This window comes from Mangifera indica, chromosome 17 (genome assembly GCF_011075055.1).
Source record: "Mangifera indica cultivar Alphonso chromosome 17, CATAS_Mindica_2.1, whole genome shotgun sequence".
Taxonomy (NCBI): Eukaryota; Viridiplantae; Streptophyta; class Magnoliopsida; order Sapindales; family Anacardiaceae; genus Mangifera; species Mangifera indica.
The window spans coordinates 11,276,448-11,328,153 of record NC_058153.1 but is presented as its reverse complement, the minus strand read 5'-3'; the positions used below and the strand labels follow the sequence as shown (position 1 = coordinate 11,328,153).

General features: G+C 32.6%; 3 protein-coding genes across 3 annotated transcripts; 1 reads left to right on the top strand and 2 right to left on the bottom strand.

The window, feature by feature from the left end:
* Window positions 1-4,886: 4,886 nt before the first annotated feature.
* Window positions 4,887-10,256, top strand: LOC123200247. The gene is made up of 4 exons (XM_044615396.1): window positions 4,887-6,244; window positions 6,293-8,175; window positions 8,266-9,142; window positions 9,278-10,256. Exons 1-4 carry the CDS (start codon window positions 4,887-4,889, stop codon window positions 10,254-10,256), a joined length of 5,097 nt encoding a protein of 1,698 aa, XP_044471331.1.
* A 9,403-nt stretch (window positions 10,257-19,659) lies between these two features.
* Window positions 19,660-24,330, bottom strand: LOC123200136 (putative disease resistance protein RGA4). Its single transcript, XM_044615276.1, has 2 exons — window positions 20,099-24,330; window positions 19,660-19,990 (listed from the first exon to the last, which is right to left on the bottom strand). The coding sequence occupies exons 1-2, from the start codon at window positions 24,325-24,327 to the stop codon at window positions 19,900-19,902; spliced, it is 4,320 nt and encodes a 1,439-aa protein (XP_044471211.1). The 5' UTR covers window positions 24,328-24,330; the 3' UTR covers window positions 19,660-19,899.
* An 18,354-nt stretch (window positions 24,331-42,684) lies between these two features.
* Window positions 42,685-44,174, bottom strand: LOC123199885 (gamma-glutamyl peptidase 5-like). Its single transcript, XM_044614909.1, has 3 exons — window positions 43,809-44,174; window positions 42,920-43,255; window positions 42,685-42,843 (listed from the first exon to the last, which is right to left on the bottom strand). Exons 1-3 carry the CDS (start codon window positions 44,130-44,132, stop codon window positions 42,742-42,744), a joined length of 762 nt encoding a protein of 253 aa, XP_044470844.1. The 5' UTR covers window positions 44,133-44,174; the 3' UTR covers window positions 42,685-42,741.
* Window positions 44,175-51,706: the final 7,532 nt, after the last annotated feature.

Here is a 51,706-nt window from a genome sequence, read left to right as displayed (position 1 = left end):
GCAATTTTCAATCAAGTAAGAAAAAATACTCATCATGCATCTTTGGAATGTTCCTGGGGCATTACATAATCCAAAAGGCATATGACAATAAGCAAAGGTTCCAAATGGACAAGTAAAAGTTGTCTTTTCTTGGTCTTCTGGAGCTACAACTATTTGATAATAACCAGAAAATCCATCTAAGAAACAGAAAAAAAACTTACCTGCCAATCTTTCAAGCATTTGGTCGATGAATGGAAGTGGGAAATGATCCTTCCTCGTGGTTGCATTCAATTTTCTGAAGTTGATGCACATTCTCCACCCATTTTGAACTCTTATGGGGATGAGTTCATTTTTTTCATTAGGAACAAGTGTGAGACCAGTCTTTTTAGGAACTACATGAACTGGACTTACCCACTGACTGTCGGATATGGGATAGATGATTCCTTGCTCTAATAACTTCAAAAGCTCCTTCACAACAACCTCTTTCATGGCTGGATTCAATTTGCGTTGAGGCTCCTTTATTGGCTTGGCATCATTTTCAAGTAAGATTCGATGCATACAAATTGAAGGGTTGATCCCCTTTATGTCTACCAATGTCCACCCAATTGCTGTCTTATGCTCCTTCAAATCCTGTAATAGCTTTTCCTCCTGGTTTCCAGTTAAATCATTTGCAATGATCACCGGTAAGGTTTCATTCTCTCCCAAATACACATACTTCAAATGCTTGGGTAAAGACTTCAATTCCAGTTTTAGGGTCTGCTCAATAGAAAATAAAACTCTTTCGTGAGAACTCGGTAATTGCAAAGGTGAGTTAACTAACCTGCTGGGCATTTCAGGTAGCGAATGCAAAGACATAATTGCTTCTTTTATGTCATCATTATTTTCCAGCCTTAAATCTTTATCTGTCTTGTTATGCTTCAACACAAAGTCCAACTCATCTTTCACAAAGTTCTACTCAAAATCATCTTGCACAATTGGGTCAATCACATCAACACAAAAAACAGATTCAGAATTTTCTGGATATTTCATAGCATCAAAGATGTTAAATGTTACTACTTCTCTATCAAATTCTAAAGATAAAGTACCTTTATGCACATCAATCTTAGTTCTTACTGTTTTCATAAATGGTCAACCTAATAATATACTAGTTGAATTTGAAGCAAAATCATCATCCATGTCAATGATATAAAAATCCACAGGAAAAATAAGCTTATTTACTCTAACTAAAACATCCTCTACAATGCCTTCAGGATATGAATTAGACCTATCCGCTAATTAAATTACTACCCTTGTTTCTTTCAAAGGTCCTAAATTCAAAGCCTTATAAATTGAAAGTGGCATAACATTAATCGATGCTCCCAAATCAAGTATAGCTTTTTCTACCTTATTTTTGCCAATTACATATGGTATAGTGAACATACCTGGATCCTTGCATTTTTTAGGCAATTTCCTTTGAATTATCGCAGACACATTCTCACCAACACTTATTTTCTCATTAGTTTTCAGCTTCTTTTTGTTGGTGCACAGTTCCTTGAGAAATTTGGCATATCGCGACACCTGCTTGATTGCATCCAACAATGGAATATTGATTTCAACTTTCCAAAAGGTCTCTAAAATTTCTTGCTCTGTCTCTTCTTTTTTTGTTTTCGCTAATCTGCTAGGGAAAGAAGGTGTAATCAGTATTTTTGACTGGGGAACAATGGGTTTACTACTTACCTCTTCAGTTTGTGCATCTACGGTTGCAGGTTTTGTTTCCTTTTTGTTTCCCTTAGGTTCTACCAAATTAGGCATGGTAATCTGCACTTCTTTGCCACTTCGAAGAATCATGGCGCTAGCATTCTCTCTTGGGTTAATCTCCGCTTGAGATGATAGCTTCCTTTTGTTCGCTTCAATTTTACTCACGGAAGATGCAAGTTGTGAAATTTGGGTTTCTAAATTTTGGAGGCTAGCTCTCGTTTCCTGTTGAAACATTTGTGTATTAGTGGTTAAAGCTTTCACAATTTTCTCTAAAGACATACCTTGGCTACTGTGGTTCTGTAAGTGTGTGGGTTTATTGTAATCAACAAACTGATGTTGTGGCCGGTTATTAGGTTGTCCATATCTTAAGTTCGGGTGGTTTCTCCAACCAGGATTGTATTGATTTGCATAAGGATTGTACTTCCTTGGTTGATTAACAAACCCGTTTACTGCATTTACTTGAGAAATCACGTCTTCTTGTAGTTGTGGGCACATATTAGTGAAATGTTCTTGAATTGAGCAAATACCACATACTCTGGAATTCTGAACCTGTCCTAAAGCAAATTGTCTAACAAGAAAGGTTAGTTCTGAAAGTTGAGTCTTAATATTAGAAGTTCTTACCTCATTTACCTTTTTAAGCGTATGGTCTGTCCTTACTCCAAATTACTGCGAGTTGGCTGCCATTTTCTCAATTAAATCTCTTGCTACCTTAGGTGTCTTTTCCACAAGTGCTCCTTCATTTGCAGCGTCTATCATGTTTCAATCCATAGGCAATAATCCTTCATAAAAATACTGTAACAATAACTGATCAAGAATTTGGTGGTGTGGGCAACTCGCGCATAGCTGATTAAATCGCTCCCAATACTTGTACAAAGTCTCTCCATTGTATTGACGAATCCCGCTAATTTCCTTTCGAATTGTTCCAGCTCTTGAAGCTGGAAAGAACTTTTCCAGGAACTTCCTCTTCAAATCATTCCATATTCTTATTGATCCCAAAGGAAGGTAGTAAAGCCAGTCCTTCGCTTTGTCCGCCAATGAGAATGGGAAAGCTCTCAATTTTATTTGTTCCTCCGTCACTCCTTGTGGCTTCATGGTTAAACAAACTACATGGAATTCCTTCAGGTGTTTGTGGGGGTCCTCACCTACAAGGCTATGAAAGGTAGGCAACAAATGAATCAGTCTCGATTTTAATTCAAAAGCTACATTAATATTAGGAAATTCAATGCATAAAGGTTGTTGGTTCATGTCAGGAGTTGCTAACTCCCTTAGTGTCCTTTGTTCCTCCATTTCCTCCTCTTCAAAAACTACTTCTTCGTCACTTTCAAAGCCACTACTGCAAAGCGTTGAGGTTTGAAGGTTGTCCTCTTGTCTTTTTGCTTTCCTATTTGCCTTTGCTGTTTTCTCAATCTCTGGATCAAAGATTAGCTCACCTAAACGAGAAGATCTTGGCATAAATCAGTTCACTGTTAAAGGAAATTTAAATAAAAACTTCCCCTACAACGACGCCAAATTTTTGGTGGTCTGTCGAAACCTCCAAAAATAATACTAATTTTTACTATCAACAAAATTTTTATTTGTAGTGTGACAGTGAAAACCAGGTCGAATCCCAAGGGAAAGTTTATTATAAACTTCCTACAAAAGAAAACCAATATTGAGAGTGAGGTTTTTATACGTATATATTTTTTTAATTAAGAGTTTTAAAAATAAAAAAATAAATAAATAAGAAAACCAATCCAATTAAAGAAATCCAATTCAAGGGTTAAACATCCATTCCATAAATTTGATTGATTATAGAAGTGAAATAATGTTAGTGTGTGAAATTTCATATTTTTCGGCATTTAATTTTCTTGATTTGTGATATTTAATTCGTTAATTATTTGATTAATTGCTTGTTTTAGGAAATTGGGCATTAATTGCATTATTCTGAGAAAAGATACAAAATAAAAGGAATTTAGAGTTGTTACGTATCAAGACAGAATGACGACAAAATACATAGGAGATGACTGATTGTGGAAAGGAGAAAATCGCGCTATTTACTGAAAAATTCACAGTTGAAGACTTAATTAACAATTGGAGGAAGTTCAGGTCCTTTGGATGATATTTGGCACAAAAATATCTCTTAATGACTAAAGCAGACTTGGCACTATAAAAAGGACAATTGCTTTCTGTTTTGGGGTTTTTTAGTTTTTTAGCATCATTTTCTTTCAGAAAGAAACAGAGCCGCAACCCTTCGCTGGTTCTTCTTCAATTAGTATAGGATTTTTATTTTAATTTTCTGTGAAGCCATGAACATAAACATGAGTGGCTAACTCTTTTCTTTAGTCGAGTAATCAGGATCATGGTTCTACGACGATTGTGAGATCTTCTTTACCCGTTCTTTTCTTTTAAATATTTAATTTGTTCCTGATTTTATTTATTATTGTCTTGTTCAATTAAATAGGAGACGTCTTATTTATTTTGGATTAAAAACAACTTTGCTAGATTAAATTATTGAATCCGTAATTGTTTGATGATTTAATCATAAGTGGCTGGCTAGCATGCTTGGTGAAGTAGAATGATTATTGTATGTTAGTGGAATAGGTTAATCTAATTTAAACAAAAACAGCGTCTGTGTTTTGTTGATTAGAATCGGTGGCTTTTCTAATTCTTAATTCTGTTTTCAATTTAATTTCTAAGATCGTATCTAGAACTGATTGAAAAACAAGAGAAGTAATTAAAGAACGTTTCTTAATTACCAACACCTAAGGAAAAGCAGAACAACGAGCGTCTCGATGTTTCATATCCGGTTTATTTAAAAGGAAAAATTAATCTTTTTATCGATGATCAATTGAATTGAACCATACCTGAATTACTTGGCTAGAACTCATCTTATTATTGTTTCAATCTAGTTTTCTGATTACTTTGACTATTTAATTCTGAATTAATTTATTTTTGATTATCCGTACGATTCGAAACAACAAAATCCCTCTTGCTTTATTTTGTTATATTTCAGATAAATAACCCAATCTCTGTGGATACGACTCTACTTGCCCTATCTACAAGTTTTCATTGAGAGAGTAGAAAATTTTATTTTTGGTGGATTCGACACCCACCAAATTTTGGTGCCGTTGCCGGGGATTGGTGTTGATAATTTGTCTGAAATTTTTTTTAATTTTTATTTAATTTTTTTTATGACCCGTTTGAACCCTGCAGGAGAACTTCAGTTTGATTCTGAAATCGAGAAGACTGTGAGACAACTCCGCAAGGAAACTAAATTAAGTAAAGCTTCTTCTTCTTCATCTTTTGGAATTAATTTAGGAAAGGATTTAACAAATACGAGAGTAGTAGCAATGGTCGAACGAGAGCTTACTTTGAGGGAGATGGCTATACCTGTCATCAATCAACAACCTCTGTGCATTGCCTATCCAAACATCGATGCCAATTTTGAACTCAAATCAGGTTTAATCCATTTATTGCCTACTTTTCGAGGATTATCAGGTGAGGACCCTCATAAACACTTGAAAGAATTTCATGTTGTTTGTTCCACTATGAAACCACAAGGGGTAAGTGAAGAGCAAATTAAACTACGTGCTTTCCCTTTCTCTTTAACTGATAAGGCTAAGGATTGGCTATATTATTTACCATCAGGTTCTATCAATAGTTGGGATGAGCTTAAAAGACAATTTTTAGAAAAATTCTTTCTTGCTTCTAGGGCCACCTCAATTAGAAAAGAAATATGTAGGATTAGGCAATACAGTGGGGAGACACTTTATGAGTATTGGGAGAGGTTTAATCAGCTCTGTGCTAGTTGTCCCCATCATCAAATTTCTGATCAGCTATTAATTCAATATTTTTATGAAGGTTTATTGTTGTCTGACAGGAATTTGATCGATGCAGCAAGTGGTGGAGCTTTGGTTAATAAAACTTTAACAGAAGCAAAAAGATTGATCTCAACAATTGCCGCCAATACTCAGCAATTTGGCATTAGACAGGATGTAACTGTGAGAAAGGTTAATGAGGTAAGCAATAATAATCCTCTTGAGCAAAGACTTGATAAACTCACCTCCTTGTTAGAAAAATTTGTAGTGAATCACCCACAAGTGAAGGCTTGCGGCATCTGTTCGAATGTGGAGCACTCTACAGACGCATGCCCCACACTTCAGGAGGACACACGTGAGGATGTTAATGCCGTAAGGGGTTATCAGAACCAAAAGAGGTATGATCTGTACTCGAATACCTATAATCCGGGATGGAGAGATCACCCGAATTTTAGTTATGGCCAAAAGAACAATAACTTCCAACAGCCTAGATACCAAAATAGGTCGCCCCCTCCTCAAGCGTTTAATCCAACACCCCAACCTCAGTCGAAAGGTATGTCTCTTGAACAAATTGTTACTGCACTTGCTAATAATACACAACAATTTCAACAGGAGACAAGGGCTAGCATTCAGAATCTAGAAAATCAAGTCAGCCAATTAGCTACTGTTGTGGGAAGATTGGAAACTCAGAATTTTGGTAGATTGCCATCTCAGATTATGGTGAATCCAAAGTAAGATGCAAATTTTACTGAGAATATCAATGCAATCACCCTGCGGAGTGGTAAAGAATTGAAGGATCCTGAAAAGATGATTCCAAAATATGCAAGAGAAAAGGAGATCGAATACGAAATTGAGCCAAAAAAAGCCCGAAAATTGTCACCTCCTGCAGAGAAGTGCATGCCACCTTCTGTGGTCACTCTACCTCCTTTCTCGAGTCGACTTGCAAAGAATAAAAAGGAACAACAAGAACAAGAGATCCTTGAAGTCTTTCGCAAGGTTGAGGTAAATATTCCTCTTTTAGATGCTGTTAAACAAGTCCCTAGATATGCTCAATTCCTTAAGGAATTATGCACGTCAAAAAGAAAACTAAAAGGGGATGAAAAAGTGCATGTCAGTGAGAATGTTTCAGCCGTTCTTCAAAGAAAATTGCCTCAAAAGTGTAAGGATCCAGGTATGTTCACAATCCCTTGCAAGATTGGTAATGTTAAAGTTCAGAAAGCTCTGATAGATCTAGAAGCATCCATTAATGTCATGCCTAGCTCAATTTATCATTCTTTAAATGTAGGACCTTTAAAACCTACCGGTGTAATAATCCAATTAGCTGATAGGTCCAATGCATATCCTGAAGGGGTGTTAGAAGATATTCTTGTTCAAGTTAATGAATTGATTTTTCCTGCTGACTTTTATGTGCTTGACATGGAAGATGATAACTCATCTAAATCAGTCCCAATTTTGCTAGGAAGACCTTTTCTTAAGACATCTAGAACAAAAATCGATGTTTCGGAAGGTACTTTAACTATGGAATTTGATGGTGAAGTAATTAGATTCAATATTTATGAAGCCATGAGATTCCCTAGTAATGTCAATTCAGTTTTTGTTGTTGATGTAATCGATTCCCTAGCTCAACAAATTTTTGAGTTGCAGGATTCTGATAATTTGAAGGTTGTCCTTAATAAAGGACTTAACACAAGAACATTGCAGAGAATTCAACAGAAGCTTGTGGTAGATGACGGATTGAGTGATACGGTCTATGAGCTAGAACCATTCGAAATAACCAGGTATGATGTTTCTTATATTTCATTACCCGTTTCTAACTCAAAATTACTTCCATCAATTGTGCAGGCACCCGAATTGGAACTTAAGCCTTTGCCAAGCCATCTCAAATATGTATATTTGGGAGATAATGAAACCCTTCCTGTGATAATTTCTAACAAACTCACTCTTCTTGAGGAAGAAAAACTCATTAGAGTTTTTAGAGATTACAAGGAAGCCATCGGATGGACCATCGCAGACATTAAGGGTTTGAGCCCATCACTTTGTATGCATAAAATCTTGCTGGAAGAGAACACTAAGCCTTCGAGGGAAGCTCAAAGAAGGTTGAATCCTCCAATGATGGAAGTTGTGAAGAAAGAAATAATAAAGCTCTTGAATGCCGGTATGATCTATCCTATTTCAGATAGTGATTGGGTAAGTCCAGTACAAGTAGTACCTAAGAAAACTGGTTTCACTGTTCAAAAGAACGATAATGGTGAGTATGTTCCTGTTAGAGTTCAAAATGGATGGAGGGTTTGTATTGACTATAGAAAATTGAATGCTTCTACTAGAAAAGGTCATTTCCCTATACCTTTTATTGATCAAATGTTAGAAAGATTAGCTGGTCAATCTCACTATTGTTGTCTTGATGGATATTTAGGTTTTAACCAAATTCTAGTTGCTCCCGAGGATCAAGAGAAGACGACATTCACATGTCCCTTTGGTACTTTTGCATATAGATGTATGCCTTTTGGACTTTGCAATGCCCCAGCCACTTTTCAGAGATGTATGGTTAGTATATTTTCAGATTATGTGGAGAATATCATAGAGGTATTTATGGATGACTTTACTGTTTACGGTAATTCATTCGAATCTTGTCTAAATAATCTGATTAAAATTTTGAAAAGGTGTATTGAAACAAACCTTGTGCTAAATTATGAAAAATGTCACTTTATGGTTGATCAAGGTTTGATATTAGGGCATATAGTGTCTTCTAAAGGGATAAAGGTAGATAAGTCAAAAATTGATTTGATTAAATCCTTACCTCACCCAACTTGTGTTCGAGAAGTGCGTTCTTTTCTTGGACATGCAGGTTTTTACAGGAGATTTATCAAGGATTTTTCAAAAATTGCCCAACCGTTTTCAAGACTACTACAAAAGGATGTCCAATTCGAGTTTGATAGAGAGTGCAAGAAAGCTTTTGATCAGCTGAAGGAACACCTAATTTCTGTGCCGATTGTTCAGCCACCCAATTGGGAATTACCTTTTGAGATTATGTGTGATGCTAGCAATTATGCTATAGGGGCTGTTTTAGGCCAGAAAAGTGGAAAAATTTCTTGTGTGATTTATTATGCTTCAAGAACTCTTGATAATGCTCAAAGAAATTATTCCACAACTGAAAAAGAATTGTTGGCAGTAGTTTTTGCTTTAGAAAAGTTTCGCTCTTATTTATTAGGCACTAAAGTAATTGTTTATTTTGATCATGCAGCTCTAAAGTATTTGCTTTCTAAGAGGGAATCAAAGTCGAGGCTAATTAGATGGATACTATTGCTGCAAGAATTTGATTTGGAGATTCAAGATAGAAAGGGAGCCGAAAATTCTGTGGCTGATCATCTAAGTCGATTGGTGACTGACAAAGACCCTATGCCTCTCCAAGATGCTTTTCCAGATGAGAATCTCTTTCATTTAAATAGTATTACACCTTGGTATGCTGATATTGTTAATTATATGGTCACTAAGTCATTGCCGAATGATCTCACTAGAGCCCAAAAGGAAAAAATTAAAAGTGATTCTAAGTACTATATATGGGATGATCCGTATTTATGGAAGCAATGTTCTGACCAATTACTTCGCAGGTGTGTACATGATAGTGAAATCCAATCTATCTTGGAGTTTTGCCACTCTTATGCATGTGGTGGTCACTTTGGCCCGAAAAGAACAACACGAAAGGTTCTAGAATGTGGGTTATATTGGCCTACTCTGTTTCGAGATGCATACATGTTCTGTAAGTCTTGTGCTAATTGTCAAAAGAGTGGGAATTTAGGACATAGGGATCAAATGACATTGAACCCAATTTTGGTTTGTGAAATTTTTGATATTTGGGGAATTGATTTTATGGGTCATTTTCCATTATCTTTTGGTAATTCTTATATTCTTTTAGCTGTTGATTATGTTTCTAAATGGATTGAAGCTAAGGCAACAAGAGCTGATGATACTAAAACTGTTGTAGGATTTGTCAAGACTTACATTTTTTCCAGGTATGGAACACCAAGAGCCATTATAAGTGATCGTGGAACCCATTTTTGCAATCGGGTCATGGAGGCATTACTTAAGAAGTACAATGTCAATCACCGAGTCTCCACAGCATACCATCCGCAAACGAGTGGACAAGCCGAAGTTTCAAATAGGGAGATTAAGTCTATACTTGAGAAAACGGTAAATCCAAATAGAAAGGATTGGAGCCTTCGCTTGGATGATGCCTTATGGGCTTATAGAACTGCATACAAGACTCCAATAGGTATGTCTCCTTATCGCTTAATATTTGGTAAATCTTGTCATCTCCCAGTTGAATTGGAACACAGGGCCTATTGGGCAATCAAGCAATGCAATACGGACTTGAATGAGACAGGTAATCATAGGAAGTTACAACTTCAAGAATTAGAGGAAATCAGAAATGATTCCTATGAAAATTCTCGGATTTATAAAGAAAAGACTAAGCTTTTCCATGATAAAATGATTTCTAGGAAAACCTTTCATGTTGGACAAAAAGTACTCCTATATCATTCTAAACTTAAATTGTTTCCGGGAAAATTACGATCTCGTTGGATTAGTCCTTTTGTTGTCACTAATGTATTTTCTCATGGTGCAGTTGAAATTCAAAGTACCTCTACCAATAAAAATTTTAAGGTTAATAGACATCGTCTAAAACCTTATTATGAAGGATTTCAGGCCTATAATGTAGAGGAAATATCTTTGGCTCCCCCAAATTGATGAATTGGTTGCGTCTAGCCAAAGACAATAAAGAAAGGCGCTTATTGGGAGGCAACCCAATTGATCTTATTTTTCATTATTTTTAATCATTTTGTGTCTTTAATTAAGGTTTAAAAAAAAAAAAAACCAAAAAAAAACCAAAATAAAAAATTTAAAAATTAAAAAAAAAAGAAAAAGAGCAAATTTCATTTTTGTGTCTTCTCTTTTATTTTTCTAATCTCTTTTCCTCCCTGTTCAATTTCTTTTCATCTCTACAGGCCCAAATCAAATGTCGACAGCTTCAATCACTCTTTCCCTGCACTAACACTCCTATTCAGGGAAGTCCTCTTAACTTTTATTTCATTCTTTCTTTTATATGTGAGCTTCAATTTTTCTACATTGAGGACAATGTAAAGATTAGGTGTGGGGGAGGGAATGCATAATTTTTCAATCTCTTTGGAACCCTTGACTCTCTTGAAAGCTGTCTTAGAATTTGCTTTAAGTTAGTATGCATTATTGGTTCGAGTTTGAATGCATGAAAGAGGCAAGTATGATTAGTGATTTTGCTTCAAATGTTTCGAGTATCTCATTGATTTTAATGATTGAATTGAATGAAAATGTGCAAGGTTTGCTACAAGTTGAACACTAATGTGAGCTTTTGAGCCCATGAGCATTTCATTACACTTTGCTCTAATTATCTTCTTTGTTGAGTGTTTATCAAACATGACTTGTTATTCTAGAATTTGCTCTGTTATGCATTTCGAGACCACATTTTTTTGAATTCATGCATTAAGATGATAAGGGCATTTAGGATTAACCACTTCGAAACTCTTAAAAAGCCATCCATAGCTATATTTTCTAGTAGATAGCCAATTTTGAGCCGAATCCCTTTTCTTTGTTTTAACCCATAAATATTTACCCTTAAGCCTTTTGTTTTATCTTGTTAACCCTTGTATCAAGATATTGTGAGAGTGAATTGCATGATTAAAAAAAAAAAAAAAACCAAATGGGTAGATGGGTAGATATAAGGAGTGAAAAAAAAATATTGAAAAAAAAAAGAAGAGATGAAAAAAAAAAAAAAAGGAGAAGATATTCATCCCTATGTATTGAATAGGAAGTTTGGACAAGTGAAGTATCCATAATTGTATAGAAAAGAAATCCAATTATTCTTATATGTTGCAAATTAAATTTAAAAAAAAAAAAAAATCTTTGAAGAAGGGATGAGTTTCACTGAAATGAAAAACAAAAAAAAAGAGGAAGAGAGAAATGTGGTTGAAGGAGTTATCTTCGTTATTCTTTAAATATCATGTAAGGGAACTCACTCATATCTTGATCTTTACACCTATATTTTCATTCTTTTTCCTGCCTTCACCTAAGCCCCATTACAACCTTACTTAAGACCCTTTGATTTTTACATCGTATTCATATTTATTAGTGGTGGAGTTATGATATATGAGCAAACTTATGGTAATGACTTGCTTTGTTTTGATCTGAGAGCTAAATGAAACCCTAAACACTTTGAGAGTATAGAGTGAAACCAATGTGAGGATGTAGAATCTTGTTTCATTTGATTTTGATGACATTGTTGAGATTGATGAGATGCTTATGTTTTTCCAAAAATTCATGCTATAAAGACTTGTGCTCTTGATTGTTGTTTTGGACTTGGGTTTCTAATGCATCTTAACTTTGAGTTATTTGGGGATGTACTGAAAGGAGGGAAAAGGGTGAAAAAGAGATTGATTGATGTTTACTTGAGGACAAGCAAAGGAATGGTGTGGGGGAATTTGTTAGTGTGTGAAATTTCATATTTTTCGGCATTTAATTTTCTTGATTTGTGATATTTAATTCGTAATTATTTGATTAATTGCTTGTTTTAGGAAATTGGGCGTTAATTGCATTATTCTGAGAAAAGATACAAAATAAAAGGAATTTAGAGTTGTCACGTATCAAGACAGAATGACGGCAAAATACATAGGAGATGACTGATTGTGGAAAGGAGAGAATCGCGCTATTTACTGAAAAATTCACAGTTGAAGACTTAATTAACAATTGGAGGAAGTTCAGGTCCTTTGGATGATATTTGGCACAAAAATATCTCTCAATGACTGAAGCAGACTTGGCACTATAAAAAGGACAATTGCTTTCTGTTTTGGGGTTTTTTAGTTTTTTAGCATCCTTTTCTTTCAGAAAGAAACAGAGCCGCAACCCTTCGCTGGTTCTTCTTCAATTAGTATAGGATTTTTATTTTAATTTTCTGTGAAGCCATGAACATAAACATGAGTGGCTAACTCTTTTCTTTAGTCGAGTAATCAGGATCATGGTTCTACGATGATTGTGAAATCTTCTTTACCCGTTCTTTTCTTTTAAATATTTAATTTGTTCCTGATTTTATTTATTGTTGTCTTGTTCAATTAAATAGGAGACGTCTTATTTATTTTGGATTAAAAACAACTTTGCTAGATTAAATTATTGAATCCGTAATTGTTTGATGATTTAATCATAAGTGGCTGGCTAGCATACTTGGTGAAGTAGAATGATTATTGTATGTTAGTGGAATAGGTTAATCTAATTTAAACAAAAACAGCGTCTGTGTTTAGTTGATTAGAATCGGTGGCTTTTCTAATTCTTAATTCTGTTTTCAATTTAAATTCTAAGATCGTATCTATAACTGATTGAAAAACAAGAGAAGTAATTAAAGAACGTTTCTTAATTACCAACACCTAAGGAAAAGCAGAACAACGAGCGTCTCGATATTTCATAACCGGTTTATTTAAAAGGAAAAATTAATCTTTTTATCGATGATCAATTGAATTGAACCATACCTGAATTACTTGGCTAGAACTCATCTTATTATTGTTTCAATCTAGTTTTCTGATTACTTTGACTATTTAATTCTGAATTAATTTATTTTTGATTATCCGTACGATTCGAAACAACAAAATCCCTCTTGCTTTATTTTGTTATATTTCAGATAAATAACCCAATCTCTGTGGATACGACTCTACTTGCCCTATCTACAAGTTTTTATTAAGAGAGTAGAAAATTTTATTTTTGGTAGATTCGACACCCACCAAATAATCATCTTTAATTCAAGCAAATAAATTCGATTTCCTTTAAAGCTAAAAGAAATCAAGACATTCAATAGTAAAATTAATTGGAAAAAGCTTTGAATCAATTCCTTATCATCAAACAATTTCAATATTGAAAGAAGAATTCTCATTCATTCAATAAAAGCCGTAAAACAAAGAATGTAAATTTATTCCAAGCAACCATTCAAAAGCTTAAATGATTCAACTTGTTTCATTTCTTCCTAGTAAATTAACATGAAAAACGAAGGTATCCAGTTAATTCACTTTGCCTCTTACTCTAATTCCTAACAACAATTACGGATTAAGATGAACTAGAAAGCATATATGCAATCTCAAACCAATTCAACAAGTAAGAAATAGTAATTAATTGCATAAAGTCAAATTAAGAAAGAAATAAATACTTGAATACAAAGAATTACGAATCACAACTTTACTTCTCACAACCGATGATGGAGATAGAGTCGTCCCCTTGAACCGAACTATAAAACTAGCCGTTCATTTTCCAAGAAGAAATTGCAGAAAGAAAAAAAAATAATACATAACATAAAAGCTGCCTCCCCTTTTCTCTCTATTTAACGTAAAACACATCTTAATGATAAGTTATCAAGGCTAAAAAATAGGAATTCAATTATTTGATAGATTCCCTCCCCAATTTAAACAACTTCTTTTCCAAATTGGATTGTAATTAGGCTCCTCTTTGATTGGCCAAAGTGTAATCACTTGATAAGATTTTCCAATTTGATCTTCTTGCCTTGATTAGTCTCTTAAGATATATCCAATCATAATCTCTGATTTTGCTCAAAATATCTTTAGTTTTGCTCCAAATCTGCTCAAATTAATCTTTCAACTTGCTTTCTGATAAATCATAGAAAATAATACTAATAAGCTGACAAATTTACAACAAAAGCTAAGCAAATCATGACATAAATAAATGCAAATAATGAATTTATCAAGGATCATTGAAAATTCACATGGATATGCATTAAAGAATCATAAAATCTTATTGTCCAATGTAAAATTCTATACCACCTGTTTTTAAGGCAAATTAGTAATAAGACCATCTCCTTCCAAAATTGGAGTTGAATTCCCATCATTCCTGCAAAAGATTCAAAGGGATATATGTAGACCCATTCACCCACCAAATGGGCTATTTCATTATTTTATAGTCTTAATTGATGCATCTTCTCAATGGTCTCATGTTTGTTTATTGCTTACACAAAATGTTACATTTGCTAAATTGTTAGCACAAATTATCAAATTAAAGACACATTTTGCAGAATATTTGATCAAGTCAATACGGCTAGATAATACTGGTAAATTTACATCCAAAACATTATTGATTATTGCATATCTATGGGGATTGAGGTTGAACATCCAGTCTTGTAGGTCTACACACAGAATGAATTAGCTAAGTCTCTTATAAAATGACTTCAGATAATTGCACATACCTTGTTACTAAGAACTCAATTACCAACTTCTATGTGGAAACATGCTATATTACATATTGTAACGTTAAATCGCTTGCAACCTTCGTCTTATCATCAATATTCTCTCTTACAATTGGTCTTTGGTCACTAACCTGAGATATCTCATTTGAAAATATTTGGTTGTGCTATATATGTCCTTATTACGCCTCCTCAACACACAAAAATGGGACCACAATGTTGTTTGGAAATATATGTTAGATATAATTCACCATCTATTATCAAGTACCTACAACCATTAACAAGTGATCTTTTTACTGCACGTTTACAGATTGTCACTTTAATGAGACAATTTTCCCATCTTTAGTGGAAAAGAAAGTGCCTCCTGAAGTTAAACATGAATTTACTTAATATGTATCTACTATGTCTCATTTAGATATTCGCATATCTCAAAATGAAACTGAAATATAGAGGATAGTGCGTTTACAAATTATTGCCATTTAAATGCCTGATGAATTTGAAGATACGACAAAAGTGACAAGATCAATGTTCCAGCTGTTAATATACTAGCAAGAATTAATGTAACTATTAAACAATTTATTCAAGCTATGACTGATCAATTTATTGCACGCTAGAAGCATGGTAGACCTATTGGATCGAAAGACACTATTCCTTGAAAAAGAAAGACAATTAATCAAACAAATATCAATCATGATGATCTTAAGATAACTAAAAAATCCACACTCTCTAATATTCATCCAGAAGAGGTTATGGTCCCTAAAATGACGTAAGCCCCTGAAGTGGCACAGAATCCTGAAGAGCAGAAAAGTGAAAATATTAAAATATCTTTGAATTATGCTCATACACGAGAGATGTGGAATTGTGAAACAATTATAATTGATGATATATTCTCATTTGGAATAGCTACTGAAATTCTGAATGATGATAATTTTGAACCACGTACTATGACTGAGTGCAAACAAAGACATGATTGGCTTAAATGGGAAGAAGCAATTTGAGTAGAATTAGCTTATCTAGCAAAACATCAAGTGTTTGGGTCTGTAGTTCCAACACCTCAAGACATACAACCTATTGGATATAAATAGGTATTTGTAAGAAAAAGAAATGAGAAAAATGAAATTGCTAGATATAAAGCCAGACTTGTAGCCCAAGGCTTTTCTCAAAGGCTCGGTATAGACTTTGATGAAAGATATGCACCTGCGATGGATATAATCACATTCAGATATTTAATCAGTTTAATAGTCTCTGAAAGACTGAATATGTGTCTAATGGACGTAGTTATTGCTTATTTGTATGGAAATTTATATAGTGAAATTCATATGAAACTCCCTGAAGGATATAAATTGCCTGAAGTGAAAAGGGACAATCCAAGAAGCATGTACTCCATCAAATTACAAAGATCATTATATGAATTAAAACAATTTGGACGAATGTAGTACAGTCACCTCAATGAATATTTGAAAAATGAGGGCTATGTAAATAACCCTATATGTCCTTGTGTCTTTATCAAAAGGTCAGAATCGAGATTTGCTGTTTATAACAGTTTATGTTGATGACATGAATTTACTTAGAACTCTTGAAGAACTCTAAAAAACTATTGAATATTTGAAAAAAGAATTTGAGATGAAGGATTTAGGAAAAATCAAATATTGTCTCAACCTACAGATCGAGCACAATTCAAATAGAATACTTATCCATCAATCAACCTATATTGACAAATTATTAAAACGTTTTAATATGGATAAGACTTATCCTTTGAGTACCCCAATGATTGTTCAGTCTCTTGATCAAAAAAAGAATCCATTTTATTCTAAAAAAGAAGATGAAAAAATACTCGGTCTTAAAGTACCATATCTGAATACCATTAGAGTCTTATTATATTTGGCCTAATACACTAGACTGAACATATCCTTCGCAGTTAATTTATTAGCTCGATTTAGCTCTATACCAATCCATCACCACTGAAATGGAATAAAACATATACTCCATTACCTATGTGGAACTAGAGGTTTGAGATTATTCTTTTCTATCAAATCCCCTAAAAATCCTAATTTGATTGGATATGCAAATGTTGGTTATCTTTTTGACCCCCATAAGGCCTGTTCATAGATGGGATAATTTTTACTTATAATGACACAACAATATCATGACGCTCCACCAATTAAACCTTAGTTGCAACATCCTTAAATCATTTAGAAAGTCTAGCTCTTCATGAAGCTAGCTGAGAATGCATATAGTTATAGTTTGTCATCCATTATATCTGGAATGCATGTAGTATTTCCTCTACAACAAACACTTCTTCCATATTATATGAAGACAATGTAGTATGTATTACCCAAATTAGAGGAGGATACATCAAAGGAGACATAACCAAACATATTTCATCAAAATTCTTTTACACTCATGAACTCCAGCAATGCAAAAAGATTAATGTCAAACAAATCAGATCTAGTGAAAATCTTACAGATTTATTCACCAAGATACTATTGACATCAATATTTGAGAAATTAGTGTATAACATCGATATGCGACAGCTCAACAAGCAGTCAAATTAATCTGACTACAAAGAGGGGAAGTATTCATCAAAGGGAGCATTTGTTAGACCAATTTTTGAAGTATATCATATTATGGACAAAATGTGCATTATACTCTTTTTTTCTTTGATTAAGTTTTGTCCCATTGAGTTTTTCTAGTAAGTTTTTTAATGAGGCACTTTAAACATGTCCAACACCAACTTATATGATATTAAATAATTATGTTCATTTGTTTTGGGTTTTATCCCAATAGGTTTTTCTTTAGCAAGGTTAATATAATTATCTGTAAGTAGTGAAAATCCAAGGAAGAGTGTTGTAGAAGATGGATTTTTTCACCACATGAGAAGCAATTGTCAAAGAGTAAATGTGAATTCATTTATGCAAGGGTGGTTGAATGATTGTGAAAGTGGAAAATTGAAGGAGGGCATTGAATGCCTTTTATTTGAGTAAGCTAAAATGTCAAGGGGAGTTGGTGAAAATTGTTGTATAAATAGCCCCTTTTATCCCTCACACTGATATAATTTTTTTTTCCATCCGGGATATCATATTTCTTGCTTTTGCTCTTTTCTTCTCCTCTCTTCTCACTTTTGCTTTAATCTCATTACCTTTACATCCATGGTTATTATCTTTATAATAGCTCATGCTTTATTGCAATAATTGACAAGTATTTTATTCCTACATGTGTTTAGTGCCAACTTTTTTATTTCTCTCCTTTTGAAAGGTCCACATTAAAGGGATTAATTAATTAATTAATTTTAATTTTAGTGCTAGGAAAATACAGAATCTTGCATACTTGTCCGTACTTATACAAAATCTATATAAGCAAGTGACAAAATAGAGGACCTTCCCAACAACATGCTCAATCTCACTTCTCTTAAAATTTTAAATATTTTTACTTGTCCATGCTTGATAGCTTTCCCACCAGCTTTGTATCACCCATTATTAGATTGGTAAATATCTGTAAGCCATTGTAGTACCCTTAATTTTATATATATGTCTCGTTACATTTATTTATATTGATTGTATGTCAAACAAACAATTACATCTTAAGAGAGGACATGATTCTAAAGTGATAATTAAATTTCATAGTTTGCAATTTAGGAAATGAAGAAAGACACTTCATCATGACAAAATTGCAATATGACCTAAATAGCTTGTTTTGGCAATCAGAGCAAAAGCTCCTAAGTAGGCACATTGATACATAGTCCATTGATAGACAATTATTGGAGTTGGAATTGAACAAGAGATTGACTACATAGTCTTACTGAAATTTCTCCAAGCTCTGCATTCTACCTGCTATAAAATTAATTTTGTGTTATTTCTTCTTCTCTCAACAAATTGTATTAGATCTCGATGCCTCGAAGGGCTCTCACATTCCTAAAAGGTTCAATATTTTACTTGACCTTATAGAACTCACAAGATTTTGGTTTGAGAATAGTTATTATGAAATACTTTAACAAATTACCATTACATAAAGTTCATTTATTTTTTTCAAGATACCTTTTCTTCTCTAACCTTTTAGAACCTTAAATTTAGCAACCACTCAAAAAAACTCTGCGATTCTTTAATTTCGTTATATTTGCGTTGTAAAGTACCATTTTGAAAGCTAACTTATTAGGTGAGGTTTTTCCTCACTCCATCTTCCAACACCACTCAAAACAAATCCAACAACCTCCCCTCAACTTGATCCACTGAAAAGTAAAGTTGATGGAAACCTGTCTCGTTTGAGCCTCTGGAGATAAGATTTTGCTAATTGGAATTGAAATCACATGGATTGTTACCTTACCATTAGCACTTAATGCCCTCCTTCATCTTGATACCACATTGTTATTATTATTATTATTTTTTATTTAGCTTGAAATCTTTGTTTATAATTTCTAATTAGGCCAAATGACTATTTCCCACCCCAAGGTTTGATGAAATGACAAGTTCTTACTCTGTAAGTTTCAAAAAAACCAAACTTTTACTTATCATTCATTTTCATTAGTAAATTAACTCTTAATACAACCCATCTTCATACCCATAAATCCCACATTGGAAGTGCATGTAAAATCTAAATCTCATACATTTCACTTAAGATTGTGACATGTCGCTACACTTTGTAGGCCCTACCCCCATGTAAGCTGGTTATGTGCTAGCTCCAAGTGAATGTTGTAATACAGGTATTAACTCATCTAATCTTGCTGACTTTTGGATTATGACTTAATTAATCTTAAAATGTGATTATAATGCACAATTAGATTATTTATGTATGATATGAGTGATTACTGCTTTTCAAAAATACTAATTAACAAGTTTCTCATTTGTTTGTTTATTACAAATGAAATAAATACTAAGAAGTCTCTTCTCCATGTCACTAAAATCAATCTAAAATCAATAAATGAAATGAAATAAACATCAAGAAGTAGCTCGATCTAAAGCCAAAATCAATCTTAGAGAGTTTTTTCTGCACTAGTTATATTTGTCTACATTGGGATCCCATAAACATATCAAAGACAAAGTAGTCGTCAATTCTAACAGTGACAAAACAGAAAAAAGAAAAAACACATGAAAAAAAAGAACTACTCTTTGCCGATCATTACACAATAGAGAAACATCAAACAGATGCAAACATGTGCATCAACTGGAGCAGCAACAGTGAGGGGCAAGTTCTTGTTCTTCCAAAATATGATTCTGTGCAAGGACCTCTGAGATAACAACAGAAACACAACAGAGAATCAAGTTAACCGTTATTCTGGTCTTCAAGTTTTACTTTAAATCAATCAACAATGAAAGTACTAGGAAAATGAACATACTTTTCTATAGACGGATTTGAAAAGGGCCAAGATGTTCTCTTCTCGTGAACAAATTGTGGGAGATCAATCTTGACCGTGGGGTTTGTACCCATGAAATTGTGATCAATCAAGACGACAGGTATGCGTGCAATCATTGGCCAATAATTTTGTCCTCTATACTTTTCGCACATTTGTTTGAGCAATGGACAATTATAAATTTCCAGTTGCAGAAGAGAGGAAGGCAGGCAATCCTCAGGAAGAAATTTGAGCTTAGGACATGCAGAAAGGCAGAGTGTTTCCAGGCAAGTCAGATTCTGAATATCAGATGACAGGCGTTCCAGGTTCAGAAAATTTCGAATTCTCAAACGGGCTAGGGAGGTAGGAAGCATCATTCCAGTCTCTTCCTGTGGAAATGACACCACTTCTGGGCATCCCTCGCCAATACTGAGATTTCTAAGAGAAGTGAATCTGTGCAGCCCCCAATCGATCAGTGGTTTAGAGATGTTCAAATCTTCAATTTCAAGTGGTGCAAGGCTGATAGGAAAGCCATGGACAGGGAACATGGACATGCTCGGACAATTTTCTATTAATAAAAATCTAAGTGCAGTGAGATTGTGTATCCGGGTGGGTAGGGCCTTCAGTTTCTCACAGCTGGCTATGAGAAGCCATGTCAGGTTGCCAGAAGGCAACCCTCCTTCCGGAAAGGAAACAAGATTTGGACAATGAGATATAGTCATCCCTTGAAGATGCCGTAGCTTGTGAAAATCCTGAGGAAAACATTTAAGATTATCACATGAAGAAATGTCGATACGTTCAAGAGATGTGAGATTCTGCAATCTTTCTGCAATCGTCTCTAGATTAGAACAGTTGTGAACCCTTAGGGATTTCAGTGCCATAGGTAGATTGCCTCCTGATGACAAGGAAGGAAGACTTAAGCAATCGCAAAGCACAATGTCTTCAAGTGTATCTGGTAACTCACTTCTTGACCACAAGGATGTGAGAGATGGACAACCTTGAATTGCCAAGAACTCTAGAAGAGAGGTGTTGCTATGGGTTCCACTGCCTGTCGTCTCCTCCTCATTGATCAAAGTCCATAAATTATTGCAACTTCTGATATCTAGCCACTTCAGATTCAACGGAAGCCCAAATTTGGTGATATATGTCAAAGATTCACACTCTTCAACGAACAAGCCTTCAAGATACGTATTGCTGTTGTTCATCCAAGCCTCGGGTAAGAATTTCAGTGCATTGCATTTTTCAATTTTGATGATTCTTAGCTGGGGGGGCATGCTTGTCTCTGGAAAAGAAACAAATTTTGGGCAGTCATTGATGTGTATTTCCTTAAGAAAACTAAGGCTGCACAATGATTTTGGTAGCTTTTCAAAGCGCGTACAATTATTCAATCCTAGATACTCAAGTCTGCAAGGCGTCCCAGGCTGTTCTTGTCCTTCTTCTTCTTCCTCCACCATGCACAGAAGTTGGGGACATTCCTGAATTACCAATTGACAAAGGGAGCTATTACCTTGAAGCAATTCAGCTGTACTACGCCACAAAGATGTCAGCTTTTGAGAACCAACAATCGCCATTTCTTCTACTTTTGATAACCTGTGTGTAAATCGCTCTGTTGGACAGATGTGAGTTGAGATATTAGAAAGAACCACTGATTTCAGTGAGCTGAGATCGATTGTACTTCCCCACACCATCTGTTCACATTCATCAATTTCTAATTTGCACAGTCTTGGAAGACTTTCAACTGATACGACCAACTTCTGACAGCTTATAATGACAAGCTTTTCCAAAGAAGGAAGATATTTGGGCAATAATCCTTCCAGCTTAGAGCACCTTTTTATAGAAAGTTCTCTGAGGCGAGGAAAAGCTTTAGCTTCTTCCTCTTCACGAGGGTTCCAGACTTCCCATCCTTCCATATCCTCAAAACAAAGAGTTTCCAGTAATGGAAATGGCACCTCTGAGTAGCCATAAAACCCCTTTCCCACACTTTGAATACTAGCCATTCCTCTGATAACAAGGTGCTTTAGGAAGGGCAGTTCCCCGACTGACGGCAACATGTGACAACTGTTACAGTTTTCAAGCGTTAAGAGCGCTAAATTCGAGAATGATGGATCTTCTAACCAGATTGGAAAGGAAACACCATCATAGCCTCTAATAATGAGCTTTTTTAAGCCTTGATGTGGTCGTAACATGTCAAGAACTTTTTTCTCTTCTCCTGCATCTCTCGGATCACCAACGCCACTAGTCCACTCTAGTACTACCACATTAAGGTCCCTCTTGCCATTCAGATCAGCTTTCATGGCAATCCTAGCATTCACATTCTCCAACCCAGAAATGCAAAGACTCTCCCTAAGATGTGTCAAATTCTTCAACTCTTGTAACCCAGAGCCACTGCCTTTGCCCACAACAAAATTCGGCAGTGTTAAAAGCCCAGTCAGATTACCAATCCTTAAAGGCATTTCCTCCAGTCCAGGTGCATTAGAATTATTTAGATGATGCAAATTTGTTAAGTTCCCCATGTCTTCACACAGTTTCTTTAGACGATAACAGTTCTCTACTAAAAGCGTCTGTAAATTGTAAAGAGTAATGATTGACTTGGGCAGAATTTCAATTTGCGTATTAGATAGGTCGAGGTACCGCAGATGCTTCATTTTACCAATCGAGTTTGGCAGCTCGGAAATCCGATACTTTCTCAAAGACAAGGCCCTCAAACGAGGCAGTTTCAGCACCATGCGAAGAACGTCGTAAGCCAAGTGACTTGGCACCATGTGTGGCAACTCAAATGGTAAAAAGGCTCGTAAACGTTTGGCTTCACACAAGCCTTCAAACCTTTTAATCCCATCACGCCAATCACGAATATAAGATAAATAACGAAGATTTGTGCAGGAAACATTGAAATTTATGTTACCATCCAACTCATTTTCTGTACTAAAGCATATCTCTCCTGCAGCCCATTGAGCAAGATCATTGATGAGGTCGTGCATCACAAATCTTGACATATCTCTACTTGATTGCTTGAAAAATGACCTTGATTTCAGATCATCGATGATCTCATTGCCTAAATCTTCCATTTGCTTCTCATTATTCTGTAATAAACCCTCAGCCATCCATAACAAAATGATCTCTTCTTTAAGAAATTCATAATCCTTTGGGAATATAGAACAGTATGCAAAGCATCTTTTAAAACGAGAAGGAAGGAAGTAATAACTTACCTTCAAAGCTGGTATAATGTTGCTTTCCTCTTCTTGTAAATCCCACACTCTACGATTTAGCACCTTTTCCCATTCCTCACTATTAGGTTTCCCACGTAATAGCCCGCCTAGAGTTTCTGCCGCCAAAGGTAAGCCATTACATTTTTTTACTATCTTCACACCAATTTCCTTCAAGTGCTCATGTAGACTAAAATCTGTTGTCCCCAATGCGTATCGCGTAAATATACACAAACAAGCTTTATCTGATAATTCTTTCAATGAGTAAGCTGGAAGAGTACCCATCATGGTTGAAATACCTTCATTACGAGTTGTGATGATAATCTTGCTTTCTGGTGAGCCAACTTCAAAGGGACGGCGTAAGAGAGACCAATCACTAGGATTCTCGGTCCATATATCATCCAAAACAAACAAAAATTTCTTTCTCGACAATTTGTCCTTCAACCTCACTTGAAGATTGTTAAGATCATCAACATCATCAATATGTCCACCAATGGACACTAGAATTGTTTTTGTTATCTCGGTCACATTAAATTTTTCAGAAACAGAAACCCAAGCTTTGAAATCAAAATGACCTTCCAATTTGACATCATTGTAGGCAAGTTGAGCAAGCGTTGTCTTCCCGATACCACCCATCCCGACTATAGGAATAACAGAAAATGTTCTATTGTTAGCACTTAAATCATTCCTCAATAACAATTCAACCATTGCGTCCTGATCTTTTTCTCTACCATAAACATTGGCTTCAGTCACCAAAGAGGTTGTGGGCAGCCTTTGTCTTACACTGTTGGACCTCTCTCCTGAAAATTCTTTCAAACCCAATTGCTCTTTCTGCGAAGCAATGTCATCCAATCTGGTACTGATATTCTTAACTTGGGACATTATCATGGAATTGAACTTGACAGTCTGAGGATTAACGCAACAAGGAATTAGCTTCTGTAACTTACTTGTGCTGGGTTGATGTTGATGATGAGATTCATGCAACAACTTCCTCCGCAAAGCTTCAGTCGCAAACTCAAAACCCCAAACCATGTCAAATCGGGTTATATACACTCTTAATCTTCTCCAACAATTGGTTCTGAAAGGAAATGTACTCAAAAGAATCAAATGAGGAAAGCATCAAAGCAAAGTATTATTATATTGAGGATGCCAACATGTCACAATAATACAATACCTAAATTACCCTTAATACAACAGCCAAAAATATGCATCTGCAATAATAACAATATAATAAAATTATATATATTTTTAAATATATAATTAAATATTTAAATAATATATTATCATATAATTAAATAATTTTAAATTAAAAATAAAATAATATTTAATTATGTAATAACAAATTATTTAAATAATTCTTAACATTGCTCGAAATATTAAATGTTAGCCATTCATGTCTAGCGACAACAAATGCCATGAAACCAGGTTAAACTGAAAAATTTACCATCCTGTTAGAATTTTTCCCCGGTAAGCTGCCGGAATCAAGTGATAGGGCAGAAAGTCTAGTGAAATTATCGATACTGAAATAAGAAAATTGTATCGTTCACATGCGTTTGATACTACTGTTATCGTCTTTTAATCATATTATTAAGCTATTCAAAATTTTTATAAATTCATAATTCAGTACATTCAAACAGCCTTCATATTTCTTAATGATGGGCTAATAATCAGATATGTATGGGTCATTCCTAAGTAATTTGTGTATTTTCAGAGCTAAAATTATTGTTCATAGCTATTTTTGAATATAAATAATTATATATATATATATATATGTTATATCATGATTGATTGTAATTTTATGTTTAATTTAAAAATATTTAATTATTTAATAATATACGAGTATTGAATGAAAAAGACATGAGATTTTGACAAAATACCCAAATTATATTCAAAATAAGAAATATGATTTAATAACATACGAGCATTTAATAATTATGTATATAAATTGAGCAATACTATAGATGGTTATTTTGAGTATATAAATGAATATATATTTATATGTATTATCATATGATTAAAGATTATTTTATCATTAATTTAAAATTATTCAATCATATAATAATATATATCAAGTGTATACCATTTTATATACTCAAAGTGTATACAAATAATTTTGTTGTTAAAAATTAGTTTTATTTTTTAATTTAAAATTATTAAATCATATAATAATATATCATAGTTTGTAAGAGCATGTATTCAAAATAAGAGTGTGTAAAACTGGGAAAATTAAGAACTTGATAATAAATTATATAAAAAACAAATAAAAAATTAAGGTAATATAATAATTGCAATCCTATCATAACCGATTTTTTTTAAGGAAATAAGTTTTTGGGGGACAAAACAAGGAAGAGGTATTATTTTTGTAACACATGTAAAAATTTGAGTGAAAATAATAACTAAATTTCAAATAATCAAAATGTCTGCCCCATCACTGTCAAAAGGAACAAAGAAATAAAGCCCCAAAACAATCACACATATTAGAAGAAGTTGAAAAACAATATATATATATATATATATATATATATATGTATGTATGTATGTATGTATGTATGTATGTATGTATGTATGTATGTATGTATGTATGTATGTATGTATGTATGTATGTATGTATGTATGTATGTATGTGTAGTTATAAACATCAATAGACATATGAGACAAAACAATGGTTATTAGTATATTAGGATACGTATCGTATATGATAATACGATAAAAATAGAAAATAATATTCTATGATACGTATTGTAGGTTATAATATATATGTATAGTAGGATATAATATATATTACCAATAGAATTAATTGATGTGGTAATGGTGTATTTAAGAAATTTTAGATTTTTATGATTTGTTTTATATATTCTCTAAGAATTAAAAATTCAAACTCTCACCTATTGGTTATTAAAATTAATAAGCTTAGTTAATTTTAAGAATAAAATCGTTATTTAACCATAATATATGAAGAATAATAAAATTTTATCTCAGTTTCTCCATTTGTTCATAAAATTAACAATTTTCCTTTAGCATTAAACTTTAAAAAGTTATATTTTCCCCCATAGGATTTCATTTTCAAGCCATCTTCTTATGCGGCCAAAATCTTGTCATGACTTCTCTTTCTTTGTCATTGATGGTCTCCCTCCCAACGCAGTCTCATCTACTTAGCTTCGCACCGATCCAACATTCATCTTTGATTCTAATGGAGATGAATTGTCTTCGCTAGCATCTTCATTGACAATGACAATGGACGCCAGACTTGACAAAAGCAAAATAAATGAGATTGCATGAGGAGGGAGACCATTGGCAATAGAGAGAGAGAGAAGTCATAATCAAATTCTGGAAATGGAAGAAGATGGCTTGAAAATGAAACTCTAGGAGGGAAAATGAAACTTTTCAAAGTTTAGTCCTATGAGAAAATTATTAGTTTTTTAAACTAAAGAGGAAAAATGAGATAAAATTTTAGTATTTTTAATATATTATGGTTAAATAATTACTTTACTTTTAGATTTAACTAATTCACTTAATTTTAACCGTAGAAGTTTGAATTTTCAATATTTGGCAGATATTAGGCCAGAGTTTTAATAAACCTTGGATGGGAATAAGTCTTTTGGCCTTGTTGTAAATATTGTTGCACAGATGAAATGTGAGAGAAAATCTCACTTGTTGCACTAGCTTTGGGGATGATAGTGTCCTAATTACTTTTTCCAAGGCCCTAACATAATGTTATTAAAGAATCTTAGGAATCAGTAGGTGGTTGCTAAGTTTATGGCTTTAAAAGGTTAAGGAAGGGAGGTTATCCTAGAGAAAATTAAAAGGATTTACGTAATGATAATTTGTTGAAGTATTTCATAACAACTATTCTCAAAACAAAATCTTTTGAGTTATGTGAAGTGAAGTAAGACATTGAACCTTGTGGTTTCAACAATGTGAAAGCCCTCTGAGACATCTAATGCAATTGTTCAGAGAAGAAAAAGGAACAGAAAATTATTTTCATTAAAGGCAGAATGCAAAGTTTAAAGAAATTTCATCAAACTTTTGCTCTAGTCCAAATTCAATACATCTCTATCATTGAAAACTGTATCAATGTCTCTAGGAGTCTTTGCTCTAAAAGACAAACCATCTCCTAAGGCATTTATGTCACATTACAATCTTATCATGAATGAAATGTCTCTCTTCGTTTTCTTTATTGCGGACTATGAACTGTGACTATCACTATGAAATTATGTCTTTCAGCATATATATCTCACATATGCATTGATTTTAAAGTTAGCACATTGATTTATAATCTGAATCATATCGAATCAGAATTAGATTAAATTAAAAATTGTATCAAACCATACTCACATCAAATAGGAATCATAATCAAATTGAATTGGATCAAAATATATTTTATTGACAAAGAGAACAAAAATAATGATACATAATAAAAGAATAATACTATGTATATCCACTTTGTGTATACACTTATATGTGTCATCACATAATTGAATGTTACTTATTTTTAATTTAAAATTAACCAATTATATGATAATACATACAAGTGTGTAAATATTTGTGTATTCAAAGTAAGTATACATAGTTTTATTAATAATAAAAGGGTACTAAGGCCAACAACAATGGCTTACATATATTTACCAATTTGATAGTGAGTGATACAAAGCTAGTGGGAAAGCCATCAACCATAGACAAGAAAACATATATAATTTTTCAAGAGAAATGAGATTGTGCTCTGCATAAAGAGTCCAAGAACAATTGGTAACACCATAACACAACATTTCCACCCAAACACTAATTATTCTCCATTTCTCTTGTTTGTCTAGCAACATTCTTGTCAATTTTTGGACTTGAAGTAGCACTTTCCATTCTGATGTAAGCACATTGTTCATATTTTATTTTATTTATCACTAACCCATCCCCAAAAACTCCATTGTTATGATTAACCTGATTCAGTGGTTGTAAGTCTGATAATTAAACTTGAGGTTTTACCTGTTTGATACAACTGAAGTTTCTTATTTAAAAAAAAAAAGAAAAGACGTGTGCAATCATGTTTAGCTATATGGTTTACAACTCTTTTACTTGAAGGGGAAAATTTTTAAAAAGGTGTTATGATCCTAAATATAAAATTATGAGACTTAGATTAACATTGAAAAGTAAAAACTTCTGATACAAGGTTTATATAACTTTGTATTCTCCAATATTAGTAGTTAATTTTTAAAATGTATGTGGTTTTTCATATAAGAAAAGTAAAAGAGTGCGATACTTCTAAAGTTCATATTAGAATATGGTACAAATTTCAGATAAAAAGTAAAAGAGTTCGCATATTTGCAAAAGTCTCCCACATTGGAGAGATTCACTCCAACAACTTTTTTCACTTAATATAAATAGATGTTTAAGTATGGAGTTCCAATCAAACTTAAGTTTTGGGTGTCCTACATAAGTGAAATTGATCATAAAAACATAACTAATTTCTTATAAATAAATCTAATTTTTTTATTTCTTTTTATACAATAGCTTTTTTTAAATATTTTCTTTTACAAGAAAATATAATTTTATTAAATTTAACAATTAATAAGTGAAATTTTTTTAAAATATCCATAATCTTATCAAAATGTTATATGCTTGAAGTTGATGTTAAAAGTTAAAAGCATCACGAATCTACTTTGAAAAAGTAGTGTGAATGCTTTTTTAATCTCTCTTTATGTGTAGAAATAGAATAAGTAGAAAGCATATGTCATTCCTTGAAACACACTGAGAAAACCTTTTGGGAAAGTAATATAAATTTAATAATATTTCTAATCCTATACATCTTTTAAAACATTTTCTTAAGATAAAGTCAAAGTTAAAGCAAAAGCATCCACTTTGAAAAGTATTAGTTTTTTTAATGGGAAATTAGGCTACCTCCCCCAAGATTCATTAATATGACTCATGCTTTATAACAATAATTGACAAGTATTTTATTCCTATATGTATTTAGTGGCAACTTTTTTATTTCTCTCATTTTGAAAGGTCCACATTAAAGGGATTAATTTTTTTTTTTTTAAATTTTAGTGCTCGGAAAATGCAGAATCTTGCATACTTGTCCATACTTATACAGAATCTATGCGCAATCTCACTTCTCTTAAAATTTTAAATATTTTTACTTCTCCATGCTTGATGGCTTTCCCACCAGCTTTGTATCATCCATTATTAGATTGTTAAATATTTGTAAGCCGTTGTAGTACCCTTAATTTTATTCATACATCACAATATATGTCTTGTTACGTTTATTTATAATGATTGTATGTTAAGCAAACAATTTCGCCTTAAGAGATAACACGATTTTAAAGTGATAATCAAATTTCATAGTTTGTAATTTAGGAAATGGAGAAAGACATTTCATTTATGACAAGATTGTAAAATGACCTAAATAGCTTGTCTTGGTAATCAGAGCAAAAGCTCATAAGTAGGAACATTGATACATAGTCCATTGATACACAAGTATTGGACTTGGAATTGAAAAAGAGATTGATTACATAGTCTTGATGAAATTTCTCCAAGCTTTGCATTCTGCCAGTTATAAAATTAATTTTGTGTTATTTCTTCTTCTCTCAACAATTTGTATTAGATCTCGATGCCTTGAAGGGCTCTCACATCCTAAAACTATACAAGATTCAATATTTTACTTGATTTTGCAGAACTCACAAGATTTTGGTTTGAGAATAGTTGTTATGAAATACCTTAACAAATTATCATTACAAAAAGTTCATTAATTTTTTTCAGGATACCTTTTCTTCTCTAACATTTTAGAAACTTAAACTTAGTAACCACCCAAACAACTTTGAGAGTCCACCAAAAAAATATTCAATTTTCCATGCAAAGATGCTCTACAGCTTATTTTATTTTATTTATCCCCAACCCACCCTGTCTTTAAAGGCTCCGTTGTGGTGGAGACTCAAAAATGCTATATGATTAGTTATATGGTTTACAGCTCTATTACCTTCATGGAGAAATCTTTTAAGAAAGAGATTATGTGGGAAAGTAATGTATGAGATTTAGATCCACATACATAAAAAAATATGAACTTTTAATGTCGGATTTATATAATTTTGAAATCTTCAGTATCAACTATTAACTTTTAAAATGTGGTTCCCTTATTGAAAAATAGTAAAGTGTGATTCTTTGGAGGTTTGTATTAAAACATAGTACAAAGTTTTAGATAAATATAGAGTAAATATCCATAATTTTATCAAAATTTTATATGTTTGAAGATGATATTAAAAGTTAGAAGCATCACGAATCTCCTTTGAAAAAGTAATGTAAATATTTTTAAATCATAATGGACTCTCTCCTTATATTATATGTAGAATAAGTAGAAAACACATACCTTTCTTTGAAAATTACTTAGAGATTTGAAATTAGACTTGAGCTTAAAATACATTATAAGACAAATTTTACATGTGATGGGAGACTTAAAATTTTGCTATCTATAATTTAGGTTTGGATTTGAAGTGTACACAAGAGTTTTAAAGTTTATAATATCGTTCATAGCTAGTTCATACATATTAAGAAATCCTTTTGAGAAAGTAATATAAATTCAATAATATTTCTAATCCTATGCATTTCTTGAAGATTTTTTTAAGATAAAGCTAAAGTTGATGCTAAAGCATCCACTTTACTTTTTTTTGTCAGGGGAAATTAGGCTACCTCCACTACACTTTTCAGAAAATCCAACAATAGCTCATGTAAATTTTGAAAATCCAGCACCTCCCTGCTCATTTTGCAAAATTATCTGGTACCTTTTCTCTTGACTAGGGGTGGATTCTATCCCAACCGAACCAAACCCAAATCTAGCTCAATCTTAAACTTGTTCAAACTGATGTATAATATCATCAAAGAGTTGTCGACGAGATGTACTATCGATGGAGTGAATATTGTCATAGGAAGCAATAAACAATATCATTAAAAATATAAACAAATCAAACTTAAGTTAAGTTACTGAGCAAGAACTCAAAATTGAGTTCAACTCCAATTGGTAGATTTCAGTTTAACCTTTTTGAATCAAATCCATTTGAAGGTAATTGCATTGTCCACCAAGAAAACTAACAGAGGATTCTCTGTGAACAAAATATTTTTCCCCTTGAATGCTTACAAGAGATTTGACCTTGATATGACCTTATAATACAATTAAATTCTCTACTTGCTCGCTCAATTTCACATATTTTTAAACATTAACAGAAAGCTTTAGCATTCTTCACAAATCAAAATTTGAAATAGATTTAAGGTTTAACTTTAATTATTCTCCCAATAAAATGAGATTTTATATATATGCGTGTGTGGGTTACTGTGTGACAGAAGAAAATATAAAATTTATACAGCTATAAATTTTATTAACCTTCAGCTGAACAAATCTTGCAGTGCTTCAGGATTCTCACTACACAACTTGAAGAGAAATATTATAGGAGAAAAGAGATTGATGGAAGTTCTCGGAGGCAATTGAGAATTTTCAGAAGAAATATTGTCACCTTAGCCTTGGCTTGGCATTCGACTTGTAGATGTTAATGTTCATTATAAATGCCTTAAAGCAAGCAGATCTATATACATATATACGCACATAATTTATTATTAAATTGCTGCTATCTATGTCATCTTAGAGATTATTATATGACTCATGTTCTATTGCAATAATTGAGAAATATTTTATTCCCAAATGTGTTTAGTGCCAACTTTTTTATTTGTCTCCCTTGAAGGGATTAATTAAGACTTTCCAAGCAGATGGAATCTGTTGAGTAGCCTCTGAACTTCCAGGACAAGATGCTATACTCGGGTTTGATATCATCCTCAAAATTTGGAAATTAACTCAAAAAACTTCAATTACCAAAAACAAAAATTCACTTAACATACACCTGACCCGACTTAGCTTATGAAATACTTATCGGGCACCTATGAGTGCATATATTTAGTGGGTGACAATTTTTTGTTAAACGCACATACTACAGTTAAATTCACACCCCTTCAAATAACTCTTCACTCGGTGGAAGAGGGTGTAAAGGATAATTCCAAGGAATAACAAACTCTAGATTAGGTTTAATATTTCTGTAACAGATTGTAATTTTATCTCTTGTATTTTTGCATTAAACAGTTAGCTCTTGTGTGTGTATGTATATATATATATATAAAATCCAAAGCTAATATCAATACAATTCAATATCATGATGTGGTATCAAAACAGTAAACACTCTAACGAGCTCTTTTCGATCTTCACCTTCTTCTCATCAATTTTTTTCTCTCAAACCTAGCCATGAAAATCACTATTGAAACCCCTATTGTGCATTTAAATGCGCCAACTCATTTTCCTATCAAACTCACTTCATCCAATTTCCTTGTTTGTAGAAAACAAATTCAATCGACTCTCATCGATCTTGATCTTGTAGCGTATATTGATGGTACTCTAACTCTACCGTTGCAGTTCCTTGACACTGAACAAACAAACATCAATCTAGTCCATACTATCTGGTATAGACAAGATCAAATTCTTATTAGCGCAATTCTTGGCAGTTGCTCTGAGACCATTAAACCAATCATCTCTTTGGTTGTAACTTCAAAAGAAGCCTGGGAAGGTCTTAATGTCAGCTATGCAAATTCTTCGCAATCCAAAGTTATCTCCCTCAAAGCTAAACTAGCCAAAAATCCCAAGGGTACCAAATCAGTTGTTGAATTTCTTCATGAGATGCCATCCATTGTAGATGAATTGGTTCTTGCCCAAAATCCAATTTGTGAAGAGGATCTTATAGTTCATATCATTACCCAACTAGGTGATGATTTCAACACCATTGTTGCAGCCGTTCATGAATCTGTAATTTCCTATTTAGAACTCTTTGATAAATTAACAGACTTTGAAAGTGTGTTGAAAGATAATGATTCAACACAACTTCCTGTTCTTGTCATACCTAATGTCACCCAAAAATACAATCCAAAGGGCCAGCAGCCCTACAAGTTGTATCAAGGAACTCTGAGTTGTGCACCACGACATATCTCAACCTATCGCAAATCTCGTGGTAGCTATAGTGGAAATGCTTCTCACTCTTCATGGCAAAATCAGAGTGGCAACAAGTCCTATCGAGGATATGTTTTGTTGCTTTTGCGAGTTCACAAGTCATGATATGCGTGATTGCAGAAAACTTGCCAAGTTTTTGAAAGAAAACAATATTTCGGTGAACAATGTTCAACTTCTCAATGCAAATCAAAGCCTAATGGCCAATGCTACCACGTCCATGCCTTCTACAACTATGCCACAACCTTGGTTATTTGACAATAGGGCTTCACATCATGCCACATCAAACCTATCAGCATTACAATCCTACTCTGACTATAAAGGTCTAGATGAGATTTTTTTGGATGATGGTAGAAGTCTCTCAATTTCACATACTGGACACACAACAATTGTCACACCATAAAAAGCACTATATTTACCCAATGTTTTGTGTGTTCTACATTTACAAAAAAATTTGATTTCAATAGCAAAATTGTGCAAATCTAACCAAGTTTCTATTGAATTTTTTGCATCTCATTTTCTTGTGAAGAATCTTCGCATAGGGGTGCCTTTACGTCGAGGGGAGAAAAAAAATGATATTTATTGCATTGCCTTGCCATGTCGTCCTCAAATCAATGTCACTAACAAAATTTCTTTATATGATTGGCATCACAAACTTGGTCACTTGTCCAATAAAATTCTTAGCACTATTCTTAAGCATAATGGTTTAGTTTCAACTCCATTATCATTCTCTACTTTTAGTTGTACTTCCTGTTCTATCAATAAAAGTTATAAATTACTTTTCTCTAGCAATTCTCTTGTTAGTACTAGACCATTCAAGCTTGAGTATACTAATGTCTAGGCGCCAACTCAAACTTCCATTGATGGTTATTCGTATTATATAATTTTTGTTGATTTCTTCACTAAATACATTTGGCTCTACCCTATGAAGAAGAAATTAAATGCCTCTACTATATTTCTTCAATTCAAAAAGTTGGTGGAAAATTATTTTCAAACACCCCTCATTTATGTCTTCTCTAACAATGGTGGGGAGTACCAAAAACTAATTCTAATCTTTAATTCATGTGGAATTTCTTATTTTACTAAACCTTCACGCACACCTGAACATAATGACATAGTTAAAAGATGTCATAGGCATGTCGTAGAAACTAGGCTTTACTTACTTCATTTTGCATCTCTTTCATCTTACTACTGGTCTCATGCCTTTTAGACTATAACTTATTTAATAAATCATCTCCCTATATTAATCTTAAATTTTAAAACTCCATTTCAAATGCTCTTTCACAGACCTCCCACCTACACCAAACTCAAACCCTTTGGATGTTTATGTTATTCGTGGCTTTACCCATATGCTACATCTAAACTCTAACCACAATCTACTCCTTGCATCTTTCTTGGTTACCCTACCTCGGAATCTACATATAAATGTCTTGACCTTACCTCAAATCGTCTTTATTTATCCCAAAATTTCAAGTTTGTTAAAGATATTTTTCTTTTTCAATTCCATAATAAATCTCATGAGTTCACTAAACTTGTTAGAGATGTTCACCATGCAAGTCCTATACAGGAAGATGAGCAAAATCACTTGAACTTGGACACCAACACTTGTTCTCCTTTTGGTTGTGCCACCACTATCTCCTCACCTACTGTTACTTTCACACACCCCAACCATGACTCTACTCCAACCTTGGGCCATCTTTTACAATTGTGGACCTAACCTTTACTGCCCTACCACTTACCTTGCCAAAGTCTCATACACCAACTACCTTGCCCATATCGACTATTGTCTCACCATCTTCTCCACAAATTACTTTATCCCCTCCTCCAAATCCCATTTGTTCTCACCCAACTCATGTTAAGTGTCATACCCCCAAGTACTACAATGACAAATTCATTAACCTTATCACAAAACACCCATTGTCACCTACACTGGAACCTTCTATTGTCACTTAAGCTCTTAAAAACCCCTTTAAACGGCATTTGGGAACTCATCCCACTGTCTACTCATATTCCCATAAGTTGCAAATGGATATTTTGAATTAAAAGAAAATCCTATAAATCGATCGACAAATATAAAGCTCATCTTATGGCGAAGGGATTCTTACAAGAGCTAGGCAAAGATTACTTTGATACATTTAGTCCTATAACAAAGTTGATAATGATACGCATTATTCGATGTCTTGTCTTATCTATAACTGGCCTCTGTGACAATTACATGTAAATAATGCCTTTCTACATGGCACCTTACATGAAGATGTCTACATGACGTAACCTCCTGGCTATGTCCATTAATAGTATCCACATCACATATGTAAACTCAAAAAGGCTCTGTATGGCCTTAAACAGGCACCTTGTGCCTAGTATATAGAGCTAAAAAATTTTTTAATTACTTTTGAGTTTCGCAAATCACTTGCTGTTGCTTGTCTCTTTGTTTACCATCTGAATGGAATCATGGCTTTCTTCATGGTTTATGTGGATAACATATTTCTCATAAGCAACCATCCCAAATTCTTGGATCAGTTTGTTCATAAATTAGCCAATCATTTTTCTATTAAAGATCTTGGATCTCTACATCACTTTAGGGAGTCTAAGTCATCTCCACTTCAAAGGGCCTCTTTTTATCACAACATAGACACATAGTTGACCTACTTGACCAATTTCACATGGTTGGTGCAAAAGAGGTTGCCACACCTCTAGATCCATCTGACATTCTAACTCTTGTTGATGGTTTACCACATATTGATGCTACACCTTATCATCGATTAGTTGGCTCTCTTTAGTACTTGGTCATAACTTGCTTGGATGTCTCTTTTGCTATGAATAAGTTGTCCCAATTTATGCATGCTCTGACTCAAGTGCATTAGCGAGCTCTAAAAAGAGTTCTCCAATATTTAAAAGGCTTAATTCACCATGGGTTGTTCCTCAAATGTGGTTCTCTTTTAACATTCATAGCTTTCTCTGATTTTGATTGGGGTGGTGTTTAGGATTATGGTTGTTCTACCACAACATATGTTTTATATCTTGGTTCAAATATTATTTCATAGAGGTCAGCTCATAAAAAAATAGTTTCAAGATCCTTTATTGAGGCTGAATACAAAGCACTAGCAAATGCAACAAAAAAAGTTATATGGGTTCAAAATTTACTACATGACCTAGTTGTTCATATACCATAACCTTCTACCTTATTTTGTGACAATATAGGAGCCACATATTTATGTGCCAATCCCATTTATCATTCGTGCATGAAACGTTTGGCACTTGATTATCACTTTGTTTGTAAAAGAGTTTCTAAAGGTTTCTTGCATGTATTGCATATTAGCTCCAAGGATCAAGTAATTGACATGCTTACAAAACCTCTGAGTCATTGTCAGTTTCTCAATTTTCATTCCAAGATTGGAGTCTCTGATGGATCCTTCATCTTACGGGGCGTGTAAAGGATAAGTCCAAGGAATAACAAACTCTAGATTAGGTTCAATATTTCTGTAACAGACTATAATTTTATCTCATGTATTTTTGCATTAAACAATTAGCTCTCATGTATGTATGTATGTATTTATCTGTATATATGTGTGTGTGTGTGTGTGTGTGTGTGTGTGTGTGTATAATCCAAAGCTAATATAATACAATTCAATACTATGATAGAGGGAACGATGAAATTATTGAAAACACACATATACGTATCACTCTTTTACTCTCTGTTCATTTGGAGATTGTGAGATGTCTCTATGTTGTGAATAGTATAAAATTGATCGATTTTGTACTGCACAATAAGATTATCAAGATTTTCAGTGAAGGTATTATAAAACAATCCATCGATCCGAAAGCAGTGGATGTGAAATATTTTATGATATTATTCTTTTGTTGTTTTGCATATTTTACTACAATTGCCACACTTAATCAATAAGCATTTATTATGCAAAAAAAAATTATTCAATTGTGAATGTTGACCAAAGCATGTGTCAAATTATGGGACAGTTAGTTACTAGGTTTATTATATTTCTTTGGCAATGCTTCTCTCTCATGGAAAGCTAAGAAGCACCCAACAGTGTCAATCTCTTCAACAAAAGCAGAATATCGAGCCATGACAGAAAAAACAAAGGAGATTGTATGACTATTCAACCTTTTTCATGACATGCTTGTTTCTCTTTCTACCCCTCTTATCTATTTAGTGACAATAAAACCTTTATTTACATGGTTGGTAATTTGGCCTTTCATGAACGAACTAAACATATTAAGATTGATCATCTTAATTGTAATAGCATCCGACCAGGCTATTCAACCTTACCAATGTTCCTAAGTACAACATCAATTAGTAGATGTCGCACATGCTCTTCTCTTAAGCAAGCATAATTCCAATTTTTACTTGGTAAAGTTGGTCTTCAACACACAAACCCACTTGCTTGAGGGAGGCTCACGAAGATGATGGTCCTCGACAAGAGAGACTAGAAGGAGAGAGAAAATGTCGGCGGTCGGAGAGGAGATGTGGTCATCAGAGAGAGAAGAAGAAACCTTAGAGGAGAAACTGTGACTTTTCAATTCTTGGTTGGGAAAAAATTGTTAGATTTTTTAACTTAGAGGAGAAATATGATAATTTTTTTGTTTTATATTTAGTTAAATAACAATTTTACCCTTAACCCTAATAGTGAATTTTAACAAATGGGTGGTTATTTGAGTTTTTCAAAGTTAATGGGTGGGAATTTATCTTTTTACTAAACCTTGGGCGGGAAATGGTCTTTGGCCTTTAAAATAACGCATACTTGCGATATATATACAGAAATTCATGTGTCAAAGGTGAAAATCAAAATTTATAGTCCGCAATCAAGGGAACGGGGAGGGACACTTCATTCATTATAAGTTGTTCTTGTTCTTGCTCTTCTTCTTCCTCCCTAACTTCTGTGCGTGGTGGCAGAGGAAGAAGAAGAACAAGAACAAGAACAACTTGGGATGCCTTGTAGAATTGTGTATCTGGAATTGAATATATGCATACGCTTTGAAAAGCTACCAAAAGAATTGTGCAGCCTTAGTTTTCTTAAAGAAATATACATCCAAGATTGCCCAAAACTCATTTCTTTTCCAGAGATTACCATGCCCCCCAAGCTAAGAATCATCGGAGTAATGCACCGAAATCGGTACCTAAGGCTTGGATGAACTACAACAATACATATCTTGGAAGCTTGTCCATTAAAGAGTGAATCTTTGACATATATCACCAAATTCAGGCTTTCGTTGAATCTGAAGTAGCTGTCTATCAGCTGTTGCACTAGATTATGGACTTCGATCGATGAGGAGGAGACTACTGACAGCGAAACCCATAGCAACACCTCTCTTCTTTTGTACTTGGCGATTGAATATTGTCATCTCTCCCATCCTTGTGGTCAAAAAGTGAGTTACCTGATACAATTGAACACGTTGAGCTTTCCAGTTGCTCAAATCTTGCTTCCTTGTCATCAAGAGGCAATCTAACCATGGCACTTAAAAAGACCTGATGGTTTACGACTCTTCCAAGCTAGAGTCAATTGCAGAAAGATTCAAGAATCTCACATCTCTTGAACGTATCAGGATTTCTTCTTGTGATAATCTTGGATGTTTACCACAGGATCTTCACAAGCTCCGCCATCTTCAAGAGATGACTATATCTCGTTGTTCAAATCTTGCTTCGTTTCTGGAAGAAAGCTTGCCTTCCGGGAACCTAACATTGCTCCGCTTACACAGCTGTCAGAAACTGAAGGCCCTACCCAACCGCATACACCATCTCACTGCACTTAAACATTTATTAATAACAGATTGTCCCAGCATGGCCTTGTTCCTGTCCATGGCTTTCTGATTAGCCTTGCATCACTAGAAATTGAAGGTTTAAACATCACCCCAAAAAAAAAAAAAACCCTGCCAATAACAAGAGGAAAACAAAGTATCTAATGATTACCAATACTGTTTTTATAATTTTAGTAACTAATTATTTATACTTTTATTAAAATTAAATAAATTATAATTTTAACAAGTGGAAAATAGTGGTTAAAAAGTTTTATTAATGAGAAAACTTCTATCGTCATCAATCGTTATACCTTCTCTCATAAAATAATGATAGATGATGATGTGATCTTTCATAAAATAGTTGTTAAATGTATTTTCATTATTAATACTTTTAATTAAAAAAATTATAGTGGTATTATAATAACCATTTTCTCTTTAAAAAATTATAAATTTATTTAGTTTTAGTGATAGTATAAATAATTTATTGTTAAAATCATAAAATAGTATTTATAATGACCAAAAATTTATCCACCTATTATCTTCCCCTTGCAATTACTAGTTTTTTCTTGTAGTGCATCTTCAAACCACTATTCGATTGGGGGCTCTACAGACTCACTTCTCTTAGAGATCTCAGGATTGGTGAGGGATGCCTAGAAGTGCTGTCATTTCCACAAGAAAAGATTGGAATGATTCTTCCTACATCTCTAACCCATTTGAAAATTGAAAATTTTCCGAATCTGGAACGCCTGTCATCTGATATTCAGAATCTGACTTACCTGGAAGAACACTCCCTTTCTGCATGTCCTAACCTCAGATTTCCTCCTGAGGATGGCCTGCCGTCCTCTCTTCTGAAACTGAATATCCATAAATGTCCATTGCTTGAACAAATGTGCGAAAAGTATAGAGGACAGAATGATTGGCCAATGATCGCATGGATACCTTACGTCTGCATTATCTTAATTTCACACCGGTGTACGGACCCCCATAGTTAATATTGATCTCCCACAACTTGTTCCCCAGAAGACAACATCTAGGCCCTTTTCAAATCCATCTGTAGAAAAGTATGTTCATCTCTCCAAGTGTTTTCGCTGTTGATTGATTTAAAGTAAAAATTGAACACCATAATAATGTTTCTTATTGCCTGGTTATTTCAAAGGGGATCATATTTTGGAGGAACCAGAACAGGCTCCTCCCTGTTGCTGTTCCTATTAAAGCACAAGTTTGTGTCTGTTTGATGTTTCTTATTGCCTGATTAATATACTTGTTTAGTCATTGTTGTAATTGACAACCACTTCATCTAAAACGCATGATGTAGACTTGTACATGTCGCAATGTAGACACATACACAGCAGTGAGATAACTAGCGTCTAGTGCTCAGAAATCTCTCTGAGATTGATTTTGGCTTGAGATTGAGCTGCTTTCAATTTGAAACTGTCCCTGAAAAATGCAATAAAATAATAATTTTATTACAAAGAGATGCAGTGAAAAATAATGAAAATTGCACGAAAATTAAAAGACTAAGGTGCGTATATATCGCTCTTTTAGGAGGTTCAAGCTATCTATGGTTAGCTAAATTAAAAAAATCGGTGTAGTAGAGAAAAAAAACTTTGACCTGTTCCCTCGAGGAAACAAACAATAACGCAACAGTTTGGTTTATAACAAATCTACACAAATTGTTCAGCCCAAGCTCCTCCAAAAGTACACCAATCTTTAGCTAGTATTTTTTTTTTTTTCTCTCAATGTATGTTTTTTGGATCCCAAAGAACCAGCTTTTCATATTCATAAATTATACATTCATAAGTCATCATTTAAGCTAATTAAAAACTTCTCTTCTTGCCACTGAAAACTTGTCACCAAGTTTATGATAACAAATTTTAAATTGAAACATCTATCTGCATAGTCTATATTTTGCAAACTTCTAAATTGTATACATCAATCAATGATGATCGGGTAATCATATCAACAATGGATAATTTTAATTCTAATCAATGTTGTAGTGAGAAAATAGAATAAACTCATGCATAACACTAGAAAGATAAAGAAATTGAAATACTTGTACAAGGCATTGATCCTTGCAGCATTCAGCGCCGTAAGATGCCATCATTTTGAGAACAATTGAAATAAAATGAGATTTTATGGTATACAGCACTCGATTTGCACATCGTGTAGCCATATATGAACTTAGAAATATGAAGCCCTCATGATAAACTGCGGAATCCACAAGGCTGTATTTATCTTTAACTTTTCATTTCTTTGATCTTTTCACGCTATTCCTGATTGTTGAAAAGATCAAAATATGACTAAAATGAAAAGTTATTTATCCAAAATACGTATATTCCTACTAAGATATAGGTAGCAGAAAATTAATGCAAAATAATTTTTTTTTAATCTAAAGGAGGAAGTGTCGGAATTGGGGACTATTTCATCTGTAAGGTATGACTATTTTGTCTATTAGCAAATAAACATATTTTAATAAGAGATGAGATATTAAAATGATTCTGATTTTGTTAGACGTAATCTTTTTTTTTTCAAGTGAATTAACAAAATTACATATTCTTTCTTTTTACTATTTACATTGTTTTGAATGCGAATGTTTGCTATTGATTTTACGCAAACTTAATCTCCTATTTTCATAGGATAAGCAAGATCAACATATCATTTTATATATTTTCAATTATGTAATTACTCAATAATTATTTCCCCTTACTATATAAATAGTTGAATTGCATTGAGTCAACAATGAGATAACAATTTGTATTCTCGTATGTTATTCTATCGAATTCCTTCTAGAGAAGTAAATAAAATAATAAAAGGTATTGGGTTTTAATCAATAAGTTGAATCACTTTCTAAACTTAATTGTTTTACTCTTTGTTTTTTGTAGAATTATATCTATAATTTTACTTACTCATGGAGAGTGACTTTTTGCCGTCAATAATGGGTATTCCGTTGCAACAACAAAAAGAAAATATTCGTGAAAAGACCACTAAGTTAACGTTAGCCATATCTGCAAATTCATAATCTTAAGGTTCCTCCATCAACTATCTGTCCCACATTGAAAATAGGGTTCCAATATTATTCTCCTTGCAATATGCAGGCTAATTGATGGTATCCGTACCAACACACCTAAACATACCTAGAATTATTAAATAAAATTTAAAGCAAATCAAAGTTATCAAGCGAGTGAAAATTTGAAGTAAAATTGTTCCCAGTTGAGTTCTGAGTCATAATTTGTGAATCTTAAATTGATCTTGAATTAATTCTTTATAATTTTAGTTAATATGCCTAAAGCTAAACTTTATTCGGAGTCAGTTAAATCGAATTCAACTCTACCCATATGAGTATTATCGATGGCTGCGCCCAGGAAAAATTTAAAAAAAAAAAAAAAAGAGCTTCTAGAGTATAAATTACTTCCAAGAAAAGCACTTATTCAGAATCTTGTTCTTCCCAGATTTAGCAACTTGTCCGTTTATCTTTTTATCTTTGACTAGAAATTTCTTCCATCAGCCTCGCAACAAATGTATACAATAGAATCCTATTCATCACATTTTAATTTTATAAATTCCAAATTTTTTTAAAAATTTTACGAAATACAATTAGGGATCTTGAACATAACTAATTACAATTAAAGACAAATTTTTCATTATCCTGAAAAAAAAAGGCAAAAATATCCTCACTATACTCTTCCCTTGAGAAATTTCCTGCAAATTTTTTCCCAACACTTTCTGTCTGGCTCGGCTATCTCCAATCCAAACTTGGCATTATCCGCAAAATCACTCTGAAATTATTAAAAGTAAAAGAGAATTAGATAAATAAATTAATCTTCTTGATTAGTTAATTAATTAATTAATTACCTGAATGCAATTGTTATTTAGGAGGCGTTCAATGAGATTGTAAAGAATGTCTTTGGAGTATTCAGGATGGCCTTGAATGCCAAGAATGTGATCTCCAATGGTGAACATTTCAACGCTTGTTTTATCCGAGAATGCTACCACTTGTGCCCCTGAAGGCACCTCCCAGACCTCATCTTGATGACACTCGATAATCGAAAGAAATTGTGGGATTTCATCTCCCAAATCCTCCATGAAGCTACAAGTCCTTAAATCCCTGACCATTCTCACTCTCCTCAGCCCAATGTCCCATCCTGTGTAAGCTTTCCCTACTTTCCCACCTAATGCCCTGCACAAAACCTGAAAAAGGAATTCCATTAGGATCACACTAAAGTTCCATCAATCATCGTGAAACACGAATGTCTGTGGAGAGACGGAATTTCTACCCAAAAAGTTAGATCAAGGGATGAGGCTCTCTGGAAATGAGCAAAGTTAGAGTTGGCAACCCCCAAGGGATGGAACGAGTGACAAAGGTAGGGGAAGCCCAAGCAAAAACACATAGGTTTGAGACTCAACTGACATAATACAATGGTTGCAGGTTGGTCACTGGACCTTGGATTTCACTTAGGATAATTGGTTCAGTCCCAAATGAGTGATCTAATCCGCTTCTAGTAAGGACTCCTCGTTACTTGGAAAAAATTATATAATTGGGGGAGGTATTGTGTAAGGCTACCACAAAGTGTTAGCCCTCTATAAAGTGTTATTAAATCTCTTTCATGTCAAAAGCTAGCTCAACGAATGATGAGGTTTTGCTCACATATATACATCTACGCCCATCTCAATTCCCAAGTAATGCGAGATTCATAACATGTTATGTGATAATTACTGAGAATTTTGAAATCAATTTGGTTACCTGGTGACCGAAGCAAATGCCAAGAACTTTTTTCTTCAAGGAATCCAAAGTCTGGAGCAAGAAGCAAAGTTTGAGAATCCAATAGTCATTTCCGTAGGCATCATAAGGGCTACCGCTGACGACAAATCCATCATATTTTTTAAGTTCATTCATGTCAGGGAACTCTCCTTCAACAACTCTGAACAAATCCCATCTCTCTCCTTCTTCTTCAAAAGCTGCAACGAAGACATTGAAGTATCCACCGTACACTTTCTTCACATAGTCCGAGTCTCTTGCTGCCAACAAAAGAGCATATCGTTTCTCCTCCATAACAATATTATTCATCTTCTTCACCAAGAAATAATAAAGAGAGATTTCGAGAAGTGATAGAATAAGAATAAAGTTCTGTTGAATTTTACATGGAAAGATGAACAAGGGATAGCTAATTTATAGAGCCCACACAGGTTCCTACAATGAGAGATGCATCAAATAATGTAAAATTCCATGTAGAATCCCTTGATAATGATTCAAAATAAATAAATATAATAAAATATACCTGCCAATAAGAAAAATGATGGAAATTTTTGTGTATGAAAAGTGATTCTTTTGTTTGAATATTGAAGTCTGACTTTGAGAGCAACTCGGCTTTCTCTTTTTCCCATTTAGGCAAATCCAATTCCCACGTTTGTTTTATGCATGGAAGTATTTAGTGATTTAAAACAATCAATTACGGGTTAGCTTGTTTTTGAGTATCATGCGATTGTAAGGAGAGTATTTTGGTCTTTTGATAAATCATACTGGTTATGATTGTACAATCAAACTCTTTATTAGTCAAACTCTCAAAAACGACATTAGAGAGGTAAGCATGTAAATAATATATAGCAATCAGATACATCATTTATTCACAAATCAACTTAAAACACAAATAAAGAGTCTTTTCATCTAGAAACAATGAAAATGTATTACAACACTTTCTCTTATTATCTCTAGCATACACGAGATAGCTATCATGGCACAATGTTCTATTTTAAAGGATAAGAATAAGATGATATGTAACTTACATTTTAGATAACTATATTCAATATACTAGTACCTAGGCATATTCTAATGTAATTTACTTAATTAACTTTTTCTTATGTAGAGGCAAAGGAAGCTTTAGGAGCATTTACAATTGTTCTGAATAATATAACAGTAAACATAAGTTTTCAAACGATAGGTCGAACAACTTTAAAAGCACTCTTGCTTTCTCTACCATTCATACGGGACTTTATATAATTTATGATTACCATGTAAGGTTATGCTTTCTTCTATGACAGGACCATGCAATACAAAAAGGGGACCAAATTCCTATAATTTGCATATGATATTTTGTATGTAGACTTTTGTGAGCTCACTCTAGAATGGACATTAAACTCTTCTAATTAAGTTCAGTCTATTACGATGTTTCCTGAGGTTCATCGTATAGAATTGAATTTAATGTATTGCTTTAATAATTCATGAACTGTTAAAAGTGAAAACATTGAATCAAATCTAATTTGTATTATTCTTCTTCAATGAATGGGGAAGCGAATCTATAGAAGAATAAAGAGTTACGTAATTTTTGTTGTGCAATTTTACTAAACCCTCAAAGAATATTTAAGGTTGCCTTCCCTCAAAGAATATTTTAGGCTGCCTTCCTTGTCAAAACACACACACACACACACACACATATATCAATTAAATATTAATTTATGATATATATATATATAAAAACTATGTTACAACAAAATTTGTTAACTTATTTATACAAATTATGATTAATATTTAATTGAGTAATACAATTATTTATTTTGTTTTCCTTTTCAAAATTATTTAAACATATATTGCCAAATTTGATTATATCATAAATTAATAAGATTTGCTAATTTTAAAATTATTTAATTATATATTATTAAATTTGATTATATCATAAATTAATAAAGTTTGTTTATATATATAATATTGTTTTAATAATAACCTACCATAATTTTAGCTATTTGGCTGTTTCCCAATACGTTTAATCATCAAGAAAGCAAGAAAAAATTGTTATTAATCACGTGAATCATATTGGGATTATTATAACAATAATTCACCAAATTAAAATATATGGTGCACCAATTGGAGCCCCACATTAATTTCGACAATATAATTGTAACGTGGAAGATAAGAAGATATGGTTCAATGGACTTTTTCGATTCATTATTTCTACACCTTTTTGTTCATTGCTTGCATTGCACCACTTTTCTTTTATTTTTATTGGCCAAAAGACTTATTCCCACCCAAGGTATAGTAAAATTTCGAACTCTCATCCTTTAATTTTCAAAAACTCAAACATTCATTTATAACTAAATTTCTGTTAAAAATTTCAATTATGATTAAGAGTAAAACTGTCATTTACTTAAAAAATTTATAGTTTCATCATATTTTCCTTTCCCAAATTTAAAAACTTATATTTTCCCCTAACCCAAAGTTTGAAAAACGACAAAAACCCCCTAGGCTTGTTCCTCTTCTTACAACGTTGATTTCTCTTTTCCAGATCGTCAGTCGTCCTCCCCCTATCTCTCCTCCACTCTCTATCCCTTTCCTCTTCAACTGTCTCAGAAAAAGACTGTTAATTTTCATCTCTAACTGAAGATAGTCAAAGAGGCAAGGGAGAGAGACTGGGGAGTTTGGGGGAGGAAAATATGATGAAACTTTAATTTTTTTAATAAATAATGGTTCTCTAACCGAGATTTTTAACAAAAATTTGGTTATGAGTAAGTGTTTGGGTTTTTGAAAGTTAAAAGATAGGAGTTTGGGATTTCACTATACCTTGGGTGGGAATAAGTCTTTCAGCCTATTTTATTGCTGGAATCTTAATCAATTCCCAGCTTATATTTCAAGAACATATAAAGTTTTCTTTTAACTTGTTAAATTTACAAAAATTTGAGTCATCTTACTACATAGATACATACATACATACATAAACACACACACATAATTTAGAATCATATATAAGATAGCTAAACTAAGGTTAGTGTTATTGAGTATCCAATAATAAATTCTGAAATTCTACATGGTGTATAATAAATCAAACTTAAAAAAATAAGAATATAAGAAAAATTTTTAAGTGGTTCAGTTTGATAATAAAAAATCTTCCCTTAATCTCTCTTCCTTTGTATCAATTAACTTTTATATCACTAATTATGATACAAGCTAAATATAGCTATATTGTAGAAATATGATTAGTTTTACTTTCGCAAACTAGAATGCCACTAACACATGTGATTATCCTTTCAAAAATGTAATTTTTCTTATAAACAAACTACTTACTCTCATGTTAAAGGACAAATCTCCGTTTCATATTCTTCAACAAAAGCCTAATTTTTTTGTTTAAAGTTTTTCGTTGTGCACGTTGTCTTCATCAAAGTCCATATAATAGATATAAATTTCATTTTCATACTTAATGTGTGTTTGTTGCTTATACTCTATATGTTTGAATTGAGCATGTACTATTTTATTTCAGCCAGTGTCACATCATATGAATTTGATTTTCCTTTCAAAACTTATATTCTGAGTTTAGTAAAGGTAAATTCTATATTAGTCATAACACATTTTAATCTAATTACATCATATTATTTTAAATAATGTTATTTATACATACTTTTAAATACATAATTAAATATATAAGTAATGTGTTATCATATGTTTGGATGTTATTTTATTTTTAATAGAAAATCTCATAATCATATAAAATTGCATCATATGTATATTCAAAAGTTCGTATTTATAATTTTATTGTATAGCTTTTTTCTTCTTTTTTTTTCTTGTGAGGGGGGTGGTGTTTCAAATCTAATGGTCGAAATCGGTTGGGTGAGTATTTGTTGAAGCAAATGAACGGTATAGATTTTGTATGACAGTTATTGATAGCTAAAGAACAGGTTTGGTTTTTAATTTTTTAAAAGTGATAATTTAGAGGTTATTCACAAAGATTAGAGTTTGTTTGTGTTCTTGGATATTTTCCTGATTTTTCTTGTGTTTCACATATAGAATCAAAATTATTGTAAGTATTAAATGAATCATATTTAATTTGGATTGATCTTTCCCAAATAGTAGGGAAAGGAATATAGTACAAGGTCTTCAAAAGGTGGAGTTGAATTCTAAACAAATAAAGTCCCTAAGGGGATTAATTAAAATAGCCACTTTATTGTTTTTTTTACATATATAACCTTTTTTTTTCATTATACAAATATAGTCACTTTTTAATTTGACTTCGCCTTTAAAAAAAGAAATTTTGAGATTTGGGGTTGGTTAGATAGGTTAGCTAACCGACCAACCATTTGGCTAACTAATTTTTTTAAAATAAATTGATTAATTAGGTGTTTGGCCAACGGGTCAACCATCTAACCAACTTTCTCATTGTCAAAACATTTTATATTTTTACTTCATTTTATCTTATATCTCAGTCTTGGTTGGGTGAGTGGATGAGTTTTATGTCTTGACTAGGTGAATTTATACTTAGGTGGGTGTGTCCTGGCTAGGTAAGTACAAAGTCTAAGGATGTTTTAGATATTTTATATTTTAGGGTGTATATATATAATAGAAAAAAATTGCTATATATGTATATAAAAGAAAAATTAAATTATTTTAATTAATATCTCGAATTCCTAGGTATGAAAGTATAAGATCAAAATCTATGGATGATATATCAAAATTAAACTTTTGATTTATATGATATAACAATTGTGAGTATCATCAAGCAATAAGGTTCAATGTATTGTTATTAAAGATATTCTTTTTTAATGCCCTATGAAATACCACCTTTAAGCACAGGAAATAAGACTTAGTAAAGCATAAAGTATTTTCAAAAATAATATAATATATATAGATAATAGTCTATTGTATCAATAAAAACACACCAAAAACATGATTTCAATTATTTATTTATTAAAAATATTATTTTTAAATAAGAACTATTTAGTAAAAAATGATTTTTTTGTCATCGCTCGTAGATGCACTAAAACACGTAAATAATAGAAAATATAACTTTTTTTTTATTTGAAAGTTTGACTAAGATTTTTATTCTTATAAAAAAGCGATTTGTGCTTAAAAATGTGGATTCATAAGAAATATTATTTATTGTAAAGCAGGAAATCGTTGTCACTTGTCCTGTTAATGATAGCCTTTTATAATTTTTGCTATTTGACTGTTTCTCAGTGGCCAATGAACATTTCCCACCCAAGGTTTAGTGAAATGACAAATTCCTATCATTAACTTTCAAAAACTCAAATACTCACTCTTTTGTTAAAATTTACTATTAGGATTAAAGGCAAAAATGTTATTTAATTAAAAATATTAAAAAAACTAAAAATTTGTCATATTTCTCTCCACATGAATGAAAATTTAACAATTTTTTCTATCTAAAATTTAAAAAGTAACTATTTACCCTGTTAATTTCATTCCTTTCCCTCTGGCCAAGCTCTCATATCGATGCGCCCTCCAACCTCTCAAACAAAGATATATCATTAACAAAAGTCTATGCATTGCACAAATCTATGCAAATCAGATGACACAGCTGACCTTTGGTTTGTTTTCGTCTGAAAGGCTAGAGGATGCGCCAGTATGGGAGGTTAGCCAAAGATTGGTTTCCAAAGGGAAAAGAATGAAACCTTATGGGGAAATAGTTACTTTTCAAATATTGGATAGAAAAAATTGTTAAATTTTTAAACTTAAGGGGAAGAAATGTGATAAATTTTTAGTTTTTTCAATATTTTTAATTAAATAACATTTTCATCCTTAACTCTAACAATAAATTTTAACAGAATAATGGGTATTTGAGTTTTTAAAAATTAATAAATGTAAATTTGTCATTTCACTAAACCTTAGGCAGGGCATAGTCCTTTGACCTTTTTCAATTTGTTTAATCGTCGAACCAAAAAAATTGCCACTAATCACGTGAATCATCTTGGAATTATTATGATAATAATTCATCATATAAATTTTATAATATGGTGCACCAACTGAGGCCTTACATTAATTTCGACAATATATTTGTAAGGTAGAAAGATAAGATATGGTCTAATTAACTTTTTCAGATTCATTGTTTTTATGTAAGATAGATTAAGATAACAATATTAATTATCTGATAATCAAACTTAAAGAAAATAAGCATACAAAAAATTCTCAAATGGTTCAATACAATAATAAAAAATCTAGATCTACAATGTCTTATTAATCATGTTACAACACAAAATATTATGAGAAAGGTGCGAATGCAGCTAGTAGTAGAATATCTTATGTGTGTTTCCTCACTCTCTCTTTCCTTTATATCAGTCTTTTATATCATTGATCATGATTGTTCGGAGTGATTAAAATAGAGAGACACTTCTAGTATATTTTGGATATTATGTTAAATAATAATTCACTTTTGTGTCCTTTCACCATGGAAAAGCATTTAGTGATGAGAATGGAAAAATGTGATTATTTAATGTTTATGCACTAAGACATTGAAGACAACATATTTATTGCTTTGTGTAAACTCATCCCTCTTGTACAGTGGAAAATTTCACCATAAATTCCTCTCCTTCATTTTTGTATGGTAGACAATCATCTCTTCTTCATCTTCATGCAAATATACGCAACTATAGCTTGTATTTCATCTCTTCCGTCTCTTTAAAAGTGCAAACTCCTTTTCTTTCATCTTTCTGTTTTTAATTTATAATTTATAATACATTATTAATATGATCCAATCAAGTATATCTCAATATCACTAATATTTAAAATTATTTCATCGTCTCATTTATATAATGCAAATATGAATATTTCAAATATAATATTGTTCTATTTGTAAAAATATAAATTATAAATGTTTTAATTATTGTTATTCTTTTATTAATATAGACAAATATGAATGTTTGATAACTCTTTTATGAATGTTTTTTCATTTATGATTTATGTTACTTGTAAATGCAAATTATAATGGTATTAACCTGAAGTTTGATAAATCTTGAAAAATATAGTCTTTAAGTCCTAAATATATTAGAACTAACAATTTAATGTTCTAAATATTAATTACAAAGTCTGAAGTTTTGTGAATATAGACAAATATGAACCTAACATTCTAACACAGTTTTACTTCATTATATCACTAATTTTTGTTACTTTTATCAACTTATAGGTGGTGAAAATGTCAAATCTCATAAGGCTTCAATACATTGCTCTACGATTGGATGGAGAAAACTATATTGAATGTGTTTTTAACATAGTTCTTCATTTAAAATCCATGAACCTTAGTGAAGTAATTAAAGAAGAAAAATGAAGCATCTTAATATGATAGAGCCAAGGCTACTATTTTTCTTTAGCATCACATTCACTAATGATTACGAGCCACATAAGTAAATATAATAGGTCCACTAGAATTATGGAGAAACCTGAAAGAAAGATTTGAACATCAAAAGTCAATAGCACTACTAATGGACCAATGTTAATGGACTCACTTATGCTTATAAGATTTTAAATCTATAAGTAAATATAACTCTGTCTTGTTCAGAATAGTTTCCTAAATGAGATTATATGAAGAAAAAATAACCCAAGAAAATATGTTAGAAAAGAACTTTCTCCACATTTCATCCCTCAAATATGCTCTTGCAACAATAATATTGGGAAAGAAACTTTAAAAAATATTCTAAAGTAATATCATGTTTACTAGTGGTTGAGCAAAATAATGAATTGTTAATAAGAAACCATCAAACATGCCCTATTGAAATTGTATTGTTCCTTAGAATGAACACAACTATTAGTAGTAGTTCTCATAAATGCAAACGAGGTTTCAAATGAAATAAATTTCAACCAAAAGATGCTCATAATAGAAAATCTAACCACCATAAATGGCCGAGAGATGAAGCAAAATAGGACATATTGTA

Coding starts and splice junctions, on each gene's coding strand:
- LOC123200247 (XM_044615396.1), top strand. CDS start 4,887: ATGACCCGTTTGAACCCTGCAGGAGAACTTCAGTTTGATTCTGAAATC. Junction 6,245..6,292: donor CAGATTATGGTGAATCCAAA/GTAAGATGCAAA, acceptor CACCCTGCGGAG/TGGTAAAGAATTGAAGGATC. Junction 8,176..8,265: donor GATTAAAATTTTGAAAAGGT/GTATTGAAACAA, acceptor TGTCTTCTAAAG/GGATAAAGGTAGATAAGTCA.
- LOC123200136 (XM_044615276.1), bottom strand. CDS start 24,327: ATGGTTTGGGGTTTTGAGTTTGCGACTGAAGCTTTGCGGAGGAAGTTG. Junction 19,991..20,098: donor TCAAATCCGTCTATAGAAAA/GTATGTTCATTT, acceptor TTGTTATCTCAG/AGGTCCTTGCACAGAATCAT.
- LOC123199885 (XM_044614909.1), bottom strand. CDS start 44,132: ATGAATAATATTGTTATGGAGGAGAAACGATATGCTCTTTTGTTGGCA. Junction 43,256..43,808: donor GCATTTGCTTCGGTCACCAG/GTAACCAAATTG, acceptor TTCCTTTTTCAG/GTTTTGTGCAGGGCATTAGG. Junction 42,844..42,919: donor TAAATAACAATTGCATTCAG/GTAATTAATTAA, acceptor TAATAATTTCAG/AGTGATTTTGCGGATAATGC.